Source organism: Varanus komodoensis, unplaced genomic scaffold (genome assembly GCF_004798865.1).
Source record: "Varanus komodoensis strain SLA01 unplaced genomic scaffold, ASM479886v1 scaffold1, whole genome shotgun sequence".
NCBI lineage: Eukaryota > Metazoa > Chordata > Lepidosauria > Squamata > Varanidae > Varanus > Varanus komodoensis.
In genome coordinates this window covers 127,482,625-127,554,713 of record NW_025335268.1, presented here as the reverse complement: position 1 = coordinate 127,554,713, position 72,089 = coordinate 127,482,625, and the positions used below count along the sequence as shown (strand labels likewise).

The 72,089-nt window shown below is 43.1% G+C and overlaps 2 protein-coding genes and 1 long non-coding RNA gene across 3 annotated transcripts in view; 1 reads left to right on the top strand and 2 right to left on the bottom strand.

Annotated features, from left to right (window-relative positions):
• OPTC (opticin) overlaps nucleotides 1–4,773 on the bottom strand; it is a 12,220-nt gene extending 7,447 nt beyond the window's left edge. The window contains exons 1-2 of the mRNA XM_044445295.1: nucleotides 4,197–4,773; nucleotides 2,734–2,890 (exon numbers count right to left, since the gene is read on the bottom strand). Of these exons, the coding sequence (XP_044301230.1) occupies nucleotides 2,734–2,890; nucleotides 4,197–4,427 (388 nt within the window). The 5' untranslated portion in view covers nucleotides 4,428–4,773. The remainder of the gene's footprint in view (nucleotides 1–2,733; nucleotides 2,891–4,196) is intronic.
• An 8,759-nt stretch (nucleotides 4,774–13,532) lies between these two features.
• LOC123030928 (proline and arginine rich end leucine rich repeat protein) lies at nucleotides 13,533–43,845 on the bottom strand. Its single transcript, XM_044445282.1, has 3 exons — nucleotides 43,541–43,845; nucleotides 23,704–24,652; nucleotides 13,533–18,934 (listed from the first exon to the last, which is right to left on the bottom strand). The coding sequence occupies exons 2-3, from the start codon at nucleotides 24,635–24,637 to the stop codon at nucleotides 18,759–18,761; spliced, it is 1,110 nt and encodes a 369-aa protein (XP_044301217.1). The 5' UTR covers nucleotides 24,638–24,652; nucleotides 43,541–43,845; the 3' UTR covers nucleotides 13,533–18,758.
• Nucleotides 35,034–38,511, top strand: LOC123030944. The gene is made up of 3 exons (XR_006416198.1): nucleotides 35,034–36,042; nucleotides 36,676–36,859; nucleotides 38,019–38,511. It is a non-coding gene; the product is annotated as an uncharacterized LOC123030944 (long non-coding RNA).
• Nucleotides 43,846–72,089: the final 28,244 nt, after the last annotated feature.

Here is a 72,089-nt window from a genome sequence, read left to right as displayed (position 1 = left end):
TTGCAGAGTCAAAGTGATGGTGGCAACATGACAAGATCACAAGCACCAATTAAAAATGCTTGGTTAAAAAAACAAGAAGCCTCTGTTCAGAGGACTGAGCAGACTCCAGCTCGATTAGTGGAGGAGTTCAAAGCAGAAAGGCAACAATTTTGCTCAGCCTACTACCTAATTTGTCCCAGTTCAGAGTGACAGAAAATGAATAAAGATATTTATCCCTCGCTACAGGATTTTAATTGTCACTAATCTAATTGCTACTCTGTCCGATTGTCGCTGCGTCTCTACTCATTAAAGTGTTGTTGCTTTGCTGGCATTTATGCTTATTTCCGAGCAGCGCCTTTCTCAAGCTCTTCTAATGTCTCACACAAGCAGCTCAGCCATTTTTGCAAGGGGGAGTGTATTGCGCTTCCTCTCCTCTGCTGCCGGGGGTCAGGGCTGGAGGGGGGGGGGTGGATCCAGCATCTTTAAAACTTCCAACAGCACATGCTTTTTATATATTTAAAAGCAAAGAATCAGTCCCCAAGCTGCCTTTCTAGCAGCTAAAATACTTGAAGTGACATGAAATTTAAAGACAACCACATAAAGACAAAAGTCCAATATAAAATTACATCATGCTATAAAGCCCAGCTGTGGCAGGAAATACAATTAGGACTGACATTCGGAGCACACCATTTATATAGAAACAAAAGAATGCCTAAAGAACAGAAATGTCTTCGTTTTATGGTGAAAGGAGGACACAAAGGAATCCAGCGTCCCTTCTGCAACACGGCAGAGAAGCTCTGGTCCCAGGGACACCAAGCTGGCCTTGGGAGGTTCTTGGGATCCATCAAGGCAGGGATAGCTACCAAGCCTCGTCCCCTGGAAACTCCTCCCAAGCATACTGGCATTTCTGTCTACTTTCTTTGTTGGTATGTTTTGGCTACAGTCCTATAATCTTTCACCATCTAAAGTTGCTACTGGAAGGGTTTACAGCACAAATGCTGGATATATCCTTCTTTCATGTTAGAAAAAGATCATTTTTTCATTTCATTTCTTCATGAGGCATTTATTGTGTTCCATTAATCTCTATTCAGGTTACAGGTTTACGGGTTTTTTAGATGGTGTTGTGACCTTTCTGTTTGTAAACAACACTTTCCTTGAGGTGTGTGTGATTGTTTGTTTGTTTTGGAGCAGGGAATATGGGGTATTATTTATAAAAGAGAAACAAAGCATGAGATCATATTTGAGTTATTCCATTAAACAGCGCCATCTAGAGGTTATGAAGCAGAAAAACAGGGAAGAAAACTCTCCATCTAGTTCTGGGATCTCAGTTCTGTAGCAAAACTGAAACAAAGAGTAAATGTAACATAGAGAAAATCCCTTATAGAAAATATCCATTGTCTGAAAAAGCAGCATTTCTTGCAAAAACAGCACCTTACAGTTCTCTTGAATTGCTTTGTATCATAATGCAGGTGCAGGTATTCTATGTTTGAATTCACACCTTTTGAATCCTCACACTTTAAAAAAGTAATCTGTATGAGCAAAGCAAACATGTCAGGGAGCAGGATAAGCTACAACATGTCTCCTTGGCAAGCTGGCATTTTATGGGTATTTTCTAATGAGTGGGTGGATTTAAAAATGTGACTCCCTACTTGCATTCTGAAGTAGTAAAGTCCCAGGAAAAATATACCATATGTTTTAGCAAGAACCTCCTTGGAAAGATTGAAAGGTTAGCTTGGTGTGTATATATGCAATATATAGCAGCAACAAGTAGTCCGGGGGCAAATTTTTCCCTCCCACCGAAAGAGGTGCACACACACTGTCAAAATTACTGCTGTCCCTTAATTTCAATAGAAAAACAGTAGCAAAAGCATCCACATTAAGACAAAGGTGTACAGCAAGCATGCATCTTGTTTAAAGGCAAATAATGTTCTTGAGGACCCAGAAGAATGCTATTTCCATGAAAACACAGTGCACATTCAATATATACCTTGTTTTAATAGAGAATTGTGTCCTTTTGCTGCCACACTCCTGAATTTTGGAGGTGCACCAGAGGTTCTCTGGGGACACAGAGGTAGGTCAGGGGCTAAATGTGTCCCACAGGGTGCTCATCACCCACCCCTGACGGACAGCTAATGGTTGGATCATAACCATGTAGCTGCTTATCTCTTTACCTGAAAGGGATTTTAGTGGTAATAGCCAAGCTCTAGGATGGCTTCCCTATAGGAATCATCGTATGTTTCCAGGTATTTGATGGGGGGGATTATATCAAGAAGATTAATATTTAGTGACCTGCAGTTTTTAGACACATGTTTTTAACTGAAATGTCATTTAACACTCCAATTTTATTTTTAGTTATTGTTACATCAAATATTTTTGATTGCATTGCTTCATGCAGGCCTCATTGGGTCTTGCTAACAGAAAGGTATGACAGAAATAACAAGAAGAAAAAGAACACCACCATCATCGTCACCACCGCAACACCATTGTCAACATAACCACAGCAACAAGAATCGGGATGAACGATCAGAAAGACAATCTGGTGCCTTCTATATGTTTTGGGTGAAAACTCCCATAATTCCTGACCATTGGACATCCTGGCTGAAGGTTGTCTATCTGTAGTGTAGGCAATACCAAATTAAAGTGGTCAGTGGTCTGACTTGGTATCACACAGCTTCCAGTACAAACTCACACCAGTTCCCACCTAGTACATGCCACTCCTATCTTTAGGAGATGATTTTGCAAGCTTTTGCTCACCATGATCTGTTATGGACCCAAACAGTTCTGGTTCCTTAGACGTAACTGCTGTGGAGGCTGGAGGGCTGCTTTGTGGACTTTCTGTAGGTGCAGAAGCCGTGCTCAGAGGTTTGGCAGAATTCTTGATGGGAGGAGGAGCCAAGGTGCCTACCTCAATCTGAAAACAAAGCATTAGATATACATCTTTATATTTATGCACCGAATCAGCATTGATAGTTTCATTTTCCAGACAGGAGCACTGATTCATCTGTTTCTATAGAATTCTCTAAGTCAGAGGCTTCCAGGCTTTTGCACCAATTTCTTAGAACTGCTAGTTCCTCACCACCCACTGTACAAGCTCTCCAAATATGTCTAAGTGGATAATGTTACATTTACACTATCTAATCACAGATGCAGATGTTAGACATTTCAGCAGCTGGGGGGAAATGCCACTATGGCTGTGAAAACTGCTGCTGGCTATATCAGCCATAAGTTGGTTCTCACCGCACATTTCCCCATGTGAGGACAATGCCTTGGGTGGGAATCTCCCATCAGTGCCATTTTTATTGGGACCTTGATGTGGAGTGGGGGAAAGAGTTGCCACCTTTCTCCACTAACACCATGGCCCAAATGTGGATTCCTCCCACCACCACTACACACAGGAAATGTCTGTTCAAAGAAGATCAATTTTCGCCTATAACAAATTTATGGCTACCTAGGAATTGGCTCAGCAATTGCCCTGTGAAAGATGTGCAGCAGTACAGGGTATGAGCCACCGTAGGTTACAAAGTGAAGGGAAAGGAAAGCATCCCTGAGACAAGGGAAGTGATGAGCATATTGGTAAGTCTAACTGAGGCTGCTGCTCTAATCTTCTCAGCAATCAACTTCCTGGGATAAGGTGATCGGTCTTATAGTCTGATGCTTCTATCCTCGCAGTTCTATATCTGCACATTGGTATGTGTATCAGTGTCTCTATATTCTGAACCAGCACCAAGGTAACCCTATAGCTCAGTGGTGGTATGTGCTTTACATGCAGAAGTCCTCAGGTTCAGTCCCCAGCTTCTCCAGACGGGCCTAGGAAAGAACCCTGTCTCAGACCCAGGATTGTTGCTGCCTGTCAGTACCAGCAATACTGGGCTAGATGGTCAGACTCAGTACAAGTAGCTTACTAGATTCCAGTTCTGTTAAGTGAATACATTATAAGACTTTGCATATATTTTATGTGACTTCAAAGAGTCAAGCTTTTAAATTATTTGTAATCTGGCAAAAATCTGTGAAATGTAAGATGGGAATGTATGGATCCTGGGGATAGACACATTATAGAATCTAGCAATTGGTGTAAATGCAGAGGAGGGACAAGAAAGGTAAAAAACACTCAGATCTGAGATTCTCAACCAAAGAATTTACCTACTCAGTAACATGTCCCACTTCTGTGGAATTTGGGGGCACTACACCAAAGACACAAGGCCTTGATCATACAATACCTTGGATGACAGGTCCCCATAATCATAGATTTCCTCATAGTTACTAAGATCGATGACTTCTCCATAGTTCTCCAGGCTGGGGTCATAGTTGTCCAGATCCAGGCTGTAAGTCTCAATGTCCACTCTGGCTTTCTCCTTATTCTTCTTCCCCCTCTCTTCCTTAGGCAGAGCAGTCAGAGCCGGTGCCAAAGTCAGGGCAGTTAGTATGCCCACCAAGGATGCCGTCTGCATCCTGTCCCTACAGAGAAGGTAGGGACTAATAACAAGGCACTTTAAGCAGCATTTTTAGAAAGCCAGCATGAGAAGCGCCCCTGGCCTCTGGCACAGACTTTCTAGTGCATCCTTCCTAGTGCTTGAGATGCTTTTGCATATAGGGCGGGGTATAAATATTTTAAATAAAAATAAAATAAAATAACACCTTATCTGGGCTTCCATTCTGCATCTGTAAAATGAAACCAATGCAGCACTCTCCAGCTTGAATGAGTAAACAATAAGAGGCTCTAGCAAGATGATCATGGGCAGAGATTTCAACACCGAATATCAGTGCATTGTTTGAGCAGGAGGTGAGTGCAAAACCAGCTGTCCCCAACCTGATGCTCTCCAGATGCTTTGGATGACCACTTACAACATTCCTGGCTCTAGGCCATCATAGAGGAGTTGAAGCCTGACACCTCTGGGGGGAACCTGGCCGTGGAAGGGCTCTCTAGAACCGTTTTTCAATGCATCATCAACCTGTATCCACTTTTCCAAATGATCCCCAAAGCAGCTAACAAGAAGAATCAACAAACCATAGGTATATAGGCACAACATATATAGGCTTTCTATGCATTGTGCAGGAGGACACTGCTAGAAAATGTGTAGCAGGAATGGAAGTAAGTTGTTGTCTTCTGAGTGCAAGCACAGTGCTTTTCTTTCACTCTGGAAAAACGCCACCACCCTGGTTCCTCACAAGGGCTCCTCCGGTTAGCCCCAAGCTCTAGTACCTCATACTTTAGAGCTTAAGCTTTGAACAGAGAGACGAAGAATTCAATCTCAAGGTTAAACACAGTCGGCAGCAAAGCCAGTTCTTAAGGGAGTCCCAATCTCTCTTCCACCCTTACTTTGTTTCTCTTTTCTCCCCATTAAGCCGGCCTTTCTACCGTCAGGTCTGACTCCATCCCTGCCTCCTCTGCCGTCCGGCTTTCCTGCGCCAGCTTGTGAAGCTTCTGTTGCTTTAGCTCCTTATTATGACTGCACCTCCTTTGCTTCTGGAGACTGCCTGACCTTGCCCTGCAGCACTTTTTGAGAGAAAGTCTGCAAGCTTCATAAAGCAAAGAGGGGCAGAGAACAAATGGCTGAAACTTCTAGCCTGGAGGGGGTTATTACTCTCCTTCCCCCTTGAGTCATTTTCATGCTTGAATGCTTGGCTGTGCTGGAGAGACCCAGGGACACTTCATCTCTGTCTCAGAAGCCAGACTTGACTGCAGCTTAAAGGACATTCTGGTTTAAGGTGGCAAAACATGAAGCAGTTTCAGAAATAGGGAGTCACGTAGCACCCCCCAGTGGAAATGTGACTCATTACAGACCATAAACGAAAGTTTATTGCTTTAATGCGCATACATGCACATTATGGATGTGTTGCCATATGCGTGCAGAAATCCACATGGGATATTCAACTTTTGCACAGGCACATAACAAATCTTTAAAGCAGACTGTGCTAATAAAAAGCCTCAAAGTGGAGTCTCTTAATCCCAAGAGATCTTCCATAGATCAAACCAAACATTAGATAACTTGCACTGCTGGAAGAATGTGTACATTGTGCTGTACTCTTTACAGAAACATCACACAGGAACCCCCCCCCACACACACACACATTTCCAGATGCTTGAATCCTGACACTCCCTTTGCAGAGAGACAAAGCAATTCTTTGTTCACCTCACAGCTGAGGAAGGTTTGAGCAGAAGAAACAATCTCACCAATATAATTAAAGTTGCCATCTTTTCTTTTGGACAGGGCACCTGTGTTTTCCTTGGCATAAGATAAAAAACTGAATTTGACAGATTTCTGCAAGCCACATCATTGCTCAGGTTACAAGAGCCCTACAAAATGAAAAGGGGCAATATCAGCACACCGCAGTCCTTACCCCAGTCCATGCTCTTGGCTTACCTTACTCTCTTTCTAAAACGTAGGAGGTGCTTCTGTTTTCATTTTTACCCAAGCACATAATTTCATTTTTAAATTATATTTGTTAGGCCACATTCATTAGCCCTGCCCTTTCTCCAGAACTGAACATTCTTTTCCACTACCTTTTTTAAGGGAGTCAGTCTCTGGTTTTATAGCATGCAACTGGGAGTGCAGCAGTAATGTATAGAAACAGAAGCATATACTAGCTACATGCACATGTACATGTACAAAGAGAAATGCATATACATAGTAACTACTGCTAGCAAAACTTGAGGAGCCAGCCAACTGCCAACAAAACCCACACAAATCCAAAATGCCTTACAAGAGGCAAGAAGAAAGCCCATAATGTTGGCTACCCAAAGAAAAGAGGTTCACACAGAGTAGCAGAGGTATTCAGAATTTGGTGTAAGATTTGTCCTCTTTTTGCAATGTAAAAACAAACTGTGCAATGGATCTTAAAAGTGACTCATTATTCTTGGAAGAAGAATCTGTTTTTTTATTTTTCAGAAGGTGCTGGTCCTTGGAGGGCGGCCATATTATGACTGTAATATGGTTGCCAAGCCATTTATTCAATGTGTTCCTGTGTTTAATAATAGTTAGGATGATGTATAGTGACAACATGCCTAGAAGTGTGCACATTTCTGTATGCACAGACACACAATACAAATGTACATATATTGCTACAGTGATGCAGCATGTAAATCAGATGCAGCAAACAGGTGAACATAAGCTCACCTGTTCACATGAGTATTCCATGATACATCTTAAATATGCTGCATGGTTTGCTTCAGACGCCATTCAAAATATTGATTTTAACAATGAAGCCCTAAATGATGTGAGAACTGGAAATCTGAACCTTCCCAGTCGCTGTGGTCTGCAAGAGAGATCTTTGCTCAGGTGCCCCTGTCCTTAGAAGTAAATAAAATGGAGACTGGGGAGAGGGTTTTCTCAGTGGTAGCACCCCATTTGTGAGAAGCCCCACAAGTAAGAAAAGTCTCATTGAGGTGCAAGGCTCAAACTACACTTTCCACTGCAGCTCTGAATAGTTCGAGGGATTGTGTCGAGGTGCTGTGGCTATACATTTTAAGCAATCGTGGAAGCTTTATTGATTTATTTCTGGTCTCTGTATTTAAATAAATACAAATACTAAATTACAGACACACAAATGTATGTTTGTATGCCTATTCATAGGGTAGGGGACTTGGCCTTCACGACATGCAGCATTTATACTGCACGTGTGATTCTTCATGCATGGAAATCTGCAGGTCCTTTTCAGGACATGTTTTAATATGTTTATGTACTGTAAGCTTCCTAAGAAGGCCTCAGCAGTTATGGGTGGCCTATAAGTACATGTAGAAACAAACAAACAAACACATCATCCTAGTCCAGGGTCTCTTCCATGTTCTCCAGTCATTTTCATGGCTCTTTTTAGAGTGCAGAAAGCCAGCTGTTAAAGCAGAATGAAAATTCACTATACTGCAGTAATACCATGGGCTACTTCATGGTTGGGCAAAGGCATATAGAGAAAGGCAGAATAAGACAAACCCGGGCTTCTCCCACCATCACCACACATACATCCCTGCAAAGGACTCCCTTTCCTCCCACAAAGACAATGGCAGAAGAGGTGGGCTAAAGTGGTAATGTGGTGGGTTAAACACTTTGTGTATAGAAGCCCCTCTTTCATGCACATCTGAACAACATTTAAGTCCTACAAAAGTGCTTGTGTAAGCATATAAAAGCACATGATCACATTCAATCTCATAAAAAGATTCACAAGCACGGACATTTCTGAATGCAGAAATGTACTTTGTAAGCTTCATTTCCCCTTCTCCCATATGTCTACACACACAGGCACGTGCAAACGTATTTTGCACAGAGCTCCAAAACAAACCATGTTAATAAAACGCCTTGAATGGAAGGCTCCCCACAAATCTTCCATAGAGCAAACCAACCAGAAATGATAATTGACAAGCTTTCGAGCCTCATGCTGCCACAGGACAATCTGGTGCTTTGTGTATCAGCCTAAACCCCTGGGAAGCTTTCATCAGAACTTCTCTGAATTGAGGATAAAAGATCCCCCACTTGTTAAGGACAAAGACGCAAATGAAGAAGAGGAACTGAAAGAGGAGCAAATGGCAGATGTACGTACCACTTTTGTTGCTCGCCTGCCTTGAGCAAAGAGGCCAGTCCCTCAGTGCTCCTGCAGCACCAGTATGATGGGACGGAAAAGCTTATAATGAGCATGGTGGTGGCAGGGAGGGCACGACTGTGCGGAAAGGGTGGGGGGACTGCAGGCTAAACAGAAAGGGCAACCAATCAGGGTGGTGCCTGTTCCATCTGTCGTCAAGCTGCCCCCTCCCTTTTAAGCCCCCCATGGTGTCCCTTAGCAAAACCCACTGGAAGTGAGGATGGTCAGTTAAGCCCTTCCTGCCAAAGGCTTGCCACCTCACTGCAATCAGGGATGGCAGGCCTGGAAGCAGCTTTTGTCCTTCCCGAGACTTCTCCCATTTCCCCTTACATAGACTTTGCAGCAATTATGCAAATATTTGGGAAGAAAGTGGGGGGCCTGTGAGGATTAAGCCATTGACAAGGAACTCCCTGATTCTGGGAATCTTTCTAAGCATTTCAAGTAAGACTAGTGCCTGGCTAGAGTTAGAATGTCCATAGGGAATTTGTAGCCATCTTTTAAAATTACTTTTGCTTCTATGTTATGTTTCCACAGTAGCTTGTTCAACAGCATTCACTTTTGTCATCACTTCTACAACAACAAATAACCCTTCACCTTCTACAAATTAAAACACTGTTAGAGCAACAAAGTCTGTAAAAATGAGGGCAAACTTAATCTTGATAGCTGCTGTGGCTCAGTCCCAAATAATTAGAATCTCTTCAAAATTGTCATTTCTACATATATTTTTATCTTGCTCTTTAACTCCAATAATTTTTATCTTGCTCTTTAACTCCAATAATTTTTATCTTGCTCTTTAACTCCAATATTTTTATCTTGCTCCTTAACTCCAGTTAATAATAATTGAAAACAACCAAACAAATTCACATCAAAGTAGTAATAGCAAAAAGCAGATTTGGTATTTAAACCAAAGCAGCATTTTGTTAAAACACTTGTTAAAAAGGTACCCAAAAGACATCTAAATAAGATAGATAAAAAGATGGATTAATACCATCTCTGTGTCTATACCAGCAGCCAAACATCTGGATAAAAGTCATTCCAAAGATGGGCATCATCACTAAGAAATTCCTTCAGATTTTTTTTTAATATTAAAAATATTTTAAAAATAAGTTTCTTCTCCACTGTTCTGCCAGAGGCTTCTGAGACTCTGGCTACACTTTAAAACGTGTGCCTTCATGTTTTAGAAACATTGTTTATGAAAATGTTTAAATGTTTCCACTTTTATCTTTTTGACAATTCAGGGTTTGTGATTCAAACTGAATCTCTGAAGTTGACTGTGCTATAAGGTTAGCTTGAGCTTTACTAAATTTTTAAAAAGCAACTTTTGGCAGCCTTAATATTCTTTTAGGGTAGCTCACATCTGATCCCAAAAATCTTTCTTTTGATAAAGCTGCAGTACAAAGATGGCAGAGGAGAAACTCATTCCTGAAAGATCTATGAACATGCCAGTCTCCTAACCCTAGCCTAGCGGAGCTTTCTGTCTTTCTCCTGTCATATGACACCATATGATGAGTGCTTTCTGTTTTGGTTATGGACTGTAATTAGTTTTAGCAGTTTTAGTAGTTTTATTATGTTTTGGCATTTTAATTTATTTTTAGGCATTTCATCGTTTGAATGCTTTAATAATTTTTGTTGGAAGTCACCCTGGGTATTTTTAAAGAGGAAAGCCATGTGCAGCAAAATTCTATGGCAGGTAGGCAACATCTAAATGCCCATAGGATTTTTTGGAGAGCCAGCTATGAGGTCAAAAGTCACACCGACCCTGCAGCTGGGGCTCTGAACGCCAAGTCCTCCCCACCCCATAGATACAGGCATCAAGTGGTCCTCTGAAGTCACTAAAGCAGCCCTGGAAAAGGGATTTTCTGCACAGTCCTGGGTCAAGGAGGATGGAGATTTGTACCGCCATGGTATGAGACATCCTGGTAGCACCCGGCCTCCTTTCCCACTCCTCTGGAGAACCACACTTAGGTGGGCAAAGCTGGGGATCTAAGTGCTTTGCAGGGCACAAGGAGTACCGAGGCAGCCTTCACCTCTGTACTCGTACCACCCTGTAGAGAATAGCTGTAATCCCCTGAGTTTGGAGGGCTATAGGCATCCCGACTGGGTTGCATCCTAAGAAATTCATGTGCTTAGGATTAGAGTTATTCCGGTGACACTGGGGCCACTAGTAAAATCAACGAAAGCATGGCAAAATTAAATCATCTTTAAGATCTTAAGAGCTGCAAGAGAGTAGACTGAGTGGAGCTCTCATGGGAGGAGATGCTGTAAGTGTGGGGCCACCACTGAAAAGGACTTGTTCCAGGTACCTTCAAAGCCAGTTAATAGAGCCTATGCAGACACATGCATTGAGCATCTGTTGTTGTTGTCGTTTTTTATGGACATTTAAAAAATTAAAAGGGACATTTTTTTCTGCAGATGTCATTCAGCTAAACCCATCTATCAGTAGAATGATAATTTCTATTGGCAATTGAGCTCTATAGGTCAAGCTGCTGGCAAAGGCACAGGGTTAGGATTAGGATTAGCAAGGAGCAAGGGCAATCAAAATGCCTGGGTAGCTGATCCAGATCAGGTGTTTCCTGTTACCAGACATGCTCAGATACAGCAGGCACCAGCCTCTTCCTGAGTCTGTCCTCATACTCTGCCCCATCGTCTGATGATGAGGGCCCTCTCTGCCATGTTTGCTGCTGTAAATGTTGCCAGTGATGCCATTGGACACTGAAAGGTGGAACAAACTTCACTTATTCAATTTAACATTTATTGAAGCATTTGTGTCCATACTAGGATACAAAAAATTCTACTTAACACATACTACCTATTAATTAAAACTGTCCACTGTCCTCTAGTTTAAATACTTGGCTGATGTTTCCCCAAAAGTGTTGTTGTTAACTACCCTGAGAATAGATACCAATCCCTGGGGGGGTGGGTTGTATTACTTAGCATTACTAGTGCTTAAAATGGATTCTGTATTTTCTGGAATTCTTAAAAAAAAACATTGATGGTACTCCGATGAATGCAGGAACACTGTTTTGCTTGGATCCCAGACACCTGCTTTTCCTAGTTCTCCATGACTGTCCATTCACCCCAGGTTCATCAGCTGTTGCTTCTTTTGTGTTAGCAGAGGTAACAGCAGTGATGGATGGAATTCCCATGGTGCCCCTCATTTTTCCTCTTTTTGAAAAACGTGTAGCCTAATTCTGGACACAACTGCACGTTGTCAAATCTCTGATGAATCACCGGGAAGGCAACACAATCCGATTTCCCTCAACATCCTTCTCTCCTAGTCAGCCACCAGACCGTCTTTGTCCAATGCAGCCACCCAGTCACATGGGCTGCCAGCTGTTCAGTGATGGTGGAGCAAGCGAGGAAAGGCAGAAAGGCTGCACCCTCCTCCTGCTTCCTGACATTCTGCTGCAGCTGCAAACCAGGTACCAGAAGAAGTGAAGGTTCGGATCCTTCTGCGCTGCTAAAAATCATTATTCTGAGTTATTCCTTATTATTATTCATTATTATTGGCTGTCACCTTATTATTGGTGACAGCCATTGCAGCCTACTTCAGGCAGTCTGATTCTGAAATGCTGATATGTGTGAGTGTCACCAACTCTCTCTTGCGCAGGGAACAGAACTAAACTCAGTATCCCAAGTAGACTTGCACCATAGTTCTATACAAGAGAACTATGATCTTTTTTGTTGATTCCTTTCTAAGAGTACCTGATGTGAAAGTTGCCTTTTGCACAGCAGCTGCATACTAGATTAATTTTTTCATTAAGCCATCTAGCACAACAGCTATTCATATCCACCTAAACATATCAACTGGACCATAAGGAAGGCTGAGTGCCGACGAACTGAGGCCTTTGAATTGTGGTGCTGGAAGAGACTCCTGTGGGTCCTTTGGACTGCAAGGCGATCAAACTGGTCAGTCCTAGAGGAGATCAACCCTGACTGCTCTTTAGAAGGCCAGATACTGAAGATGAAACTCAAATACTTTGGCCACCTAATGAGAAGGAAGGACTCCCTGGAGAAGAGCCTAATGCTGGGAACAATTGACGGCAAAAGAAGAAGGGGATGGCAGAGGATGAGGTGGCTGGATGGAGTCACTGAAGCAGCTGGTGTGAGCTTAAGTGAACTCTGGGGGACGGTGGAGGACAGAAGAGCCTGGAGGAACGTTGTCCATGGGGTTGCGATGGGTCGGACATGACTTCATGACTAACATAACAGAAACATATCAAATTTAGTTTTCTACAAAGCATTATAGTCATTGCAAGAATAAGTTGCTGATAACCCTTTTTAATGGATAAGATGACAAATCTGTTTTCTGTTTCTTCTAGCGGGTGGAGTGCCTTGCCATAGGATGTGGCTTCCAAATTTCATTGCTCATTGGGAATACCCTAATAATTCCAATATCATCATGAATTAGTCCAGGAAGGCCCAATAAAACATGGTGTGTGTGCACGCGCACGTGTGTGTGTGTGTGTATCACTGGTATGTAAATTCAAAATATTTGAAATAGTTGCCAATAAGAGCAGAGACTAATGTGCATATAACTAACTAATTTTCATACATAGCATGTGCTGTCCATTATGTAAGTGGGTGATCATACAATTATTGTGACAGTTATCAATCAAAGAAGGTGCGTGTGTGTGTGTGTGTGTAACATTAAGGTTTTAACTACTTGTTTCTTTTCCCTTTTTTAACAGCATTCCAATATGGAAGTGAAGATATGGGTGGCCGAATGCAAAGGACCACGCAGGATTCCTACCTATTTAATAGCAGAGGGATTTTCAGCAAGTGTAGATTCGTGCGTGAACCATCCCTGCTGAACTTCCCTCTGCTACACAACCTTTCCAGGGCAGGGGGACTATTCGTTTTTGCCTCTGGCTCCCCTGTGGAAATTTTCCCGAGATGGAGGTAAAGATATGGAGAAACATTTCCTGGCTAAATAGCCCTGTGGCAGCTTTTCGTCAAAGGCATGAGAAGCAGGACTAGTAAAATGTTGCCAACTCTGTTTATTGTCTATACAACGTCCCCATTCACTGCTGCTGAGCCCCTCCAGTTTGCCCTTCCCACTCTCAGACACTGATCGTAGCCTTCGTCATACGGAGTGATCAATTAAAAAAAATAACCTGGTCTGCCTTTCTGACTTTAGCATAGTTTGAAATGCAGCAGAAAAGCTAAAGTTTTTCATGGCATAGAGATTAAAAGTATCACCTGCTAATGGCCTTGTTCAAGGAGACCAAATGTAGAATGGCAAATGTCTCTATTTGAAGCAAACGAAGTTGAAACTTACAGAACAGATTTAATAGGATATAAAAAGAAACCAGAAGACCATATTCCAAGTGTTACAAGCATAAATCCAGAGTAACTCAACAAATATCAGTGGGATTATGCTAGTTTGCACTGGTGTAACAGAAGGCCAAAGGAGGCACCATAGAAAGATAGATTAAATTAAAAGCAAGTTTCATGCCTGCATTACTGTTAAAATATGTGATCCCAAGCACGCCCAGCCCCAACATGGGTACCAGTGGGGTATGCTGAGTTTTATCAGGGAAAGTGTCCAATGGACTGAGGTTGTTTGGTCATTAGGGGCAAAATCCAGAATCCCCTGTTGACTTGCAGGGGTTTTAAAATATGACTCCAACCAAAAAGTGGGTTGGAAAAGGGCAGAGATTGGGGTAGCTAGCTAGAAGGGAGTGGATTGTATATATTGTTGGCTGCAGAGCTCCATTTATGTTTAATAAATGATTGATTTTCATGGTGCTTTAGTGTAACCTATAGCAGGAGATAAAAGGAGAGGAGAGCAAGAACAAGGAACAATATAACAGAAGTTTTTGTGAAAGAGATACTGGTGAATTTTTACATCAGAGAGGAATAAAGAAAGCATAAAGGCTTGTAGCGATAGGGAGAGGGAAAGAAACATTATGAGATTCTTTCAGACAAGTGTGGCCAACAGTGTCAAAGAGATTTAAACTGTATAGCTACCCTTCCTACCATAGTCCAAGTGTTACAAGCATAAATCCAGAGTAACTCAACAAATATCAGTGGGGTTATGTTAGTTTGCACTGACGTAACTGGAAGAGAAAGCATATTGTGCTGTTCTTGACCATCCTAATTATTGTGACTGTTCACCTGAGTGTTAAGGGACTTTTACAAAACCCTTAATGAGTGCGGAATTTTCCTGTAGCTGGAAATTCCTCTTTAGCCTTTGAAATGTATGGTGCACCAAAATTTGGGAAGCTGACATCCATGAGAAGTAAAGGGAATTGAAGCAATTTGGAGGCAGTTTTGCCACTGGAATTATGAAAGAGCACCAGACAAACAGTACAAGATCTTGGACCTATCTGATGGTTGAACAGGTGCAGGGGCTCTCTCTGGGAAACAAGCTCAGGCTTAGTGAATGTGTTGTAACGGGCCTCTATTTCTGCTATGGTCCATCTGTAGATTTGTAGTTCAAATACTAGAAAGTTGTCTTAATTTCCCAGCCCTGTGTCATGCATAGGAAACTAATCCCCACACTGTTGCTTTGGAGCTCTGGGAAGCCAAAGGCATAGAACAACCTCTTCAAATCCTAGGTGAAAGAAGCAGTCCTGACAAAGGCCAATGAATTTAAATCCTCAAATTTTCTGGGGTTCATAAAAGTTATAAAAACTCAGCTTGGAATTGTGAAAATATTTTAAAGGATCTCAATTGCAGAACTTACATGTAGATCCAGAACCTAGTTGTCTTTCAAGAAACCCACAGTGGGCTCTGTTTCACTCAGCGACTATAGTGAAAAAGTAGAGTTCATTTGCTTTAAAGAAGGTTTTAGAACATATTGCAAAGAGCCTTGTTCCTGGGGCAAAGTGAATAATAAGGCCCAAAAGTTACTTGAGTCATGGCAATGAATTGAGCAAATATAACTTAATAGGCATCATGTGATTAAACTGCAGGAGAAGGGAACTGGGCCATGGTGCTTCAAACAGGTCCATAAAATAGGAAAGTCTTACATTCTGTTCACCCACTGGGGTCTTTCTGATGCAAAGGTGTGTGCTTACATGCAGACATTTTAAAACACCTATGCAAACACCTTTACATGGAAATGTTACCTGGGGATTATAACATTTCCTGAACTATTTTCTGAATGGAATCCTAGGTGATGGTGGTGGTAATTAAAATCAGGATCTGTGCAAGGATGCAACTCTGGATAAGTTTCAGAGATGACTAGTCCTCATATAGCATATTCAGATGGGCAGTGCTCTCAAAATCACTTTAAAAGGTATGCCTCTGAATACAGCAGACAACTATCAGACTCTGTCCTGAACTGCCTGGGTAGAAAGAGGCCAGCATTTAAACTTCAAGGTTTCGGTGTGGCCTGGTGAATCAAATCCTGCAGCTAGACAACTTAAGTACAAATCCTTTGTTCTGTCACCTTGAGTGTACCCCCCTCCCCCCACATTTCTAAACTCCAGTTCTTCCATCATAAAATAGGAAAAATAATGACTGACTCTACAAGCTTGATACAAGATGAAGTGAAGACCAAATCTGGCCTGAAGTTAACTGCACCTTTGCATTTAATATGGTGACAATGGGTAAACTTCAAGTCCCTCACAGGGTTACCATGTCTCCTACTTTACAGAGGACATCCTCTGCTTAAGGGCTATCTGAGAACAGTCATTTGAATGGCTGTCTAGACAACCAGAGGGAGAAAAGGGTGGCCTTAAAGCTGGTGATCCACGTTTGCACCTGAGCAACAGGGCGAGTGGGCACACAGGCAAGCTTGGTCAGGTTCCTCACCACTATGGTGAGATGTATTCTATTGCTATCTAAATCATAGTGGTTTTTTAAAAATTTGTGCCTAGGCATACAATTCCAAATTAGCATATGGACATATTGTGCACAACAGTGTCTTTCTTTTTGGTGGTACTTTTCCTCTTCTTTGGCAATGCATATTGGCTGCCTTAAATCTCTGCCTGCTGTGATCTCCATCATTTTCAGTCCCCAACTCCTGCAGCTGCTGTGTGCATCTAAAAATGTGACTGCTAAAGACAAAGGCACATTTGGCACCACAACTAGCTTGGCCCTGGGACAAGGGCTGAAAACACGGCACATTTAAAAGCACTGTGGAAGTGCATCCCCTTTAGGTTGTCTCAGGAAAGGAAGAAGGGCATAGCAGAGAAGCTCAGAAGGCTGACCTTGTTGATTTCAAAAAAGGGAGCAGGGTTGCTTGAACCTCTCGAGCAAATGAGAAGATAATAAAGCACATATTCAGTTAGTAAAGCAGCTGAGGAGCTGGCTTTGTAGGTAGGGAGATGGCTGGAGCAATGGCACAGCAGATTGGCAAGCAGTTGGTCCTGCGAGCACACAGGCACAATAGGCTATTGCCCATTAAAAAGAAGTGGCATCCCACTTCTCCCACAGAGCCACATGTTCAGAATAGTTCACTCAATGATATGGATCCTTCATTTATCATGTTGCAGTTCCCTTGCATATTTACACAGAAGTTAAGCTCTGTTGTGGAGGTTAACTGCCAGGGGTGTGTGCAGAGGATTGCACTGTTTATTGCAGAAAACATGATTCGGAAGGTTCTTTTATGATCTGTTAGTCCCCAGATGTATTTATACAATGCAATTCTTGGAGACTAGGTGAAAGTCCACAATGCTTAAGGAAGAGTCTCTTTTTAAAGGTTTGGAGTTTGCTTGATTTGCTCTCAATGAACCACCTTATACCTCTTCTACTTTCTCTATGTTTGCCACAGAAGGCACCCAAAGTACTGGAAGAAAGGAGCAGAGTGTTTGAATTGAGTTATGGATTGCCAATTCAAATGTATACTGTTGCACCTGTCCCCTCTAGGGAGGGGTTCACTCCCATAAGTCATGGAAAGTCAGCTGATACCTGTGGATTGCTTCTAGTCCAACAACGCAGTCAAGGCTTGTACTTTTGTACAGCTCCTCTCAAGTATATTTGCACATGCTATTGCTTCTCCTCTCAAGTAACTGGGGCTGGGGATAGTGTTCTGTTTCAGAGTTTTAAGGGATGTACTCTGAGGAGTGGGGAGGCAGTTCCTTGGTGACCTTTGCTAGGGACATTAAGTGAATGTAAATACTCCTTTAGTGATGCACTGACTTTCAGGGAAGGAGACCTAGTATTGCCCAGATAAGTCCCAAGGCCACTGATGAAAGGAAAATTGCAATGGGGTGTATCATATGGTCTGGGATACATCATGCAAAGACAACAGCAACAGCAGCAAGCATGGAGATATCCTGGAGATCTTCATGAACAATGCAACTTGCTGACCCATGTAGGTGACCGTGCGCTGTGGCAAATTCTCTCTAGTACTGCAGTTGAGTCACAGCAGCAAAATTAGTGTGGAGCCAGATTATGGGGCTGGGAATTAGGAAGTCTGCTTTGACCCTGAGCTGCCAGGACCCAGATCCTGGTGGTCCCACTGCACTCGGTCATTCAGAACATTCCCACAGTATGTTGCTGCATCACCTGGACCACCCTAAAGGGCACAAACGGGCGTAGTGTGAGTTGTCTGTCGCTCCCGATTGTACCTACAGTACATCTCACAAGACTCTAAAGTACACTGCTGTCTGTTTCATGTATCTTTTAGCGTATGCAACAAGATGAGTTTCCTACTAAGATACATTTATGACTTCCACGTATAAATACAATTTGATATTCCTTTCCTTAGCCCCACACTGTTACTGGGCACACTGAATCACTTTGCATGAAAAGGAATAGCCTTTCCTCCTCTGACAGGTACAACAAGCCTGCCCTTTAAAGTAAAACAAAAAACAAAAACTTGCTGCATTTCTGGGGCCAGTAACTCTATCTGCAACTCTAAGCAGCAAGTCAGTACACACAGATGTTGCATGCTTGATGCATCCATGTATGCTCCTTTCTCCATTAGAGATCTACTCATCTAAAGGAACCGTATGGAAGACACCAATGTTACTGTGACTTCTAGCTGTTTTCTGGAAACTGCATGTACAAGTGAACCTGTGCAACACTCAAGGGCACAGAGCCTCCATTGGATGCTGCATAAAGGAGGGACTGCACTGAGGACAGAGCTTCTTACAGCCAAAGAAGGGGAAGCAGAATGGAGCAGCAAAGAGAAGGCACCGGGGAGGTAAGGGCAGGGTAGAGATGTTAAGATATATTTCCCCATGTCTAACATAGACTGGAATCAAGTCACTGCGCAAAGCCAAAGTTCCAAAGAGTGGCGATTGCTGCAAGGCCTAGAAGACAACAGACTGTAAGAGTCGGAAGCACATCATGAGATCCAAGGGGATGGGCGGCTTCAGCTGGTTGCCATCTAGGCGCAGATAGCGGAGACGGGGCACATTTTCCAGATCTGAGGATGATTCATGTAAACTTGACAACGAAGTGGGGCATATCTGGGTCCCATTAATTTCTAAAGGGAGAAAAGAAAGCATGACAGTAGATTAGGAAAGTTACATTAGCCACAGATAATTGCTTTTGCATTTTTTATTTATACCCCAAGGGCACCTATCATTCATAAGTGGTCAGCGTTATTGAAAATACAATTTTATATTACTGCAATGCAGTCCCTTTTGGCCTTAAGATTTATATTTCTGTCCATTGGCGCATATTAATTCTCCTTGTCTTCTGTGAACAAGCCTTCCCTGTTTATTTCTCAACTCTCATGCCTTTTTTCATTTCATAGCACACAATCATTTAGTATTGCAGCTCTAAAATGAGAGCCAGTGTGGTGTAATTGTTAAGAGTGAGGGACTGGGACTCAGGCGATCTGGGTTCTAGTCCCCGCTCAGCCATGGACTTTACTAGTTGACTTTCGGCCAGTCACAGACTCTCAGCCTAAGCGACCGCAAATGGTTATTGCTGTGAGGATGACTGAGAGAAAGAGAATTATGTAATCTACCTTGAGTTCCTCGAAATGAAAAAAGTGGAATATAAATAAATAAAATGTTGAAATGCTTCCTGGGGCACTGCCATTCCCCAGACTCACATTTTCTTATGTCATTTACAAATAAGTAGACCTAAAATTTAGTCCTCCTAGGATAGTAGAAGGATAGTAAAACAACCTCCTTAAATTTCAACTACTTGCCTTTTACAATTTTCTTTTTATAAACCAGAATATACCCAAGATATAAAATATCCCTGGAATTTATTGATATTTATTTATTTGCCATTGCAATGTTTCTAGAACCCCCACACAGTGTAAATATTCAGGACACAAAATGTCCCATGACCTTCTGAAATTATTACAGGTCATCTTAGTCTCTTTTATGTGCCAAAAAGAGAAGCAAACCTCACCCTCACACAAAAACTGAGAGGTTGCAGCCTGAAATTAATTGGTATGCTGATTGTAACCCTTTATAGGGGAAGCCTTGTCATGCTGCTTGTAAAATCATGGGGGAAAGATGAAGTGACAAATAACCTCTACTAGCTGAAACCTGAAATTGATGCTGTGGCCTTATATAGGGGATACTTTGTATACGGGGTAGAAATATCATCCCAAGGACAAACAATGCTACTGCTCAAAAAATATTAAGAACGTATTTTTTCTCAATAGCTACGTTGGCTCAGACCAATGATCCATCTAGTTCAGCATTCTGTTCACACAGTGGCAAGCCAGCGATCCACAGGATCCCTCAAGAAGAACAGGAGTCCAACAGCCCCCACCAGCCCAAGGATCCCAGTAACTGGTGCACACAGTCTCTGACACTGGGAGTTGCATATAGCATCAAGACCATAGCCACTGATAGCCTTCTCCTTGAATTTGTTCAATGCCCTTTTAAAGCCATCTAAATTGGTGGCCCCAACTACTTCTCATGGCAGCAAATTCCATAGTTTAACTATGTGCTGCATGAAGCACTTCCCTGAGTCTCCCACCAGTGAGTTTCATGAAGTATGCTTATGTTTGTTCCCGTTTCATGTCATTTTGTGTTGGTGTTATGCCTCTGTAATATCCATGCCACCTCTGTGCTATTAGACAGCAGGGAATATTTCAAACTGTCGCATTATGGTCTGCTTTAGGGTGTAATGAACATGCAAAGAGGGAAAGCAAACTAGTGCCATCCCTTCTCCCTCTGTAGTCCTTGCTGCCATCTACATGATGAGGGCAAATTTTGTCAGCAGGAAGTATTCATGTAGGTTCCCTGCACAATTTAGAATCCAGGGTGCCAGGAATCCTGCACGCATGCAAAGGGTTCTTTGCTGCAGACATTTTCATTCCACACACAGGCAGTAGCAAAGCCCACAAAGTCCATTATACCCTTAAGCAGAATGCCTAAAAGTCATTAATTGTTCCCAGAAACATGTCATGGACATCTGATACTGTTTGAAGGGTTAGAATGTGGATATGTGGTTCCCTTTCAGTGTGAGAATTTATTGGGTGGGTATTAACGAGACACACACCTACAGGTTCTAATTCTAGAGAACAATTCTTCATTATGAATGATACTGCTAAACCTGAGGAACTTAAACATGTATAAGTGTGTGGACTACAACAGTCATCAACCCCAGCCAGCACTGGCCATCATTAGGGATGCTGTGAGTTGGAGGTAAGAAGATCTGGAGGGTACTGGGTTGGAAGAGGCTGCTTTAGAGAAATTTCTAATGCTCCTCCAGCTACCCATGGGAAGAGTTTCAAGTAACCACTATTTTCTTTCCTAAAAGCCCCACATTTGAGATGTTAATTTATCTGTCTCTAAGCAGACATTTTTCCAAGCTCAGGGGCATAACAGCACTTCATGGGTTTACCTCTCTGACTCATAGAACACTTAGATGTGTCCCACTGTAATAGGAGAACAAGCAGGCTTAAAGCACAAAATCAAATCATGTGCAAACAGCTCCATCAGCGTCGAAATAGCAGACCGAAGGAAATAATAAATGGACAAGCCTGCCATTCCAGTTCTAACTGCCAATAAGAGAGGCTGAAAATAGGCAAAGTTGAGAGTATTCTTGCACCATAATGATGTTGTAATGAGGCTGATTTTAAATTGTCACTGATGCATTCCTTGCTATCCTGGGATATTTTGGAATAGATAATTCGATTACTTTGGATTGCAATATCTGAGGTACAAAGAGCATAGTGCTGTGGTTTTGTCTGTCAACAAGGATTCTTAGTGCTATTCGCATGAAATTTGCTGTTTTTGTTGTTGCTGCCTTCTTGGGGCTATAAGAGGGCAGAACTAGGATGCTGCTTGATCCTGGTGCCTCTCTCTACATGTATTTTCTCTTGTTGTCAACAATGCAACTTGGGCAGCAAAGCAAAAGATATAATGAAGAAGTGCATCTCTTATTAAAGAGTAATAATGAAGTCGTTAGGGACGCTTTGACTGAAGTACTAATTAAACAAACCCCATTATCAGTGAAGTATCTGCATCCACAGGTTACATGCTCCTGTTGTGAGGAAATGCCTTGGTCCTCACTGTACAGATAGAATAACTGATCCTCTGAAACTCAAGTATATCTTTCAAAGGAAAATATTCAATCCTTTAAGCCTGTTAGCATGTCAAAACTTCTGAAGGGCTTAGGAACCTTTGGAGGACTAACTGAAATATTACAATCAAGAGCAAGCGTAAGTAAGCAGGAGGTCTCCAAGTGTTTTGGACTGCACTTTGCAGCATTCTTTACCAGTGATCTACGGGCAGGAACTTCCGAAAGCTGAATGCCAAAGTATCCAGAAAGAAAACTATGCCCACCACTGATCAAGTTTAATTTAGGTTTTGCTACAGCATCCCTAATTGTCACCCAGCCTCCCCTTAAATACCTAATCATGGCGAACGCTGCAGTGTCAGGAAGAAAAGGATGAATTGCAGCTTCACATTTATCCACTCTCTAGAAATAGGTCTTTAACTTGCAGACCAAGATTTAAAATGTGACCTTAACCTAACCTTCGACTACAAACTCTAGTGAAAGTCTGAATCCTATGAATTTAAAACAAAAACTCACAGTTTTAGAGCCAAAAGTCATTAGCCTGAGTTCCTGCCTGCGCGCTGTTGATCATAGGAGTTATTAATGTTGCATCAACGAGCTAGCTTAGTTGAAAAGGAATGTTTTTGCCATGAAGTTTCCAGATGTGAATAAAGTTACTTAGAATTTAACTGCAGTTTTTGTGTTTGGGGCCCATCATACAAGTAGGCTTTATTGGCCTAAATTGTTGCCCCAGAGTGCCAGACCTTTAAACCATTGTGAAAAATACAAGACATGTGGGCTTGTGTTAAAGTGCCATGGCTTATTATTTCCTGTGCTTGTTAAGGATTTCTGGAAAGAATTCCACATTCCTGCTCCCCTGCAGATGTTTTCAATCAAGGCAGCAGGTGGTGGGAGCTCCAGCAATAGCAGCATCTCAGGGTAAGAATGGAAGAAACTTTGTTATTTCCCCAACCTTGCTTGTGTGTTTTGTAGGATGAGATTCCTTCTTAGGCTCTGCTGGAAAGTGTGTGAAGCAAACATTGCTAGAATCACAGAGGAGTCCTCCATCTCATTCCCATTTCACTTTCCCAGACTTTCTGCACCTACAGATAAGGATAAACTTTCATTTCCCTCTGTACATGCATACTGTCCAATTAACTTGTCTTAATTTTAAATCTGAAGTTATAAAACATAGAATCCCTTGATATTTCATCCCTTGATATTTCATCTCAGTATTACTCTTGCTATTTTCTGTTTATAATTGCTCATTATTTTACAGAGAGGGCTGTAGCTCAGTGACGGAGCACGTGCTTTGCATGCCGAAGGTTCCAGGCTCACTTCCTAGCATCGCTAGAGATAGCTGGGGCATCACCAGCCTGAAACCTGGGAGAGCTGCTGCCAGTCAGCATTGATAGTACAGGGCTAGATGGACTAAATGTTCTCAGTATAAGTCAGCTTCCTAGCGTGTGCCTGTGATTGCACTTGGCGGTGCTCCCTCAGCAGAGTAAATACCTTTACAATAAAATGCAGAATAATAAAACATGGAACCTCCAGAACTAGAATACAAAGGGGGAGCAAAAGATCACCATTAAGGGAAGGAGAACAAGATGCCTTATGCATTATATTTGACCATTTGAAGCTGCAGTTACTTGAGCTTTTATTGTGGATGCTGAGCCATTCATGAAAGAGCCATGTTAGCACGGCCTGGTCCTGGCTCCCTTCCCCACAAAATATGTTCTCTGGGGGGGCCTAAGCAATTGCTGACTTGTGCTGACTCACTTTCAATCGAATTGTCATTCAAGTAGAGGTGCTCCAGCTTGGTACTAATCAAGGGGATGTTGGTGAGATTGTTGTGCGCCAGGTGCAAGACCAGCAAGTTAGTAAGGTTGAAAGAGTTCTTGGGCAGCCCTTTGTCAGAGAGTTTATTAGAGTTAAGCCTGATGAAAGCCAAGTTGGAGAAATCTTTAAAGTAGTTGCTGGGGATGTTGTCAATTTGGTTCTCATCTAGGAAGAGCTGGTGGATGGCTTTGGGAACCCCAGGTGGCATCTTATGTAGCCTGTTGTGAGCTAAGTTGAGCTGCATGAGGTTCTTCAGCCCCCTGAAAGTATTCTTTTTGATGTTTCCATCATTCAGCTCATTGTGATGGAGGTCTAAGAGGAGGAGATGGTCCAGCTTGTTGAATGCATTTTCAGGGATCTTCCGGATCCGGTTCCTGCTCAGTCGAAGCTGTTCCAGATTGGGAGGCAGATAGCTGGGTACTTCTTTAAGATTATTCTTCTCCATGTACAGGAAGACAAGTCTGTCCAACTTCTCCAGCACTCGATTGTTCACTGTCTCAATGCGGTTATTATCCAGGTTGATCCACCGCAGGTCTGTGGCATTCTTGAAGGACTCTTCAGAAAGCTTATCAATGAAGTTGTTCTGTAGGTAGACATAATGGATCCTGGAGGGGATGAATGGCACTTTTCTCAAGTTGCGGCTGTCACAGTAAAGGGCTGAAGGGAAATCTGGAGGGCACATACATTCTCTGGGGCAGTCTGGGAAAACTGAGGGAGGTCCTGGTGGCAGAGGTGGAGGCAACTCTGTAGGTTCCACTGGTTCAGAGGGTGGGGGAGTTGGACGCTTCTTTGGAGGTCTGACTCGCCTTTGTCCATTCACAACACAGATCAGCACAAGAAGGAGTGGGAAAATCAGCCTGGCAACCCCCTTCATGGTCTAGATAGTTATCTATTAAAAGACAAAAAAATAAGAATAGATCTATAATCCATATATTTTAGCACAGTTTTCAATATTAGCTCAATTTTCTCCTACAGAGAGTTTTCCTAAGTTTCTCCCTGTCACTAGGGGAGCCTAGCTAGAATATCTGTATTGGCTACAGTGGGGATTTAAAAATAGTCTACAGTATTAAACAGGTCATTTGGTACATAACTTTTAACTAATGGGCAGAATAATCTAATACACTAATTATATCAAGAATGGGGTGAGATATACTGGCACTGCTATACCAGTTATAGCAGCTGGAGAGAGAGATAGAAAAGCTGCTCTAATTTTACATGAGAAAATACAAAAAGAGCAAAAAAAAAAAAAAAAAGGCAGGGGAGGCAGGTACACTGCAAATGACCCTGGAGGCACCACCAAAGCTCACCAATCGGGGATTGTTCCAGTGATGATGCAACACACAGGAAGAGCCAAAAGGCATATGATGCTGGGGACACACCACCAATGTACAGCTGCAAAATGACTTCGGAACACACTCTCTCTGCCTCAGCGGCTCTGCAACAATTATCCTGCTCCTGCCAGTTCTTCAGGCAGGGGTTCCAATTCTTTTATATTGCTCACAAAGACCATTTGGGAGCACAACACAGAAAGAAGAGTGAGGAAAGACTACACAATAATGCATGCCCATGGCTCCCTGGGTGGGAAGCTTATAAAGAGTCCACACAGCTCTCCTGGGACAAGGGTTCCACCAAGGGGAACATGCCCAACATCCCGAGGGAAGGTCCAGGACAGTCAGCTAGGAGAGCCAGAGGCACACAAAGCCTGCAGCAGCCTCCAGGGGTGCTCCCTCCACAGGGTGTGGGGGTGGGAAGCAGGAGCGATCTCCATGTAAATTATGGTGGGGGCACAGGAGAGTTTATCCATGAAGGCGCTCCACAGGTAGACATAATTAACTCTGGCTAAGACAAAGGGCACCTTTTCCAATTCTCAGAAGATCCAACAGAAGATGCAAGAAGAGCCCTGAATGAGCGGAACAGCTCGCGTTTTATATGACATGGGTACAAATCTAGGGTATGGTCCTAAACTAGGAAAGGTGGAGAGGGTGCACCTAGGCACAGCTGAGTCAGTCAAGTGGAGTTCTGCATTGACCACTGTCCCATCCTCTACACAGACCAACTAGCCCATTTATTTCCCTTGCACTGGTCACCTAGGTGACCTGTCCTCACACACACCTTGTTGTCTGATATGCCTGATCTCCCAGGGAGCAGCCTAGCAGGATTCATTGGTTCCTCTCCTCCTCCCCATCCAACCTCCAGCTGACTGTCTCATATTCCCTGGCAGAAGGACCTGTCCCAGAGGCGTGCCCCGAGAGCATTGCCAACAATCTACCACTCCCGAGCAGCGAAGATACAACTGATATGCCAAAGTCAACACCTTTATTTAAAACACACCTGGGACAGAATGAATCCAGAAAGACACATGGGGAAATACCAGCTGCATTTGTTGGAATGAATTTCAACTGCATTTGCAGAAATTAAATTTAGCAAACATTCAGAATCTGCTGAACTTGACCAAAACTTTTCATTTAGATTCTACCTGAACATGTTAAAATATCCCATTTTGTTTGTTTGGATGAAATACATTAATGTGAGATTTACTAACATTTATGAACATATGCTACTGCAAAGCTCAATTTCTTCCAAAATCTAATTGCTAGTGCATGTGAGCTGTCAGATTTTGAGTCATTTCACACATCACGGCTAAAAAAAAACAACAAGTTACACCAGAACAAACAAGCACTTTGCCTCCCATGCGCCCACTGCTTCCACTTTGCACCAGCTTTCTCAAATTACTCAGGTGAGCCCCTTTCTGGGTGGTTTGATAAGACATCCAATTCCAGAATTCATGAGTTGTTGAGGAACAAGCAACCATGGATGTTAACCTATGGATTCTTGTTGAGTTAAAACTCTGGGTTTTTGTCAAAGCAGTGGATTCAAAGCAGAGGTGGCAAGTGCACGGGAGTTGGGATGTATGAGACATTTCCTTTAGCTCATTTTTGTGCAGCATTGACCCATTTCACATTTTCTAGACTGAGTGCATCTCAGAGCTAGCAAATACATCTCTGAGCTAGCAAATGTGATCCACAGCCCCACCTCCCCCTGCAGCATTCATTCATTCAAGAAATGCACCTGAGAAAACTTCTAGGAATAAATCAAGCAGATGCACTGCAAGCAATGGAAAAAGAATGTACACATTTCTAAGACATGCACACTTGAGGCACATATTTGGAAAATATGCAAGATTTTCATGCAAAAAAGAAAAACAAAGACCAAGCTCACACCCTGATACAGACTCTGGTCAGAAAGAGCCTTGAGATAGAATTTGGAGAATGCTGGCAAGCTCAGGATTTGCCAATTCACACATCCCTAGACTGGAGGCAGCATGCTCACTCGTTCCGGCATGGTCTCAGCAAATGATGGCTTATTTTATGCATAGTCACTGTGTGTGAACCTGGTTAGACGCTGCATGTTACAGCGTGAGAAGTCCATGTAAGTTGCTGTCAAGTAGCTGCCAGAGAACTGTCAACCGTCAAATTCTTCATACATCAAAGTGGGTACCTTAGACACATGGTGAATATTCAGAAAAATAGGCATACAGGCAGTGAACAAGTGGGGAAATAGTTACATCTGAAATTAGTAAAGGAGAGTTTTAAAAATGTTTGTGCTATTGCTATTATTAATATTCATGTCTACAGTCTGCAGCGGCTGAAGCGCTCTGGGCAGTTTGCAATGGTTTGATTTGTCATTGTTCCTTTTGCGAATGTGCTTGGCTCTCTTTTCTGCTGTTCTTTGCCTCTTGTGTGGGGAAACAGATATGGTATATCTGCAGAGTCGACCTTTATCATCCATACAAGCCCAGGGTGTTTAGTTCACTCTAATCCCCAACTGCAGCATTGCAAGATTGCAGTTTTTATCACAAAAGTTTCTTCAACTGTGAGGAAGCATATGGTCATCACCTCCCTGGTGTTCTCACAGTCTTCTTACCCACACTTCCCTCTTGTCTGCTGCAGGAAAGGGACAGGAGAAGCTGCATCCTCCTTCACAGTTGTGAACTTGTAAAAGGCGGGTAGGCCCTCCCAGTTGCAACCAGCAAGCCTCTCTGCCCTTCACTGGATGCCAGCAGGATCAGCAGTAGCACTGCTGGCTTCCAACCTCAAGTACAGAATTATTGCCTTGAAAGGGGAGAGTAACTGCATTTATCAGGGATTCTGCCAAAGCTCATGACTGGTGCTGCAATGTATGCATTGTTTTGCTTTTTCACTAAGCTCTTCCAGCTTCCTACATCTTCTTTGCTTACAATACAGATTGAAAGGATTCTGTATAGCAAACACTGCAGCTGAGAATACTTTGTGCCTGATTAGCTTCTTTTTTTTAAATACATGGCTGGATGAGTAGAATGCATTGGCATCTTTTGCTCTTCTCTGCTAAATTATCTGTTGTGTGAAACATTGTTCTTTTAGGCAGCAGATAGAGATACTGCTTTCAATACCAGACCTTGCTGCTAGAAGAAATGTGATTATGGTAGTTCTTTTGCTGAATTATAGATTGCTTTAGTAGAAAGGCATTCATTTTTATGAGTAGCTGATCTGAGAATTGAAATATTGAAATTGGATAGTTTCATCTGAAGAAACACGATTTAAGAGCAGACCCATATAGAAAAAGCATCTCTAATCCCCTACAATTTTGGCATCCAACTAATGATAGCCCTTTAATAGATTGTAGTAGTGGTTAAGTGACAATCTTTCGTATGTTAGGTTTCATGCTAATGGGTAGTGATGATAAGCAGCTGTTTCCATCTGCTTCCCCTGGCCTCACAAAGGTCCTGTGAAACAGACGAGGCTGAGAAACTGTGACAAGGTTTGCATGAATATCACAGCCCACCGTGTGCCACAATTTGCACAGCATGTGCTGGATGCCCTTTTAGATATTCAAACCACAGCTGGTGGCCTGTGTGACTTATGAGAAATGTACAGTATAAGCAAGTGTGGCTTATGTGAGGGTTAAAAAAGCCCTCTTACAACCCATGGCCTGTTTTACAGCTATTCAGTCTTCACATAAGCCACTCTTGCCAGGGTTCACACCAGAAGCAAGTGCCTGCCATGGCGAGGATAATCCAAGTGGCCATGAGCACACACTGTAAGCTGCCGTGGCTTAAATAAGCCATGGTGGGCTGTGGTGATCATGCAGAGTGGCTCACTGACCACCCTAATATCATGTAGTGTGGTGTTCAGTGGCGCAGGGACTTGAACTGGAGCCCTCAGTCAAGGCCTGCCACTCTGCCCACTACAGTACGTGGGCACAAGCTTGCGAGGAAGGAAGCAACGACGAATAAGCATGTCCAAGCTTTGCAGCTGGCTGCAAAAGGAGGGACTCCAAGCGCGTGCTGCATGCTTCCCTTGGGGGAAATAGATGATTCTTACCATCCTGATGCTGCATTGTGTGCCTCTCTGCCCCTCCATGCTCAGCATCTGTGTTCTGGTCCCGATATGGCACCACTGTGTACATTGTAAAATCATTCTTTATTTGTGAAGATGGTGATTATGATGATTGTAACCACGCAGCCTTTTAATGATTTCTCTAATTTTTAAAAAACTGAAGAAGTTACACCGATGCCCTATTCATCACTAGTTTCTGTCCATTCCTCTTCTGTGCTATTATTTCAGTTGCATGCATCCCCCACAGCTAGAGAACCGTAGTGTGTATTCTGTAATTGCACATGACTGCGGCTAAGCCCTGCAGTATGGATTCCCCCCTCTGCTGTGCAAAGGCAGGTGTGCCGTGGCTCTTTAGGTCTTAAAATCCTGAAGCAACAAGGTGGTTCATTCTTAAAGGGCACAGTGGTTATTATCATCAGAACCATGTGGAGCAGCCTTCCCCAACTTGCACCCTTCAACTCCCTGAGATGTGGGCTGCAACTCCCAGCATCTCAGCCAGTCACAGAAGTTGTAAAAACCACATCTGGATGGTACTGAGTTGAAGATGGTGCATATAGTGCCAACAGGTCTCTCATTCCAAGGGTGTTTGCAGCAATTGGTTTACAATATCCTTAGCAATGACAGGAGCAATGCTGAAGTCCTGAGCTTGAGGATTCTCTGACACAATCTATCTGGCAAATGATAATAAAAAATCATAGGAGCATAAGGGGAGGGAAAGGCATATTTTCTAGCTAGGGTGGGATGAGGTGGGTGAGGTTATACTTTCTTGGCTTCCAAGGATCCACCCACAGAGTGTGGAAAAATCCTGATGTTTTGAAACCTCAGAGTTTTCACTTCATCACAAACAGATATTTTAACAGTACTGCCACCAAGTGTTTGGACTGAAATCTGCATGACACTTTTTTGCATAGCTGTAAAGACTCACAAGTAGAACTTAATTAAGTTAGGAGCCTCAAATGAAGACGGGGGCTCTGGTGCTATTAGACGTTTTGCCAAAACAATTTACCGCAGTGCTGGAACACATCCAGTGGAAGTATTCCCTCGGTGATCCATGTTTCATATGGAAGCTGACTCATGAGGCTAGGAGCTGGTAGGAAGCAAAGACTCTAAAGGATGCTGCCAGGCTCTCAACTGCAGCAGCTAGCAAAATAGGAGTAGGGATTCCTATGCAACAGAGAATGAAACTCTTCAGATCCATACCATGTCACAATCTCCCTTTGCAACCTTTGGCAGTAACTTTGGCTTTCTGTGAAAGACCTTCCAGATGTTCTCTTTGTACACCCACACTGAAACAAGACTTAGGATACGTGGGCAGTCTTAAGAACTATAAAGCAACTTTAACCCAACCTGGTGTCATCAAGATGTGTTGGAGTGCTTCTATCAGAATGCGATGGAAGGTGATGAGAGTTGTAATATATTCTCAAGATGTACCAGGAGTATATTTCCCAGGATAAAGGGATACATGAAGTTTATTTTGAATGCCTTCATCAACGCCTTGGAGTGAGAGAAAACTCGGAGTTCTGTCTGGGGCTTCCTGTTGTTGGTATGAGATAGTTGTACTTGAAGGAACAAGGACAGGTAGTGATAACAAATAGAATGATCAAAACATTGCCTCAAATAGAAAGTAATTAAAGTACCAATGAATTGGGCTGGACAAATCTCATCACTGGCAAGTCAGTACTGACTCATGTTAGAAGTGGGAATACTTGAAAATTTTGTTCCAGCTCTAGTTTTAAGCAAACTGACAAGAAGTGCCCCCTTGACAAACATGCAGAAAGCAATTGCACTTCAATTATTTCACTTTTTAGAATTGTATAGGTCTTGGTTCAGACCCAAGTGTGTTTAAAATGCATGTTTTATGTTAACATGTATACAAAACATGTATTTTGTAGAAAAATGTGAATTTTAATGCATTTTAAATTGCAAATGAATGCAGAAAGAAGACGGAACAGACTTTTGAAAGACACATGTAAAACTGACACAGAATGGAAATGGGCTAAGAGCTATTCCCAAAAAAATGGAGGAGGAGGAGTAGGGAAGAGTATGACACTGTATATTTTCAAAATATACTCCCAAGACTAAAATGATAAGAATTATTAATGGTTTGTTTGATGTTGAGCTGATCCATTTAAAACTTGGAAATTTGGGTGGTTATTATTTGACTTTAAACTTTGACCTGCCAAAGCCCTTTTTTAGAATTTGTCCTTCTTAAGCTGGACATTGGTCATGTTCCATCGGCCACTGTTCTTGCCCCTCTCACCTCTGCCCTTCAGCCTGACTTAGGCTTGAGCTCTTGGCTCCTGATTACGTGCCTTCCAGGTTTTGATTCTCAATTAACCCCATTTTGCCTCTGTGGTAGCATTCTGGTTAATGATGTGGCCATGCAACCCTTGTTCTGAATCCAGCATGAGTCATTTACTTTGAAGTGCTTCAGAAAGTGATTGGATCATGTGCATGTATAGGCTATGTTTAAATAGGCAGACCTCTGAAAATTAGTCCCATCACAGGGTTTAAGATCATGGTATCATGTTGCAGCTCATATTTCCTTTAGATTGTTTCCATGAATAAATCAGCTTCCAGTTCAGCCTACCAGTTGCCATACTGTCCTCCCTGTAACAAATTATTGTCTCTCTGCCAGCGAGTCACACATACGCGCACGCACACACACAGAGAGTGGGTGGAAGCGGGGGACAGAGAAAGAACATCCTCATAAAAGTACATAGACTGACCTTTCTGATCACTTGCCAAGCCCCAAACTCAGCACAGATGAGAGAGGCATATTTCTGGCTGTTATGGACACGTGGACCTATGTGCTTGTTAAAGGGTATAGTGGCCTATTCCGATCAAACGAAGTGCACAAATTGTCCGGATACTGGCCCACATTGCTCCCCCTGCTTGTTCTAAGAGCTGCACACTGAGACACCCATGAAGATGCACTTCCCTTGCCCCATGAATTCCAGCGTGGCATAGCAATGTGTTGGCAATGCTGCGCAGTTCAGTGGTGGATTAAATTTCTCCACAACTGGGAACACAGCCACTGCTCCCCTCTTCAGTGAAGGGAGAGAAGATGCTTCTACTGAGCTGTGGAGGATTTCAGGCCAATCTGGGACATGGTGCTAGAGCAGCTTATTTCTGTTTTATAATAGTGCCCTGAAGGATCAGTGATCATTGAGGCCTGGTAGTAATAACATCATTTTATTAGCTGTGCTGCTGAAATGCTTATAGGGATGGCTTTTTGTTGTCTTCTTTATCAGTTTTCTGGCCTGGTGCTTATAACCAATTCCTTATTACTTAAGAGTTTACAAATGAATGTGGAGAATAAATTGCATTCTATGTACTTGCAATGTCAATATAGCCCACTGGATTCACTACATGACTATTGCTATCAAAAACCCATTTCTTGCAGAAGCTGAAGTTTGCAGAAGCTTTGCAATTTCAGCTTTAACTCTAAAGTGACCAAACTAGCGGGCAGGGGGCAGGAAATAGAACAAAGATTAATATATTGAGATTTCTGCCCATTCTTTCATGAAATCTCTATGGATTAAAAATGTTCTGAACCTGACATGTTTTGTAATCTGGTGGGAGGAATTAGATAACCACATGAACGCAATTATTTGGAAGTGAGAAGTGGGAAGATGTGTGGGGAAGGTGTTTGTTTTCATCAAATTAAGCTTATACAAAGCAAAATATAAATGAAGTAAAGAGATGTTAAAAGTTCTGGTATGGTTGACATCTCATCAAAGAAAATAAAAAGGTTGGGGTTCTAGCAAACTATCCCAACATACATAGGCCATAGGTTACGCTATAATTTATTTAGCCAATAAGCTGCATCTAAGTAGATCAGTTTTATCAAGAACTGAAAATAAAGGATAAAGAAAATTCACTCTCGGTGGGGGAAATGATTGTGGACACACACACACACACAAAAGCCTTGCTTTGGGAATTAACAATATAGGCTTATATCTACTTAGCTAGAGTGGGCAACAGGTCTGCAACTACAAGCTACATTCATGCTAATACCTGAGTATGGTATTATGGCAATGGCATTTGTGGCATTTAACAGGAAATTACTTTCTTTGAGCAGAATTGTTAAGTCAACAGGCTGGCTTCGGTAAGTAGGGAGATTAGGTTATAGCCTGCTTTAAATATGATACTCAGTTCAGCATAGCTGTGAAAGACACTTCCAGAAGACTACAGGATGGTGTGAAAATGTGTACAAAGCATTTTGCTCTCTTTTAGACAAGTACAGTGAACATTTATGCCTCACCCCAAAATAAGACAAAAGAAGATAGATTTACCTGTACTGGTCTATAAATATAGATGCAATTTTAGAACTTGTAGTTGTTCATGTGTACCTCCAAGTCATCTCTGACTTATAGCAACCCTATAAATGAAAACCCTCCAAAATGATCATAAACAACCACCATAGCTTAAATGCAAATACAGCAGCTAGGTCCATATGACCGCTGGGGAAAGTGAGCCACGGTGGCTTGCAGGTCATACACTGTGTGAAGTGTCTGATTCTTGTCATGGCGTGTGGTCTGCTCTGTTGTCCAGGCCTGGTGAAGTTCATGGCAGGGGTGGTTTCAAAACCATCCCAGGACCCGTGTTGTGTCGCACGTTTCTGGGTTAGTTTAGAAGCCACCCCCTTGCTAGCACCTTGTTGAACTTGGATGCCATGCCCAGTCCTCTGCCAAGATACAAATTGTTGATGGCCAAGCTGGTTCCAACAGCCTTCGAACAGGCATGCCCCTTATGAAACAGGATACATGGTTACCCTAAGACAATCCATTAGATTGCCGTTCCGTTTTGTGGTCTTGGCTTTTGAAAAAGTCCTACTCTTTTTAACACGCTGTAGTGTCCTGGCACAAAATGATGTACTGAGCAAACTGGCCATGTGGGCTTGGAAGATCCCTGTAACACTGCAGCTTCCTCGTGCGCTGCTGTATTTCCTGCAGCTGTCATTGCAAACATAGTGCAATGGTGTGGAAATGCTTGACGTGATAGGTTTAAATGTTAGGAATGGTGTTGGAAAATGTCCCATGCAAAGGCTTCCTGGGGTTTAGCCGTGTGTGTCATAAGCTTCATTCATGTGGAACAAACTGCAGATAAAGCACTCTGTAAAGAATGTCCTGACAACCCCCTTCTTCTTTTCAACCCACCCCCAGGAAAGGTAAGGAAATAAAAGTGTTTAATCCTCCTTCCACAAGTTTCTGTACCCCTGAAACTGCTCTCCTTCTCACCCAGCTGTTTGTTTTGTCATTGGTTGGTTTACCAGAACACAGGTGGAGATGAAAGCAGTTTGGGATTATCCAGTTTCTTTCCTCCTGCTCTTCCCCACCCTGAGGTTGTTTTGCAAGACAGAAAGGGCAATTTGGGAACAATTTACTTGAAGGATCCGACCTTCTCTCCTCAGTCCATCCAGTCCTGGCCATTTTCTTACATTTTAGAAACATGCTTTGCTTGCTGTCCCATCAGCACAGGATCCCTCCTCTCTATTTTTTCAAGGCTAAAAGTAACATGTACACAGAGCCTACATGTGTTGAGGTGTATGAGGGTAACCCCTGTGCAGGTGGGAGTCCTAACATGAGAAGGTCAGGTGTCATGAGGGATCAGGGCCAGTGGACACAATTCACCAAATACACACTTGCACCACACACAACTGTACATGTTTTGCTATTGTCCACCCAAGCAAAAAAGACAGGCCTGCTCTAGCTTTAAAATTTTCCCAGAAGAAAGAGAAGTTTGGGAAAAGTTGCACCCACTGGAGCTACCATTTCTACCACACCTTTAAAGGTGAAGCATCCCTGCCTTCCTTTGCAATTGGCTACCTTGATCCTCAAAGTATGAGAAAACTGGAAACCATCCGATATAGATCCAAGAGAGAGAGAGAGTGGAGGGGAGTAGTCAAGATGTCAAAAAATTGTCTTAGTTTTAGGAAATTTCTTAAAGAATAAAACCAGGGATGGGGGTCACCCTCTTTTGATCTTTCTTTTTGGAACTGCTCTGATCCTCAACCTATTTAAGTGGTCTGCATGCCAGTTTAGTGGCACTGTCATCAATCATATGTGAATTATAGCAGTAGGTATAATGTCAGCCATTTGAAAGCTTCCAGGAATCAGACTCCGGCTCACTTTTATATGGTGCGTTTGTTGTGTAGGATGATTCCCAACAGGGTTGACAAAACTGTGTGTGTGATTTCTTTAAGAATCCAACAGACACTCAGAAATCAAGCTGCCAGTGAAGAACACACCCGCCTTTCCATTAGACAATTCTTCCCCATTAACAAACAGTGCTATATGCCTGACAAGTTCCTATTTGGTCTGTGCGGAGGAAATGTCAACAACATGAAGCAAACAAGCAAACACTGAGGACCAACAGTCGACTGAGACAGAAGTCAGAAAGGGCTGTCTGAAAATCTGGGAAATGACAAGAGGTGTTAGAGAGCAACCTTGGATACACTTTCTCCAGTGTCTGCTGATGGTTTTGTAGGAACCTCTTATTTTCAGATGGTGGCCTGGCAGCATCCTGATTCGTTGTTAAACCATCAAGTAATCCCATTCCCTTCCTCCAAATTTGCACACGCAAACTCATCTGAGGCTGGAGAAGAGACTAGGGCAGAGGGAAAGAACATGCGGCATTGAACTGTTGGCGTTTTGCAGTAGTGGAGACTTTGGCTCTCTTTGACATATTTTGGCTGAGCCAACTCAACACATTCCTGGGCATCAGAGTAACAGATGCCTTCTATAAGAAGAGTTTGTACCTCCTCCTTACTAGAGCAGCCATCTGCTTCATTTTAACCCTGGAACTTTTTGGTTCCTGTGACACCCGATCAAAGTGATGGCATTCTGGGAGCAGGGGAAGGAAGCTGGAGTGGCTGAGGATTAGATACAGCAGAGACATGGTAAAGTTTTGTTACTCCCCCTTATCATGTGAACTGTGGGAAGATGAGGAAACATAATGAACAACTCATGGCCAAAACAGAGCTCTAGTAATTGTGCCTTCTCCTGCCACCTCAGTTTTGCTCTAGTGTAAATATAAGGGTCTGATCCAGTTTGGGACCCAGGAATGAGGGGTGGGGAGCTAATAAGATCTGTAAAAGAGTTCCCTGCAGCTATCCTAGCAAACAAGTGAAATAAGGCAATGCTGCTACATAAGGGTTTAAAATTGTGCTTGCTTTAGCTCTCAGAAAAGTTTTTCATGCAAATGGTATTTTCTACAAGGCTACTAGAATCCCCTCCTTTTCTGCCATCTCTCTTTGTTCTGTTGGATCCATTCTTGTAACAACAAGTTAATTTAGGTCTGGAACTCTAGTTCACCCTGGAAGTGAACAAATGTTTGCATCCAAAATATTAAGATTTCTTTGGCAGTGGTGGGGGAGTTCCCCTGGAGGCTATAGTCATAAAAGAGTTGCCAAGCTGTTTTTAATTAGCTCAGAACGTATAGTGTGTGATGACATCATCTGTGACAATGTCATTTATTTGCATATTTATTTAATTGGGCTTTTTCAAGAATAGAATGCACATTTGTTTACCAGGTAAACCCAGAGATAACATATTGTGCAGGATGAACGGCAAAATTAAAAGTGAGAAAACTGCAGAAAAACAAACTTTATATATACTGAACCCATTCAAGTGAAACCCAGAGAAAGTCAATCCAAATCCCACTGCTTCAATCAAGGATGCCCAACAGACAGCCCTTGGACAGGAGCAATTCTCAAGGTAATTTTACCTGGTCCTGGGGAAAATTTAAGCATTGGATCACTAATTTCTGCTACATCCTTCTAATATCAAAAATAGTTTATAGCTTTAAGAGTCTCAGAGGCTTCTGTGTCTGACTTCAAGAAGTCAGGTTTGCTTATATTCTAAAGAAGGCTTATAGATTCAAATAGCTTCCAAAACCATTTAATGGATGCTTCTTTCTAAGGAGAGAACATTAATATCGTTATTGTGCATACAGAGCCTGCCTGGATCTGTTCTGGGTGCTTGCTCAGGAGAATGGGCAGGGGGTGCAAGGAAAACTTCCAGGAAAATTGTCTCCTGTCCTGTCCTCAGCATCTGCTGTAGGTCTTGCCTACTTCCCATGAATAATAGAGGCACAGAAGCTGATTGAAATTGAATCTGCTGAATGACTGTAGGCAGGGTAGCATCTTGAAAAATTCCTGCTGGCACTTCTGAAAAGCAAACTGTGTGGCAATGAGATAAGTGCATGGAGAGCTGTTGTACACAAATAGCACACTGCCAAACAAGGCTCCTGCGCCAATTCATTTTCAAGCAGCCTCCACACCATTTGCTGTTTATATTAAATTTGAAATGGGATTTAGCTACAAATAAGAGGTGTTCTGTATTTCATTTTCCTTGATGGAGGGAACATAAAGATGATGAAGTCAATAATGCTCTAGGACAGCCATTTTCAAATTTCTGTTCAATTTTAAACTCTTTTTTGGGTGGCTGGACAAATTGTTCTTTTTTCTGCATCAGTTTTCATCATTCATAGGATTGTAGTGTAAGTACAATTTCATCATCATCATCATCATCATCTCACTGTGCCATAGTTTGAAAATCTGTTTGCATTTCTGTTATAAATTTACAAAGTTTTTTAAAAATCTGGAATAAAAATAAAACTATTCACCTGTAAGTCCCCATACCTAGGCTAGTTGTACATCAAACAGTAGTGTGAATGGTAAGTCATTGCCAGGGAAGATTAAATATTTGCAAAGTTCCCTAAAATAATTGGAAGGAAGCAGAATATTTTTTGGTGAGCAAGGGGTTCCAGACCAGGCTTTTGTCATGTGATGCCCTGCCTCATTTTACAGTACTTCGTTTCAACCCTCCTGTATTTTCCTGCTGCTGCTTTTATCTCTTTTTTCCCTTACCACAGAAAATCTGTGAAAAAGAGACTGGGAAAATAGCTGTAAAATGCCTTCAGATTGGTAGCTGTAGCAGCCTTTCATCTGGAAGCACCTTGAGATTCACTCTGCTGCATACAACTGTGCTCACTTTGTGAAGAGTTCTCCAGCCAGACCAGAAGCAATTCAAACACATTGGGATGACTCAGAATGTGTGTGCCGCATCCAGACTTCCCTTCTTTTCCTAGCTTGCTGTGCCAACTGGTAAGGGAGGGAATTACCAAGGCACATGAATGAGAAGATTCTTCTAGTTCAAATGCCCTTCTTTCAGTCTCAGGATAGTGGTGGCCTGAACGTGGTCTCTGAGCTTCTCGTTCTCAAGTCCTCTGCTGACAAGCTCTAAGAGCAGTTGAGACCCGTTCCCTTGCTTGTTCTATAGCTCAGACAGCTACTGAGTCTGGACAGGGGTAGTATGCCATAGCATGCTGTAACCTGAAAGAAAACCTAATGTATCAAAAAAAAAAAAAAAAAAAGACGGAGTGGCAATGTGGCAAGAAGAAAAAGTCTGTGCACAAGATGTATAGGTCACTCTTTAAAGTGCAGTTTTTCACAGGCTGATCGTATGTAAAGTGGGTGCAGAGGAACTTGTGTCACATTAAGACCAGAGAGATCTGGGCTTCAAATCCAACTCAGCTATGGAATTCACTAGACAGTCTCACAGCATGGCCTACCTCACCAGATTGTTGTGAGGATGAAATGGGACAATTGCCCTGACCCTTACCCTAGGCACCTTAAAGGAAAAATACAAATGTAACTGATAATAATGGCTCAGGGGTAAACAATGTCTTTAAGCACAGACCTGCTCAGTTATATTTAGCAGTGTGGCATGATGTAAGTGCAACGGGTCAGAGCCTTCCACTTTCCAATTTCTGCCCCATAGTATGTACCCCCAAAGTCATCTCCCCACCAAGTGGGTCTCGAATACAGCAATGGGGGAAACACCCAGCTGCATTCTCTGGAAAGGGAAAATCCATGGTCAAGGAAGAGGATGCTAATCTAAATAAAATTTGCACATGCCATATAAATAGAAGCCATTTAGAAAGAATTGTTTGAAAGTGAAATCCAAGCCATCCTGCTATAAGGAGGAAGACCGGGGTGGCTGTGCTTGCTGAGTCTGTTGACCCGGCAGTACTGTGACAAAGGACAAGCAGGTTCTCAGGCTGCACCTTTTCCTTGCAGGCCTTTATCAGATTCGGAGTGGACAGACTTTCAAATGGAGGGTACTTCCTTCAAACAGAGCATGTCATCTGCCAGCTGTTCTAGTAGGGGGCCATCATCTGTGGAGTGGCCACCCTAAAGGGAGGATCTGCCTAGGAAAAGGGCTCCTTATCTGGAAGCCCCATCCAGAGGAAGTGAGGTGGGTGTTTACCAGGAGAAGGGCCTTTTCGGTTGTGGCACCCTGGCTGTAGAATGAGCTTCCCGAAGAGGTGCCCCTGACGCCTACTCTGTATTCTTTTCAGCACCAGCTGAAAACCTTTTTATTTTCCCAGTATTTCAACACTTAACTTTAAAACTCTAGTTTTAATATTGCTTTTTATCCTGCACCACTGCTATACCTCTGTGCTGATTCAGTTGCAATTGCTGTGATTTCAGCATCTTATGTTGATATTTTGTTGTCTGCATGTTTTTAACTTTTGTTAACCACCCACTGATGCAAAGCATGGGGTCTACCCTAAGATGTATCCACCCCATGAATTGCAACTGCAGATCCCATTTTCCATGTTAGACCTTTTAAAAGACAATAAGAATGCACTCTCCCATAAAGCACTGAGAAATTGAAGCTATATCTTGGTTAGGACTCCAGCATTGGGGCTCCTCATGCTGTCAGCACAGATTCTGGACTCCTGTCATAACATCCGGGTGCTGACTATCTGCTTTCATGCCTTTGTTGCCTTCTCGTGTTTATATGAGTCATAATCCTTGTTTCCCATGACAAAAACCTTCACATGAGAGACAGAGAGAAACATAAGATCACAAGCCAAACGCATTGTGAAACCATGTGAAGGCTGCAAAATCCTTGTGTTTGTCTAATATGTCGAATCAATACTAATTCAAAGAGCCTTTTAGTTTATCTCCCTAGAGATCTCTCCTGTTCTGTCTTATGATGGTGGCAGCACAGCCCATGTAGGGCATAGCTGGCCTTGAGAGCAGCAAGCTCCCCTCCAAGGCAAAATAATCTGTCAAAGGCTCTTTCTCTGCCATCTTCAGAAGGAGCTGAGGAGCAGAGAGGTAATGCTGAAAACTGTATCTCCCCGCACCCTCCCTACAGACTAAAATGTCAAGCAGGAATGTTTGCATTGGGCTGGGGCCATCATACCATTAACTAATCCAAATTATTTGTGGGGTGGGTAAAGAAAGGAGCCAGAGCCTTGCCTGTCGTAGCACTTTTCTGCTGAATAGGTCTTCTGCTCATGCATATAGACAGGGTGTTTCCTCCATAGAAAGCATCTGGAATCAACTGGCTGTTTAATTCCTATTATATTGCAACACACACGGAGAGAGACCTTTGATTAATAATGTTTTTGCACTTTCTTCAACCCTTAGGGCTCACTTTATGTCTGTATCTGCCAAAGTCTAGATTTCAGAAACAGTGAGCATCATGCATTGATGGGTTGTAGATGCACTTCCCAGCCAGAGCGCACAAGTAGGGTAGAAAAGCTCTCCCTCATCTTTCCCCCATTCAGCCTCATGATCTCACTGGTGAAAATTCAAGATGATGTATCAACAGACCCTGCTGCTTCCCCTGAGACTGTATTTCTAGCTGGGAATTTCCATAGTTTGGGAGTGAAAGAAACATCCTGCCAAAAACACAAGTCTCTTTTCCCCTCTGGGGCATGCCCCACAGTACATTGCTGCAGGCCAGCTATGTGGCCTCCGTCAGCTGCATGGACCTATAAAGGCTGTGGCACTGGTGTCCAATGCTCGGATAGGTCACCTGAACCCCTAAATAAAGGCTGCTTAATGAGAGCCAGAAGTGGTGTGGTGCAACTTGGGAGATCCAGGGTCTTGCCATTAAGTTTGCTGTGTGATTTTGGGCCTGTCACTGCCTGTCAGCCTAGCCTACCTCGTAGGTTTGTTGTGAAGCAGAAGTAAAATGTACTGAGAGGAAAAAAGGACTATGTGAACTAGCCAGGGTTCCTTGCAAGAGGAAGAAAGACAGGATATACATGCAACAAATTAACAGCAATGATTTAAAAATAATATGCCCTGAGAAGTGATGGTGGAACTCCCAGCAGCAACAAATAACAGTCATGAATATTGCATGTAGTGCATGTCAAGAGTTCAAACACAGCAGCTCACAATGTGAATCCTCATAGCATGCCAGCTACTTCTGATATTTAGCCATTCCCATGTGTGTCTTATTCTTGCCACAGCTGCTGTGGAATTTATTCGGTTCCATTTTTTGGGCCAGTCTTTGTCAGTTGTAAAAAACAGAATTCCCAAAGCACTAACTGTCCAGTTGCTGCATTTTGCACATGCTTGTAATTCAGCTCTCCTGCCTGAACTCTCCCCTCTTTCCCCGGGGATGAATGCCTGGGCAATATTTTCTCATGACTGCTTCTGTCCTCCACACGCACCAGTCTCCTCTATTCTGCTTCTTTTCATAGCAGAAGGAAAGGATCCAGGCCTGCCCCTTCTGTACTTCTAATCGCCAACAAAATCACATGAGTTGGATTCTATTCCAGTGGGAAGGGCAATGTAAAAAGCACACATGCTGAACGAAAACACATTTTCCCCACCACGCCTGTCCGGCCCTGCCTGTCCCTCGCAGGCACATGATTTCTAAACCCATCCAGTCCTCATAAACCTACATCAGTGGGCTTTTCTGACAGTGCAGTGGGCAAACACTGAATAAAGGTGAGCTGAGTGTTCAAGTTCCTAAGGAAATTTCTGGGAAGACATATATGTTAAAAACACAGAAGCTCTGTTCCCTAGGGATTCAAACCGAGTTGTCCAGGCAGGGCTCTCCAGTCTGCCCGCACCCCCTCCACACACACACTCCTTCATCACCATAAGAAAAAGCTGTAAGGGATGACCGATGACCCTGCAGCATCTGAAATGAGCTGCCAGATAGATCCCTTTCACCAAAGGAAAGCCCATCAGTCCCATCAACTACACATCTCTGTGTTGATCCAGGGATGTGTTCCCTAAGGAACTGTGCTTTCAGTCCTTATCTCAGAAACTGAATCATATAATGATTAAAAATGCACACCCATGTCTACACACCCCATTGAACTGAATGGGACTTACTTATGAGTCAATATGTATAGGGCTGCATTGCAAATAACTTGACTCAAGTTTACATTAGGAAGTTGGCAGTGATGCAAGGCAAAGTTGTCTGTAAAGATCGTTACTTGAAAGTAAAATGTACCGAAATGGCACTCGTTTCCATGGATATTGGTGTGCGATAGTGCCTAGTTAGCTTCTCTGAAGTCAGTGGAATTTACTCCCACATAATGTGTTTAGAAGCCTAAAGGTACAATCCTGTGTACGTTTAGACAGAAAAAGTCCGACCACCACCAGCGTGCCCCAGTCCACATGGCTTGCTAGGGAATGCTGGGGATTGTAGGCATTTGTTCTGTCTATGCATGCACAGGATTGCATCCTAAATCTGCTAAGTCCCCTCAGTCACCATGTGTGTTCTTCCCTTGAAGTGCATAAAAATGTTTGGGTACCAGGACTTGGAAGTCAGCCTCGGTGTGCGTGTGAACATTCAGTCCCTCCCTTCCAACATTCAGCTGGTTATGTCAACAGAGAAATCACTGCAGTCCTTCATCACAGACTTAAATTTTCCATTTCTCAGAAATGAAATTAATGTGTATTCCTTCCCTCTAACGGGAAAATAGCACCACAAGATTTTCTCAGCTATAAGAGTCTGCTGGAGAATGGAATCACCATTATTAATTATATCCAGGGTGTCTGAAACTCTGTGCCATCCCAAAACACTTTACAACTGTTAAACAGAACATCATATTAATGCTTTATATGCAGCATGAGTAGAATGAACAGATGATGTTTAGAAGAAGAAAGGTATATACTCTTTTCTCAACAGTAAAATTCACATCCTGGAATCTGTTTTCCATGCCCCACACACCCCTCCAAAGTTTTGATTATGTCTCCTCAATGAATCGGTATTGCCGTTGGTGAGACATCTGAAATGCTCGTCTTATTCCTGCTATAAGCTTAAGGGATTATGTGGGTGTGTGTGACACATGGGAGAAACGGGGGTTCTGTAAATTCTACTGCCATGGAAACAGCTTCAGCATTTTAACCACTACTGTCACATGCAAGCTTTCCCCCGACTCTCGTTTGTTTGACAGAACTTTTGTGACTGCCCAAAATAAAGCAGACGTTGAAGAACAACACATAAAGTACCTGCTGAAGGACAGGAAAGGGAAGGTAAATAGTAAAAGGTTGCATCTCACCATTGCTTTAGAAAAGGTGCTTTCAGGAGTGAGGCCATCTCTAAGTGAGACACCTGCCCAGGGCTTACCTGTTGCCACCTGCCCTTCCTCCTGCCTATGTATGTTTTAACTTCCAGGACTCTTCCTTCCCCCTTTCCTCCTCCTCTTCTTCCTCTTCCTCTTCCTCCTCCTCCTCACGCCAGTCCGGTTCTGATACAAATGAGCCTCCTCCAAGCTGTATGCGTTTTCTCTGGTTCTGTTCCTCAGAGATTCTCTCAGAGAGGGTGGGAGCAAAGGAAGGAGGAGAAAGTCACAACAATAACGTCTTTCTCTGGCAGCCAAACTCCTCAGCGTTTAATCCACACACGGGCTTGCTCACACACACACACACACTCACTCACTCACTCCTGCATGCCTGCCTGCTGAAAGACTCATGATGTGTAATAACATTTCCTTCTGCTGGGGCAAGAGAGCACCTCGCCTGTGTTATTAAACAAATCACATTTAAACAAAAACCTCTGGAGCTTTCACTCTCTATAAGCATGATGTTGATTCCTAACATTACTAGATTTGGTTTCAAAGCGGCTGCAGGGAGACGTCAGCAAGGCCCAAAGGGCAATAAATGGAATTCTTGAGTTTCCAAATGAATGGCAGTTGTGCATATGCCATGTGCCTTTCTAAGCGCAGCCACTTGCCTTTCCTTTCTGATCTTCCTTGTGCTACCATTATTAATATTGACAATGTCAGGATTTGCTTGCAGCTGTCAGAAGTGCCTTTGGCCGAGACCTTGTCAGTTTAAGGGTCAAAGGCTGCCGTGGGAGCCAGTTATAGGGGCAGTTAATGCCTAGATAAAAGGTGTGGGGGGCGAGAGTTAACCACAAAGATTACAATGCAATCCATCACTAAAAATAGCCCTGTGAATGCAGGCTGAGTAATGGGAATGGAGACACGGGGTCCCATTGTGGCTTTTCGGAGGAGAGAGAAGTTGGACTCCCTGGTTCTCACATCGTGGCAAAACACCCAGGGTTGGAGCCTGCAATGAGAGCACCTGGCCCCCATGCAGCAGATCCAGTCCCACTTACAAGGGCCCACATTTGTTAAAAATAATCTGCTTTACTGTGATAACTGACCTGAATTCAGTCCCATGCACCCTTGCATGGAAATGCGCCCTGCTGAAATTGAAAGGCCTTTACTTCTGAGTAAACAGAAGTAGGTTTATGAGCAAAAGTAAGGTCTGAGTTAACACTGCCCTGCAAATCACCCTGAGAAACAAGAGTAGGATTTTTCTAAGAGATCAGTGTTAGAAGTGACTGTATTCCACACTGAAGACCTTTGCAGATTATGGATTTTTCATATAATAAATGTTTAGTTGCCACTCATTTGCAGAACAGAACTCAGTCCACTTTTCTTCTAGCTATTCTTTTCATTGATTTTTATTGTGCAATATAATAAAACCCCAAGCCACATAAAAAGGGTGGGGAGCAACAAAACTGAAACATTACAATATTGAAGAACATGTTAAAAGTTCCATAGCATTATTTACATATATATTTATATCTCCATATGTTAGTATACAACAAGAGATATTACTGTCATTAAAATAATTATGCTTTGAGTCCAACAAATATTCAAGTATACATATATTTATCTGCATATTATGACAAAAGGCTACACATTCAAAAATCGAAATTCTCCACAAATTGCATTATTCCAGGTGACCATTCATTCTTCCAATGTTGTGATATTTTTTTTCTAGCTATGCTGGCGTTGTTCTAATTATAATACCTCCGTCCCACTCACCTACTGTGAGAGTTGCACTAAACTCAGAGGGAACAGGGAGATCCAAGAAAAGTGGCAGATGATGGCAGCATCCCTGCTGGTCTTGCATCCCTGTGAATCCTGACTCCACTACATCATCACCCGTCTTTTGGCTTGCACTAGGCTTACAAAGTGTTCACAGCAAAGAACAACACAGACACCAAAATATTACAACAATATTAAAATATTTACGGCAGTAACATAAATGTTATTTATTTGTTAACTTGTTTCTAGTGATTTTAACTGGTTCAACTGGTTTTATTGTTGTTTTTCAGTATTTTATTGTAAGCCGCCTGGAGAATCTCTCTGGATTAGTGGGCAGCATACAAATTTATAAATAAATAAAAACAAAGATACAGTCTATTTCAAAATTAGCAGCGCAACTGATAACTGAGTAATGAATAATTTAAGAGCAGCATAGCATATCATTTTACTCCCAGGCCATTTCAAATCAGTCCTTGATTAACCTTCCAAAAACAGGAGGAAGAGGCATGGCAAGCTGCTCTTGGGAGAGAATCCCAACACATCAGCCGCCATGTTGGATTTAAATAAAGAAGTCTGGGTAGCAATAAGAATTTCTTATCACAGTGAGTTCTTTGTCCACTTCTGGAAGTGAGAAGGAAGGGAAATGATGGGGTGGAAGACCTGAAAGGACCTTGTTGAACTGCATCTGTGAAGCTTAGAAACATGGTTAAGGATGGATTTGGGCAGTTGGAAAATGGAAAAAGACAGTCTCAGTAGGGAATGGAGATCCCATTTTTCAAGGTGAATCTCTGAATTGTTCCATTTATGTAAATATCAGAGGATGATAGAGTATATCACCCACTGTGCATGATTCTGTCCACATAAAGTAAAATGAAATGAGCAGGAGGTAAAACTCTTGTTATCACTTGTAACTTGTACTACCATGTAATTTGAAGCAAACATCAGTTTCCAGTAATACTAAATGTCCATGCTAGGAGAACCCTGCCACTTTAGAAATTATTTCAATAGAATTAATCTGGAATTATTTATAGCTATCCGTCCACTCTTTGTCAAATGCGTATTAGCGCACAGTGACACTCCATAAAATAAATGGATATCATATGCTCCAAAGTTGGATTGAGAATTTGATATGTCATTTTGCTTATGTGCTTGCTTTGTGTAGTTGAGTAGTCGGAAAATGTAGCCCAATTCGTTTGTGATACTGACTCAAATTCCACTTCTCACGAAGTTTTAGAAACATTGCTTGAAAAACACCCCAACTGGTTGCTTTGCCAATCTCTTTTTCCCCTGCCTGCAAGAAGAGCCAAGTCCTGAATTATACATCTTGGTGTATGATGCAACCTCAGTTAAATATTTTGAGGGTCGCTTGATTTGCTGCGGGGAAACACCCATGGTTCTGTCTAGTTGTCAGAAAACTATAGCAAGAATTGCAGCTGTGATTTACACAGGCAGCAAATGTGTCGCTACTCTTCAGACACCCATTTCGTACGCACGGAGCATTGCGCCACCAAAGCTGAATCATTTTCTGGACTCAGCCTGCTTTAGAGAAAACAGTCACTGTGACCCTGAACCCATGTGGAGCAATGCATAGGCCCTTCTGCCATTTTCACACTGTCCAGCATTTCAGTGGCCCTCATAAACATGAAGGGAAGGGAGACTAGACTGAAGACTGAGAAGCTGGAGTGCCAGTATCCAACTTTCTGCTCTGTCCACAGGCTGAGGCTCTTTGCTCCAGCATTTCCATAGCAAATATTCCTTCTTTGTAGTGTAAATAGCCCTTAATAATTGGAATGGGAGAACACGGACTGGCTGGTAGTGCAGAGCAGCTGGCTTCCTGAGAAAAGGGATTGCTTTGTCAATGATCTTTCTTCCCTTTCCTTTCCTTTTTTTATACATCATTTTCAAATCTAGCTCCCTGCCCCTAATGAGCTCTTTGGCACTTTCTCTACAAGGAAACTGAAATACATTCCTGTGGGATTGTTCATGCAGCTTTATATAACTGATGCCCCATTGGCTTAGATGATTTTCCCAAAGTACTGGCATGATCTCCTTCTATCAGCTCCTTTCCCTTCCTTCCCTTTAGGGCTAATTTTCAGCATGCTGCTGTAGGAGCTGGACCATGACTACCATTGGAAAGGTTTCTTTCACTGAGCTTGTGCAAACAAGTTCATGCTATCCAGTTTATGCTAAGCTCAGCTCATGGAAGATATGAAATAGCTGCTCATGGAAATCCTTCAGGCCAGCAGATTTAGGCCTACTAGATGTACACCCTGGTGAGATGAATTTACAATCAAGCAGGGCTTAGGGGAGTTTCTCTCTAATTTGTGGTGCAAGTGCTCCTGGAATTTCTCTTGGGAAGAGCCCCAATCCATCCATCAACAGTGTCAGCCAGGAAGGAAAGGCTGACATGAAGATAAGGGGACTGGTAGGAGAGGCTAAGCCAGGGGAGAAGAAGGCTGGCAAGATGGTGAAGCCAGAGTCTTGCCCTTCCTTGAGAGGAGCAAAATCTGTAGAGAGGGCGCCCCATGGATGTCCCCACTGAGATCACAAAGGAGGGTTTGGCAGCCCAGTTTCAGTCCTTAAAAAAGTCCAGCCATGGTGAGCCTCATGGAGAGGAGGGAAGCCTTTGCCAGTCACCACCCAAGGGCTACTATGGTGGTTCTGTAATGGCTGACAATGGCGATTACCTGCTAGCCACTTGGCCAGAGTGGGTCTGTAGATTATTTGTTTGACTGGGTTCAGGTGACACAAGCCATGTAAGGTAAAATGAACCCCACAACAGGTCATGGCTTGTTGGGGTTACTTAAAAGCCATCTAGGCCTCTTGCTTGGTTCAGATAAGATGCTAAGCGTCTGTGTCTTCATAGGCACAGTGGCTAAGCTTTTTGTGCAAACCCAGTCACACCACACACAACACCATAAGGCATGGTGGCCTATAAGCCAGGGATGATGTGTTGAGATAGCTGAGCCCAGAAGCATGGCTGCTTATCCATAACAAACCATCCCCAGTGTATAAGCCACCATGGCTAATGGAGTTGTGTGAGGAGCGAGCTCTGCCATGGCCTCCTTTTTTTCAGCATGGGAGGGCAGCAGTCCTGTGGCCAGGCAGGCAGGAACCCACAGCTGGAATCACACCTCTCTCTGCCTAATGAAAGGCCACCCTTGTATGCATTTCAGCAGCGAAGAACACATACCACATACTGAAGATCAGCTCACACAACCAATGGATGGAAAATATTGTGAGTAATAAAGTTATCAGGCCAGGCATATGCAAGGACTGCACATCATAGACTGGACAAAAGGGGGTTGCACATGTATATTAAAGATTCTGTATCTCTGATCCCCATGGCCTTTCTACCTGACCTTTGTGGTGGAAGGTCTTCAGGCATCTCTTTCACACACATGGCTTTTCCATCTGTCGGCTGTGTGAACAGGCACTTGAGCTGGAATGGGCTGTAACTGCTGCTGTTAATGCCCATAGTTTATCTGTGCTTTCCCAGCCATCAGGAGGTTTCTTGTCAGCAACTCTATTGCCTTGAACCAGACATTCTGCATTCAAATAACTCTGAAAAGTTCCCATGTGGCAGTCAATTGGCATCCTAGAAAAAGATATTACGTCTAGTTACCAGGCTCACAGTGTTGCTCCAAAATAGATAATGTAAGAATACAGATGCCTAACCAAAACCCAAATGCTGGATCTTGGAATTATATGCATTTTAGCTTGTACCTAATTTTCAGTTTTCCCCTGCTAAGCTGATTGCTGGAGAAAGTATGAAGTGCAAATTCTCTGAAAATATGATCTCAAGTGATATTGTGTGCCTTGATGAGTTGTGTATGCACACACATACTGTAGGTATTTGACTAACACAGAAATACAAGGATCTTGGACAGAAGTGAACAGATGTATGGCAGTGCTAAATACAGTGGAAAATTTATTCAAAATCACAGGCACAGCTTGAACATTAAAAATATATGTTTTATTTTACCAAAAATAATTGAAGAACTGATTAGCTAGATCATCATCTTTATTTGCAGATAAGCATGTTATTCTATGATTCTTAATAACAGAGAGAGCACAAGAGAAGGTGGAAGTGGGGAAGTATGGTTTGCAAAACAAGGAACAGGGATGATGCCAGGTTAATGGAAAGGCAGTATTTGGAGAGGTGTTGGATGGCACTCACCCTTCTAGTGATCTTTGGGTCTGCATTATGTTAAGGTGTCTTAGCTGGAGGTGCCGTGTGGTTGCTAATGACCACTGATGAGCATTAATGGTTTTTCCAGGGATAGCAGTGCTTCAGGAGTAGAACATTTTCCCCACCAAGGGTTTAGATTGGCTAGTTTAGGTGGCCTGACTAGGGTGATCATCTGCCTACTGGGAAGGTGTTTGCATGTACCTAGAGTTGTCACAGTTTGCATGCTTGCATGGGGGCAGCCTTTGTTGGTTTAATTACACCACAGGACACATTGGTTATGAACTTTGCTTACATGAGATGCATTAGATCACAGTGCACACTACAAAACAGAACTCCATCACTGGTTGCCTCCAAACCTCTTGCTTACACACAGCCTCCAGAACAAATGGATATTTCAGACAAGGTTTTAGGAGGAAGATGTCCACAAATAGCACATGAAAGCCAGCATGACTGAGTAACAAAAGTTTCACGTGCTTGTATAAATGGCTTCCTTATTGTTTGGCCCATAATGAATGTTATGGACGAATGTCCCCTGAATCTGGGTACACACAAGTTCCTCCATTAGCTGCAGCCTAAGCTCAATAAATGCAGGTGGGGCAGTGGGATGCAGGTGGCGCAGTGGTTTAAACTGCTGTGCTGCTGGGCTGGTTGATCGAAAGGTCACCGGTTCGAATCTGCACAACAGGGTGAGTTCCTGTTGCTCCGTCCCAGCTCCTGCCAACCTTGCAGCTCGAAAGCATGCAAATGCAAGTAGATAGAAAGGTACCACTTCAGTGGGCAGGTAACAGCGTTCTGTGCGCTTCGGTGTTTAGTCATGCCGGCCACATGACCACGGAGACTGTCTGCGGACAAACGCTGGCTCCCTCGGCTAGGAAACAGAGATGAGCACCACCCCCTAGAGTCAGGCATGACTGGACTTAATGTCAAGGGGAAACCTTTACCTTTTTAAGCTCAGTAAAAGCTGTTTTTCTTGCATATAGTCTAGAATGGAAAGATAAAGTGTTAGTTCAGAGAAACAAAACAAAACATTAAAACAAAAGGAACCCTAATGCTTCCTCCAAAATAGTGAATGACTATAATATAGACAAATTTAATTCAGAATGAAAAGAACATACAGGTAGCAATTAAATTATGTATTTTTAGTCAGTGATTGCTAAAACATCATTGGATATATAGCAGGCTAAAGTTTGGCTTTGCTTGCCAATTACCTCCCTTTCATTGAAGTTCTGACCCTTCCCTACCAAAGGCACTGGTTGAGGTGTTATGATTCATGAAATGCTGCTTGGGGTCCCATAGAAAAGCTTGGTATAAATATAATGCAAAAACGAAAAGATCTGCAAACATTCTGATGGCTCAAGCTGAAAGTGTCAGCAATAGATAAATCAATGCATCTCTGTGGAGGAAGCACGACCACAGATGGAAAGTCTCATATGGCTCAAAGAAGGACAAACGGAAGAAAAGACTGGGGAGAAAATAGAGATCCAGTGGAGTAAAACCAAATGTTGTAGTTAAGAGTTTTGAATTTTCACCTTGAATGAACAAAAATAATCTTTGGCGGCAGGTTTCTGGTGTACTAAAATTCATTAACAGTGCAATGCAATTCAATTTATCTTCATTATTATGTAAATATATATCAAATAATCCCAACAGAAGGCTACGGAAACTGCAGAGCTTTTCACAATTTGAATCAAACGCTGTGAGAACACAGAACATCTTGTGATTGTACAAACTGCATGAAGCATCTAAATAGAGATTTGTATTGAGAAAATAAACTGTTTGAAAGAGAAAATAGAAGAATGCAATACAGACTTTAATATAAACTCATTGTGTGCTGCCAGGATCAGTTTGTCTGCTAATTGGAAAAATAATAAACCTCCCACTGTTGATGGGGGTGTTTTTTTGGAAAGAAAATAAGGAAAACAGTTGAGATGATAAAATAGTCTAATTATATCAGAACTGAAGCAAACAGATTGCTATTTTGCTGTAGGAGAAATTGTAGGACCCCTAATCTGGAACAGGACCATGGCACAGAGGGGAAGGGGCAACCCTCCACTCTCTCTTGCTAGGTGTCCAATTTGGATCAGGCCCCTTGTGACTACTCTAGAGTTTTAAAAAAATGAAAATGGCAGCTTTAGGCCCTTCAGGAAAGTCAACAGCAGAGAGCTTTGTGGAAAACTGGATTTATTTAAATATTGGAATGAGAAACATAGTGATATTTGATACTATTTTGTTATTGTTAATTATATTTCTATACTGCACAATAGCTAAAGCTCTTATGTTGGCAATATTCTTTCATCCGCTGTATGATTCTGACCCTTATTTAATAATCACACTTATAACCATAATCATAGATAGACAGGTATCAATATAAAAACTATATGCCAGTATTTCCTGGCATTAAAAAGAAATCACATAATCTCACTGAGATGGTGAAGACTCTGGAAACTCTGAAATAATAAAATAAAATATTGCTTCTCCAGGATCCTCTAAATCTCTTGGCATCGTGGAAGCTAAATTGCTTCTCCTGTGGATTTCAAGAGGCTCAGGGCGTGTCACAGACCATGGGGCTTCAGTGTCCCCGTCCCACTGCAGGGTCATGCCTTCTTCAGAAGAAAAGCATGTTAGGAAGAAAAGTTATTGGGCCAGATCCCAGCCTCCTCCCGGCAAACGTGTAGTTCAACTGTGTGAGGGTCCAGATTAAAATGAAGGTCACTATGCTGTGTGAAGGTGAAATCCAGAAAGGCAGTCCAGGCAGAGCAGGTAGCAGGTGAAGGGAGAGACGGAGGTAAGCAAAGTGATGGGAACAGGGAACTGGAGGAGGGTGATAGAGCAGGGAGTGAAGCAGAAATGCACAGGGACAATGCAAGGAGTGGGGTGATGAAGCCTAAAACAGCCTCCTCAAACCTGCAGCCCTCCAAACATGCTGAATCGCAACTCCCATAGTTTGTAGCCAACTTTGTGGATGACTTCAACTCCCATCACCGTGGATAAGTTCCACAGTTCCCAGCCAGTCTGCCCAGTGGCCAAGCTGGCTAGCAGTTACAGGAGTTGCAGTCCCACACATCTGAGGGCACCTAGTTGGGGAAGGGTGCTTTCAGGTCTGCAAACAAGGAAAGGAGGCTCATTGTAAATGGTCAGGAAAGGGCTATGACCATTAAGAGGGGAGAAATGTTGCTGAGGCCCCAGAAGGTCTTTGATGTCCTGCAGTAACGCAAGTGGTAGGGCTCCAGCCCAAGCCCTGAAAGAGCTGTGCAAGGCCACAAGTGGCTGATGAGCCTGGCTCGTTTTCATTTCCCTCCATGAGATCTTGGCACACACAGAGAGACCTCCTTCTATCGACACGCTTCCTACCAGTTTGGCTTGGTTGAGAGAGTTACGATGTCGATGAAGCACGCCTGGGGCAGGCCAAAGCTGTCTACTCGCAACCAGCTGGATTTTTATGGAAGAGAAAAGAGCCCATTACATGCTGAGAGGAATATTGAATAGCTTGTTGAAACACACATTCACAGTTCTGCATAATCGTTGCCAAAGAATAGAGCAGGCACAGCCTATTGCTTTAAGGGTGCCAAACAGCCATGCCTCCCACCAGGAATCAACCACTCCGCGTATAGAATCAGCTCTGCCTTTCTCAGCTTTCTTTTAGGGGCCACCATCCCAGAAGTTAACAATGGAATAATTTCTGCCATAGATTTATTGAAAAGATTTGCTTTTCCATTTGATTCCTTAAAAGCTACTTCATTTGTGATGTCCTGAATTCTATATACTCATTAGTATACAGGATAGACCAGGGGCTGATGGATCTTCTAGGTGGTTCTTCCCCAATCTGGTGCCCTCTGTATGTTCTGGACTGCAACTTCCATCTTTCCCAGTGATGCAGATGATGGCACTTGTAGTGTAGCACATCTGGAGGATGCCAGGCTTGCTGCTATGGAGTGCCTGATGATTATGCCTCAGCTCCAGATTTTGGCAAACCCACGGGGCTTGCTTCATCTTCTCAAGTAGACCTGATAAATGGGAGGCCTCTGGCTATTTTATCACCAAAGACAAGTTTCAAATCAGTCCCATCACTGCTGCTTCTCCTGAGGTCCTGAAAGGGATGAAGGAAGGTCCAGAGTTAGGGATGCAGAAGATTTTAGTTTCTGCTTACAAGTCATGCAAACATCTGCCATTCACAATTCTGAAGGCAAATGCAAGCAAGAGCTCTGGAAGCAGCTTTGGTTGCCTTGGATTGCCTCTCTTGCCCATGTCGGGAGAGAGACAGGGGAAGTACAGCCCTGCTGATACTCCTGGAGAGTAGCTTTTGTTACCATCAAGAGTAGCATCCTACTAGAGTGACTGTCTGAGCTGGAAGTGGGAGGTACTGCATTGTAGTGGTTCCACTATTATTTGGCTATCTGGTACTTGGGGAATATTGCTTGTGCCCTTGGCTTCTCCAGCAGGGGGTCCCTTGAGGGTCAATCTTATCTCCCATGCTGCTTAACATCTACATGACTTTAGATCTTTAACATCTTTTTCTATATTGGAATTTTAAACTGGTTTAAATTTGTATCCTGGAATTTTATATTGTGATTTTATTGCACCTGTATTTTTACTGATGTTTTTGTTATTGTTATTGGTTTTTGTTGTTTGTTTTGTGTTTATTTTTCTTTTGCATCTTTGTTGGGTACCATGCAAAGAGCTTTGGCTATTGCATGGTATAAAAAATAAGAGAGAGAGAGAGAGAGAGAGAGAGAGAGAGAGAGAGAGAGAGAGAGCGCGCGCGCGAGCGCATTCCCAGGCTAGCAGCATGTGCCATCTATCTTCCTGCCATGTCCTTCTCTCTCAAGTACCTGTCACTCGGAAACTTTTGCAAGGTCAGCATGTTGTCGGTGCCTACTTGACTTCTCTCTGGTACCTGGAAACTAACTGCATAGGGCACTCTGGTCTGAGCCTCTGTTCCCCTGCTTTGAAAGAGCTTCAGGCTAAATACATACTAGACCTCAGGCCTGCCTGTGGTTCTCCAAATGCCCCCCCCACCCCCATTTCCCCAACCATTGATCATTTGGCTCTTTCCAGACTTGCAATTCCCCATCCCACCTCCTTTCTAAAAGATTGAAACTAGCCTAAGGCTAGTCACTGGCAGTAAGGGCATCCAGCCTCAGAGTGCTTTGTCCCTTTGCTTCTGGCCCTGCCCCATCTGGTTTTCAGCTCCACTCCCTCAGGAGTGTGACCCCCAAGAGTTTTTCTTAATTGAAGTTGGACCTTAGGCTGAAAAAAGTTAAACATTCCTGATTAGGAATGGACCAAACAGGACATTAGTGTAGTGGCAGCAGTGAAGCAGCGAACGTGCAGTGCGGGGGAGGGGGGCTCCCTTCACGATCGTTAGAGCCACAACCTTGTCCTTAACCCGTTAAATTCAGGACTCCAATACATTGGTGGCTTCCAGCAACGAACCAGCAAAATGAAGTCTCCTGAGAGGTAGTGGAGGAGAGACAGTGACCCTGGCTTCTGGGATCCAGTGACACCCCCTCCCCCGAGGGTCCCCTCCAGAATAACTAGACGCATTCAACACGCCCCTCCGGCCCCTCTACTCTACCCTTGGTAGTGAAACACGGAAATGTAGGCAAATGAGTTCCCAGTATGACACCTGATATCATTTGGTTCAGTAGCAATCTTTTGCTGAGTATGGCCAGTTGGTTTCTGTTGCTGACTATAGACTTCCTTCATCATGTACCACTTTGGTGTAATTTCAGATTGGGGCTAAGGATGAGTGAAAAGGCAATGTCTGAGATCACTAGGATTCTCTGAACATTCTCTGCAACTCATCTCATGCCTGATTGTACTTTGCATTTATTAATAGTGCTCCCTCTGGGCAAATGGGACACTTGTGTAAATTGAGCTGCAATTGAATGGGAGATGTGCATACATTTCTGCAAAAATGTGCAAATTTGCTCTACAGGCTAGAGTGGAGCTGATTCCTTTGCAGAGGGAATTTTCAAAATTAGGAAATTTGGACAAATCAATTTGGGAATCAGGAATGAGACCAAAGGCTAGCATGTGTTCAACAGTTTACTAATATTTTCAGTGGACCCTTGATGTTTATTCCCACATCATGTTCAGAGTTTTGCATGCAGCATGCTCTCATGTTTTGCAAGTGTAGATGACATTTGCATACATCCTTACATGGAACAAACTTACAAATTCTGGAACAGGCTTTCTCAGCATTCAGACCAACTGTTCAAACAGCTTGGCTGTTCCATCATGTCCTTGGTCTGTAGAGTTTTATTTGAGACTCCATGCCTCAGCTGAAGAGTAAGACACAGCTATTTTACAACAGAGAGATGAATGCAGGAGTCAATGCATATAGCTACAGTTAGAAGAATTCATGGGAGCTGATTCTTCAGCTATTAATTAGTAGCCATTAAGCTATAAGCTATTAATTCACCAAGACTGTCCATTTAATAAAACTGCATGAAACAGCACGGAAAGCATTGGCCCTTGCTGGGCCTTATGAAGACCAGGGAGTCTTCTAGACACATGTATTATTTCTTTTCCTTTGATTAATCCTTTCAGCAACCTCTCCAATACACTCCTGATGAGCTTGGTCAACTTTCTTCCCTGCTCTGTCTCTTTCCTGAGGGTTGCTAAAATTGCTCTATTCCTGACAGTTGAGTAATTTTACTGACTCACACAATTTTTGTTTAATGCACTGATTGGTCAGTTTCCTGGCTCTATTGTCTCCAAGAGACAGAAACTGTTCCCTTGTGCATAAGTACACACACACACACACACACACACACAGAGAGAGAGAGAGAGAGAGAGAGAGAGAGAGAGAGAGAGAGCTACCATCTATTTCCACTGAGTCATGAAGATTCATATAAACAAACACAAGGCTTAATGAAGGCTGCCCTGACCCATTTGTTGGCATAGTACCCATCTCAGATTATCAAGGAGTCCTTTAAAATGCTGCATCACATTTTGCAAGAGGAGGTGTCTAAACACAGAGAGATTCTTACCAACCTTATTTTGCTTCCCCACAGAACTTTCTAGACATTGATCCCCCTAGGAAGATAGCTTGGTCATGAATGCAGTGCATAAGCAATATTGCCCCAATAAACACTCCTGTTGCAGGAGCAGTGGAACCTCTATTTAACAAGTAATAGGAATCCCTTCCTGTTCCCAAGACACATATCACATGCAACACACCCTCTGGTATGATGAAAGGACAGTAGATGGGGTGATGGTCACCATAGGTTCTAGTGCCTGTGATATCAACGAAAGGTTTTGCAAGTCTTTCCCCTGCCTACTCATGTTCGATGATGGAAGTATTATGTGCATCTGGGATTTTTCCAGAACCTGGAAGCTCACTCTCCCTAATGTCCCGCTTATGAATTGAGCTGCCTGCTTAGAATGGGCTTGTCACTTGCCAGCTTTCCCCACTGCAACCATATTCTTCCAAACTAGGGAGAACTGGTACTGCAGAGGGCTCTTTGGTGACCCAGGCCCAAGAACCATTGGAGTTTGGGCAGTACAAGCACATAACACAGGCGACCTCTGATACACATAGGATAATCTCACCTCATAGTGTTTCAAGAGTTATAGACAAAACACATCTACTTGAATTCCAAAATTACCATTTCCTTAGCTTCTGTACCATTCCCCCAAACATATATTTCTGTTCAACATGACATTCAGCCTGAAGAACACTGCAAACTATCTTGCATCTTTGGGTTGTTCCTAATAAATGGCAAGGGGAATGTTTGGGGTTTTTAATGTTCTGATGGATCAGTGCTGCTACAAATATTTTATAAATAGAGAAATTTACTCAGACTTTAATTTACTGGCTTTTTACTGCAAGCCTATGAATTATCTTCCCGAAGTCAGCCTGTCTTACACATTTACATTTAGTACACGAAATAGCTAGATGGTTTTACCTTCCTTGCCTCCTAATAGAATATCTGCAGGTTTTGATGAGTGCTGGCAATTAGACAAAACCTGTGGAATTGGTGAAAGTAGCAGTGGTGGAGGGATCCATGAATCAGACAGCAGAGTACTACTGTCTCCCACTTTTGGTCAACACTCTTCCAAATGTGGTTGTGCTAATCATGGTATTACCTGACTAACATGTGTTGAAAGCCTTCGATCTGAGCCAAAGTTTGCATTTGGCAACTTTGATTCAGCAGCAGTTGCTGCAAGGCATTCTTTGCCTTCGGTTCATCCCTTTCCCACTGAGTGCGCAGCCTGAGCCAGACTGCAGAATGCTTCAACTGTTTTGAAGGAGCCAAGTCTCATTTGGTATCCTTAATTTCTTTTAATGCCTGTGTTTAACTTACTTATATTTCTGACTGCCTGGTTTTTGTTTATAGCCTGATATGTCAGCATCACCTGTGCACTAGGCATTTGACTTAGGTAGGCCTATAAACTGTATCAGCAGCACAGGCTTCCAGTTTGTCTGGGATCAATAACTTCATTTATTATGGTTCTTTGTTCCTCCCACCAGCTGCCTCTGCTTCCTGCCTCTGCACAAGAAACCCTGGAACTGATAGTTTTGGAGAGATTATGCTATATTTCTCAGCGTTAAAGATCTTAAATCACAAACCTCAATGGGATGGAGTCAGATTTATGATAGGGAAAGTAGAAGGCAGAAGACGAACAGAAAGACCAGATATGAGATGGATGGACTCCATAAAGGAAGCCACAGCCTTGAATTTGCAAGAGCTGAGCAGGGCTGTGAACAGACGGGACATTTTGGAGGGCATGAATTCATAGGGTTGCTGTAAGTTGGAGATGACTTGTCAGCACATGACTACAAAGTAAAATTATTGCAATCAATAGATTTGAGTTAGTTATGACTAAGTCTCATTAATTCCTATGGGTTTGCTGCAAGTATGACTAAATCTGGATCCAGTCCTCTGTCTCAGACTGCAAATCTTAGTTTTACAGCAAAGGCAGGACTTTCTCTGCTCTGAAGAAGGATCTGGGCCAACAACACACTCTTAAGAATGATGTTTGTCCTGTTCTAATGAACTGCTTCCGATAAGCTCCAGCAAATTGCACAATGAGAACTGGACAACAGATACATAGAAACAAGGAAATAAGTTTCCATAAATATTTCCACACACAATCTACAATTTGACCTTTTCCCCTCATGGTAATAGGATTGTGGCCTGGGCTGCCCCCCACCCAAATTTCTGGGCCCCAGTGAAGTGTTCCACTCCTGTCCACCAATGCGTGGTCTGTGGCTATAGCAAAGGAATTGTGTGGGATGCATGAGAATTATAGCCTCCAATGTTTTTTGGTTAATACAATGGGCCCGGAGGCTTTGGAAATTAGCTTCTGTGCAATTATGGACACACCTGGGCAAGCCCAGGAACATCCAAGCCTTAAGGATGGAGCCATAGCTAGCTAGTTCTCGTGAGGGGAAGATGTCTGATGTTTATTGGGACAGCTCTAAGCAGGTAGGGGAGGTTCAGTGTTTTCTTGCCTGCCCCAGTTTTACCAGTTCTGCTCTTCCCCTTCAAATATACAATATATGCTTCCTGTAAAGGTACAACATGATTCCCCTTCCCAGCATTCATTTTAAGCATTGCCCCAATGGAGGAACTTTTGGGAAAACTCCACTGGGGGGCTCAAACATGTGAAACAGTCATGAATTGTTATCACTGTGGGGCCCTCCTGCTGGTGGAGTGGTGACCCAAACAACTCCACCAGCATAAAGGTTTTATTCACATAACGAACTGACCGTGAGGGCCGAGAGATGCTTTGGTGCTGTTGTTAATTTCTGTGCACTGGCAACAGACCCCATCTTCTGAATATCCAAGCAGAGCGGTGAGGGCAGGCCCGTGTGTTAGGCAAACAAGCGAGCTTGCCCATCGTTCTGCTCACCCCATCTGATAGTCCTTTCTTGTTTTCACACAATTGGCGCTGCATATCCTATCCATCATCAAGCGCTTGGCCAGGACAGCCTGGGCTTATAAAAACTCCTTTTCTCCTCTCACATGGACTGGGATGTTCTGTTTTCCTTGTCCTTTAAAGTGTGGGGAGGGGAACTTTTTGATGAACTGGAAAGAGTGAAGTCACAGCACGAGAATTCTGCCTGTGTTCCTTTGCTCTGCCAGGTGCCTAAAGCAACATAGTGAAACACGTGTTTTGAGCGTTCCTTGGATATTTTGGTCATTAAATCCATGGGCAAATTTCCCTGAAGAGAGCAAGAAAACTAGATGCACCTTCTCTATTGATGAGGAAATGAAGCAATGGAAAAAACTGGGCAAGTCCATTGCTGGTTATAAAGCTTGCATTCAGTATAAAGTTCTTTCTCCTCTTCTTGTGTTGTTATTACCTTCTTTTGGCACCTACTTGAAGCTGTACAGATCTGGCAGTCTGAAAATAGAAAAGGAAAAATAGGCAGGGCAAAATAATTTAATAGCAAAATGGTGCTGTTACATTTTGGTTTTGTTATTGTGGGCAGAAGCCAAAATTCTTTGTCCATCCAGGACCCAGAAAAGATGGGGGACATACCCAGAAGCTTAAAATACACCTTCCCCAGCTTGGTAACCTCCAGATGTATTGGAGCCCAGTTTGGCTATGCTCACTAGGAATTATAGGATTGTGATCCATAATTATGGGAATTGCAAGCTGTTGCACAGGCTGGTCAGGCATTATATTTCTTTGAAGTGCAATTAGCATCATGCTGCCTGGGCGACCAGTACAATAAAATAAAATTTTCATCTGGACCTTCAGACAATCTGACTCCACTATTTTCTTGGAAAGAATGAGCTGACCTAACAAAGATCTGCTTCTGTAAATATCTCGATTTCCTGCTGACTGGGAATGATGAGAGCTGCAGTTCAATGCATCTGGTGGGCACCAGGTTGGGGAAGGCTGCCCTAGACCTTTGCAAGTTTGCCACTAGCAGCTAGAATAATTGCACTTACCACCTGGCCTGTATTCATTTACACTAGCTGAACCCTTGGTTTCAGTCACTTCATAATACCTGCATTCACATCTTTTGCAGGGTATGGCCCAAAAAATCTGCCTGGAGAGATAATTTTGTTGTTTGCTGTAAGATCATTGCTGTCAGATCATTTCAGAGAGATGATTACTTGCTGTTAATTTGTTTGAAACTCTTTTGGCTAGTCAGTCAGCACTGCAGAAAAAAACACACCAGAAAAGGAAGAGCTTGGTGGGAATTTTAACGGACTTGAGTACAAGAATTCTCCTGCATCTTCCTTTGCCTGCACCATTCAGTTTCAGCAGTTTGGAGTTTCCATCGCACACTGAGTGCCATCATACTTTATCAGGCACATGAGTGAGAGTCTTTGTGGAAGAGGGTTTTTTCCTTTTTCCTTTTGCCTTTGTGGTGCTGCAGAGACTGCTTGGGAGGTCTGGACTACAGGGAGATAATCTCATTTGCTATGGAGGCTGGAACATTCCCCTCCTCCCAAACACAGTTTTGTGGTGGGTTTAAAGTACAGGGGAAGAATAAGAATTTCCTTAGGCTTCACATTTCTCTGGATGAAAATTATCCAAATATTCCTTTGAAGTTAAAACTTTCTAGAATCCCAGTGCATCTTCAGTTAAAGAAGCAACAGTATCTGGCTTCCCCATCCACAGTATCTGTTAGCTCTTTGCCTGCTGTACCAGGCCTTTTCTGCTTTTCGGTGTGCAATAAATACACAACCATGCTGAGGAGGAGCAGAAAATCAAGGGCAGTCATTTCCATGTTGATGTTTTATATATTGAATTTGTAGACCCCCCCCCCCAAAGACCCAGGGGATGCTTAACAATCATAGACTCTTCAAACAAAGCCATGCTAAAATAACAACCAAAACAATGAAATTCAGTACAACAATGAAATAGCAGTATAATAAAAGCTTACCACATTTAAGGCACAATCCTGTGGCTGGCAGATGCTGGCTGGCTGGCCACAAAAAATTTTGGAGTCCTGGCCTTGGAAATTTATTCCAAGGTCAGATCTGGGGCTGCACATTCAGAGCACCCTCCTTGCAACCTTGCAGCCAGTGTGGTTCTTCCCATGCCAGTTGGCTCTGAGTTTTGAGACTGACCCCGGAGCTGCCACAGGGGTGGGGGTATTTTGGGGGACAGGGAGCAAACCAAATGGAGATATTAATCTCTCCTGAATTTATCCATTTGGGGTAATTTATCCAAACCAGTTGAGCAATACCACAAGGCTCATTCAAAGCAAAGAGCAGCAATACCATTGAAGGAAACGGGCCATTATAAAGGATGAGACATGGTCTAAGAGAGTCCTCTTGCAATAGTGGGACACAGATTTCCATATAAGGAGGAAGAGCTTTACCTCTGCTGACATTCATGTGATTGAGATAAAGTGGTGATTCCCAATTTTTCCTATACCCTGCACCCCTACAAAACATTTGATTTATGTTCGCACCCCCTACAAATATATCATCTTTGAAGATAAAGAAGTCAAATTTCTAATTTTTGTACCAAAGACTAAACTGCATACAGTACTGTGGGTGAACAAACTGAACTTTAAAAAAGCTGTTTACTCAGTGCATAAAATCAAAATATCAATTAAACAATTAGGAAAAAATGTAAACTGTAAATTCCTAGTGTGAACATAGAATTCAATGACTTTTTTTGTTCCTGATTCTCATTCATGATTTTGTCAAAAGATGGAACTCTCTTGCTGATTGCAATCCGAAGTCTTCCTGTGGATTCAGGAGGTTCCTATAGCAATTTCTGACAGACAAGGCTCCACCTGTGGCAAAGGCCTAGCCCAGGTTCTTTCTCTTTTGTCTAAGGGATCTTGGGAGAGGTGTGTGTTTGTTGAACTCTCCCTTCAGTTGGCAATAGAATCAACCATGGCTACCATTTAGCATCCCTCACAATACTCCATGCCAAACATCCCAGGGCATCATAGGAGGGGAGGGTAGAAATGCAGCCACCACCCCCGAGAGAGAGAGAGAGAGAGAGAGAGAGAGAGAGAGAGAGAGAGAGAGAGGAAAAATGGAGAAAAATCTGCAAAGTGGCCTTTCACTTCTAGGGGATTAAGGGAAAAGATTCTTCTGAGAAATAAAAAACTTTTCTGAGAAAACTGTCTCCTGAGAAATCTTGGCTGAGCATTTTGCAGTGTTCGGCACCTTCTCCAAGATCTTCCAAATGTTAAATTTCTGAGGGGTGATTGTGGATACCTCTTGTTTCTAATGCAGGGGCTCATAATACCATCCCTTCTCTGCAAGCCCTGTAACAGGGCTGAGGAGGGCAGGGTTGCATCCCACTCCAGCGAAGAAGACTCACGGGTGCTCTGCTAAAATCTGACCTCCAGTCTCCTGAATGTTTTCTGCCTGCCTGAAAAGGGCTTCCATTTTTCTGCCTCATTCATAGTGTTTAATAGTTCATGATAAGTGCATTCTACCGGCGATTCTGAGGTTCCCTAGTCACTGTGGTGTGGCCAACTGTACTTTGTGTGCACGTGTGTCTTTGCTGTTGCTGCATTTTGCCACTGTTCTGCAGCTTCCAGGCTACCTGCACTGCCAGATCTGAAACCCCAGTGGGACGAATTACTTCATGATGGCAAGTGTGGGAAGCCAAGGAGGCTACAGACCACCTGAGAAATGCCTGTACCATGCAAGACATTGCACACACTTGCACACACTCCTCAGTCATCGGAAAAATAAGGAAAGCACCAAAACCCCATCCAAACTTATGAGAATTTCTCCCAGAGTTCTTCTAAGAATTTCTTCTCAAAAGCAGTTTCTGTTCTATTAAATCTAATGGGAATAGCCAAAACCTTAGGCACAGATTTATTTCAAAACAGCAGGGGAAAATGTAAATGGCTGGAAGTGTGCTGGCTTTAAGTTCCAAATAGGTCTGATCTTGTCCTTTCTCCTGGAACAAAATGTCTTGGGCTTGCCCTGCTCGGAGGAACTGCTTGCTCATTTTTGCTTCCCATCCATTGGAAGGCCCTGCTCAGCCTGCTCAGCCATCTTACTTGCCAGGATCCACTTTGCCAGAATCCATTTTTATGAGGCCCCTATTAGAATAGTCACGACGACACCTCTGATGCATAGAAATGCTTCCCCTGCTTGGGAGCTTCCATGCAGCCTCCGTGCCTTGCCTTAGCCACCCACCCACCTGTCCTCCATGAACTCATCTAGTCCCCTCTTCAAGCCATCGATGTGTCTTGTGGCAAAAGAGCAAAAGAAGCAAACAAAGGGAAGAAGTTTGATGGGTGTGTTTGCTGGGCAAAATGGCAACTTTTCAGCATCTGCAAGAATGTATTCATTCAGTATTTCTGTATTCCAACTTTTTTCAGTTTTGGAACACAAAGCATCTAAACCCTCAGATAACAGAACTATAAAAAGAAGGATCACAGAACAGTTATATTAAAAAATGCCACAAAAACAGTAGCAAGACTTTTTTTTCTAGGGCCAAACCTAACACACTTCACTCCCAAACCAACTCTGATTTGGCACATTCCTGGCTTTTGTGCATCATTTCCAGTCTAAAAAGTTGAAATGCCTGTCCTAAGGCTCAGTTACAGGTAATAAGAGTTTTAAGCAAAAATATGCTGGCATGTTTGTCCCTTTTGCCTGTTATTCAAATCTCTTTTGCCTTGGATTGTGCCTGTCATGACTGCACGTACAATGCAGCCCCCAGCACCTCTGAAATGGAACTCAGCCCTTCATCCCAAGAGATACATCACCTCGGCTATATATCAGTACCCAAATGCCTGAAGAAATGAAAACGTCTTCCACCTTTGCTTAAACAGTTGGACTGTGAACAAAGGCTGCATATCACCTGAATGCGAGTTCTGGAGATGGGGTGCCACCACAGAAGAAGTCCTGTCTTGTGTGACCACTTTCCTAGCCTGTACTATTTATGGGACAACCAGCAAGGCATGCCCTGCAACTGGTAAAGAAACCATAATTTGCACACAACAGAAGCAGAGTTTGCTGATGTGACAGGATTAGTGACAATTGCTCTGTTCCTTCAAGCAAGCCCTGCTTAAAGGTAGCAAGCTTTGTGCATCACGAAGCAGAAATGGGTAAGAACGTAAGAAATGCTGTGCCGGATCAGACCAAAGGCTCATTTAGTCTAGCACTCCACACACATGGGGGCCAACCGGCTGCCTGTGGCATCCCTCCAGCAGCATGGGTGCAAGGCCGCCTCCTGCCCAACTGGTGTGTGCAGGCACGCCACCTCTGTTCAAAGAGGAGGCACACAGCCCGCAAGGCTAGCAGGCACCGATGGCTCCTTCTCTCATGATAGTTCTTGGCAACTTAGTCATATCCAGCCATTTTCCAAACTTCCCCAGAAGAACATGTTTCATAATTGCCTTGTTAATAAGCAGGCACTCTGGTGGTCTGAATGAATGAGTTTAAAAGACACCAACAGGCTTTGTTTATATCCCTTTAGCTTGTTATAAGTTGTCACATCTCCCAAGCTGTGTGGCCTACAAATAGTAATGATGGTGTGCTTCTTCTCAGCCCTTTCGCAAAAGCACTGCTTTTGCAGCTCTTCCAACTGTGCCATCTCCAAGGATAGCTTGCCATTGTCAAGCTGCAAGGAAGAAAACATTTACATTAATTAATAACTATTACGATGACATGTCAAATGTAGCAACACAACAAAACAAGACCAAATTATAGTTCCCACAGGCACTGGAAATCTGGTACTTATTTACATATAACTGAATAGAAGAACTTTTTGAGTATTATAATAATTAAATAGTCCTCAATCCTCCATAGTCCTCAATGCATATTCCTTCTTAGGGCATTATCCATAGCTAGCTGGAGAATGCTGAGAGCTGTAGGAATTTATTCTGTCCAAATGTGCATAGGATTGTGCCTTTGAGCCTGAGAATAGCTGCAATGCTATACCTATCTTCCCAGGAGTAAGTCCCATGGAAGTCAATGGGACCGCCTTCTGGGTAGAAATGCACAGGATTGCACTGTAAATAAAGCAGGCCAACTTAGTCTTGGGATTAGAATTTGGTTTCTCTTCTGTGTAAAAATAATGTTTCACTTTCAAATGTACTGATCATCAGAGCCTGAATTATTTGGACAAGAATAGGGATGCACTGTAGTTGGCTGTGTTATTTATTTTGACACATAAATGACACTTGTCGCAGTGTTCTTCCTTGCTAGCAGATATGTTTTCCTTATTCCTAAAATCTGCTTGGATTTAAGCTGCTATTGCATCAGTCAGTATCTTCCAAGCTTTTAGCACCAACCTCCACAAAGCAAGCCTTTGAAGCCTTTTGATAGGGGTTGATAACGATGTTGCAGTGATCTCTTCCTGAAACAACGAATGTGGAAACTTTCCAAGACAGCCCCATTATATCACAGCCACCACAATCAAACAGATGGTGAGAGAAAGGGGCACTGCAGCCTCCTGTAGGCAAGGCTGCCATTTAGCAAGATTGCTTTGTACAGTGAGTGAGCTGGCGAGCTGGCTCTTTCTCACTACCCCCTTATTACGGATGGGGGACAGTAAGTTTACCAAACGTTGTGGTGGCAGCAGTTCCACCACAGAATTCCAAGCCCGGGGAAAAGAAGAACCTAATCTGCAGGCTACATTTATAGGACAGAAGCTTTTTTCACACTGACAACCACTTTCAAAGGTGATGAGTACTGCTATTGGCTGACCAACCATTTCTTGCAGCACATAGGGTTCTTTGACGAGAGCCCTCACTGTGGAGCATTCAGGCAAGCTTTGGAAATCATAGCTTGGTAGGGATGCATCTGGCCTTTATCATGCTCAGAGAGTTGAAGGGGTTTCAGGAGACTTTGGGCCAGTCAGCACCCAAAACAACTTCCCAGGGATTTTCAGGCTTTCCAGAGGTGACCGGGCTGATAAACATCCCATGCATGATAGGCACACATGATGGAGAGATGTTCTTACCCCAGATTGTACTGGTACATTGTCTTGACTCAAACCTCCCTCTGACATCTTCTGATGCAGCTGTGAGCTCAGGAGCTCACAGCTGTAGGATTCTTTTAGCCCACAATATTGGCCATTTCCTGCAAGAAGGAGTAACATCTATTCCCTCTCCAGGAGGAGCTGGAGATTTGCTGCTGCTGGGGTGGAAGCAGAGTCCCCAAGAGCTTCAAACACATGATCTCATCATGTTGTAAAATGTCCTCTGTTGAGAAAGAGGGTAGAACAGATTAATTAGCTCTGTGTCTCGCAGAACTAGAGTCAATGTTGGAAAGAATCCAACTGCTCTGATCCTACTGTGGAATAATAAAGTAGTGCCTTGTTAAATGCCCTTGTGTGTTCCCCGCCTCAACACACACACACACGTGCGCACCATATGTTCCTTCAGCTGCTTAGGAATGGTGCTGCCTTATTGACAAGTCCACTACCCAGAGCTCTTCCTATGACTCAGAGTCAAGGGTAAACTACCCTTCCTCAGGGATGCCTTACTTGAAACTGCATTTGCATTTATCATTCATACCCACAGTTTGCCCATCTGTGGGTGGGAATGTAAATAGACATTTATGCACAGCTGTCATGTACAGACGATCATTTAAGGGCTTGAGGCATAGAGACATTCCTCCTGTAGACTGTGTTTTCTACAGGAAATGTTTCTTGTGGTCCCTGCCCCTAGTAGTTGCCATCCCAGGAAAGGCACCCTATCGTTATTCAGAGGCCAAGTTGGGTTATAACTTAGTCACAGCTTAGAGTCTGGCATGGAATGGGGTTCGATCCCTTAACTGGCCAGTCCAACTGGTGGTCATTTCACATGCTGGGCAGTCAGAAGTCCTGCTGAAAAATGGGTTGACCATGCCCTGGCTTTTGGCATTCACTTGTCCCCCTGCTACCCTGCAGGTAGTTCCGGCATCCCAGTCCCCAGGCTGGGTTGTAGCCTGCACCCGAGGGAGCCCCACTCCTACTGAGGAGGAGGTATGCATGTCCTTTCCCTCTACATTGGACCCGGCTTGCTTCCCTCCACCTTGACGTTGTGGTTTTGCTTGCCTGAAAATAATCCTGAACACATTTGTGAGAAAGGCAAAAACCCTGCCAGGCAAGCTAAGTGATGCCTCAAGGTGAAATCTTCCTGGCCCCATCAGCTGGCACCTGAGAATTATCCACAGCAATAAAGCACCTTGCCTGAGGGGAGGATGCACTGGGCCAAGCTCGTGATGGCTCCATGCCGCTCGTTGCACCAGCCCTGTCCTTTTCGGCACAGCACAGCACCCATGCTGAGGCACAAAGGACCCCTGGGTTAATGGGGAACCTGAGTTCTTGTGTCCTCCCTGACCTCAGGTCAAACTGATCTTATAGTGCTTGCAGCTATAGTCTGAAAAAGTCCACCTATAATTGGCGGGGGGTGGGGGGGGCGGCTTCCAGAGAGAGGGTTTCTAGCACCATGCACTTATTCCATCTTTCTCTCCTTAATGGATTTTCTGCAGTGAGAGAAGCGACAGAAATATGGAACTAATGAGCTGAAGGGGCCAACATCTGGTCCCTCAGTAAAATTCCATGAAGGAGGCAGGAGAATCACACCATAAAAGCTTTATCTGGAAGCACCCAAATGCTGTCTTGTGAAAGTGCAAGTCCAAAAACATGTGCAAGGTATGTGAATATTATGTCGGGTTCCAGATGCCTATTGAAGAATGGTTCTGAGCAGTAACATATTCCTCACTCTGTGTCCCTCCAAGCACTTTGGAGAGCATGCTCTCTCTTATATTTAATGCAATAATTTGAAGTCTATGAAAAGATGACTAAATGAGAATAGGCACATAGGTAGTCTTCTAGAAATCAAACAAAGGATGGAAAGCTTTTCACTTGGCATTAAAATTAACAACTCCAGAAGCTGCTTGTTCTGATCTAGCCAATTCCTTGTCTCCTTGAATACAAGGATACAAGGGAGAGTAACTATAGTGAAGAATTAGGAAAATAAATTAACAGGATACCAGTAGACGGGAAGACTTCCCTTTCCCCATTATATTGATGCAATTATCAGTCTTCCAGTGTTGGCTTATGGCTAAGAAGTAAATTGTTCTCTTTGCCCCCCCTCCCACATGGAAAAAAATTATCTGCACATGGCCAAACCCACAGCTGTGCCTGTTTCCCATGCATTCCTCACATGCTATTTGTTCAGAAGTAACATTTAGGCATCTGGAAAAGGAAAGTAATTCCATTCTCTCTGCTGGTTTCATTCATATATAGTTAATATATCCTGGCACCATTCCTAATAAAAATAATCCTCCATTGCAGACCAAATGCTACGCCAGAAATGACAGCTGATACCCCTTGCTTGAATTCAGTCCAGAGTCATGCCAGCAGCTTCTTCAGTGAATGGGGAAGGGATCACGATTTCTCTGCAATGTGTGAGCAGCTGGCTCTAGCTCCCACACCAGACAGGAATGGTTCACACACCTCACTAAAAGGGATGGGGCAACCCTCAACTTCTAGTTGGTTCATAGAGCTCATTATCACATGACATCACTGAATCTAGGAGTTTAGCAAGACTGGAAAATAGTAGTGCACAGATGTGAAATGAATGTTCAGGGCACTCACAGCAAAACGAATAGTTGCAATCAGCCCTGCAGCATCTGAAGAGCTACAGGTTCTCTGAATTCAAGATTTCTCCTGTGCAATAGGACCTATAGATCATCTCTTCTTCAGCTTCATCACAGGTTTTGCACCTTTTTTTTTAAAGTACTCCATGCGTTTACTAAGACATGTTCATATGAATTGATAGGAATTAATTGGTGCTTCTTTGAAAGTATAATTCATAAATGCATCATCACTAACCGGAGCACAAGCAAAGCCAGCATGAAATGACTGGGTGAAGTCCTTGTGTACATACCACATGCTACTTTGGTTACTGCCCAAGGAGCAATGAAGCAGTTTTGTGTGCAGGGATCCATGTTCCTGTGTTAAAGGAAATGATAGATGTGGTCCTGGAATACTGCTTCTGGGTTTCTCCTTGCTGATCTTGGCCAACCATTAGCCCTTAGGAGGAAGACCTCTGTACTGTGTGGGTTATGGTTTTCGTGCTGACTAACATTAAATGTAATTTCTTCTTCCTTGGAGTCATTCTTCTACAGAATGTTCTCCTCTCTGGATGAGAAGAACCAGGGCAAAAGAAGAACCAGTGTGATTTAGTGGTTAGAGTGCTGGACTGTGTTGGGAATGGAAGAGGCAATTATTCCTGATATGCTTTCCAGGATCAGGTCTGCATCAAAACTTTGGATGAGGATTGTGATGGCTGGGGAAGAGGGAATGTGGGCAGTGATATGGCAGAGGAGGTGAGGTAATCTCCAGGCCACCAGCACCAGGTGCTCAGGTTGACCATGGGAACAGACAGGGTCTGGAAGTGAAGAAGGGGATAAGGGTGAAGAGGAAGATGAGCCCAGGGCACAGCATGGGATTAGAATCACCACCCAGTTAGAGAGTCTCTGTAGAACTAGAAGGCTACCCCTTCTCCAGAGAGACACATCCAGAGGAGAGGGGTCCAGGGTTACTGAAAAGGAGGACAGTTCTGGTTAAGACATTGTTTCTAGTTAACATAAGACTGTAAGCAAAGCATGCTGGATCAGATGAAAAGCCTGTCCAGTCCAACATTTGATACACATAGTGGCAAACTTGCTCCCCATTGGGTCACACAAGCTGGATGGGCGCAAGATCTCCTTCTTCCCAAGCTCCTCAGCGACTGGTGTATGAAGCCATGGCACCTCTGGTAAAGGAGGTAGCACATAGCCAGTAGTGCTAGTAGCCACAGATATTTTCTACTTCCATGAATCCATCAAATCCCCTTTTAAAGCCATCTAGATTTAGGCCACCACTACTTCCATAGCAGTGAATTCCATAATTTAACTATACATTGTATGAAGAAATACTTTCTCTTGACTTTCCTAAACCTTCCCCCAATCAGCTTCATGGGGTCACCTGGGTTTGGTGCTTTGGATAGAGAAAAATATCCCCCTCTCCATTTTCTGTACTTGGTGTGTACAAGGAAGAAAGATCTAAAAATTCCAGACCATATAGCATGAATTCAATATAAATTCATATCACTCAATCAGCTGTTACACTCACAATCCTGGTGGTTAGACAGTGGTGAAAGAGTGGATATTCCCCACTCTTTCAATGCATTTTCATGGGTGAATTGCCCATAGCACCGTATTTTGAATACTCAGCTTCATGTACAGGATACAGCTTTGACAAAAACTGACAATACATCATCAGTGCTAGCATGCTGAAAACTGGATTCTATGCGTAATCTCAGATGAATCTGACCAGACAGCCACTGGCAAAGGGCCAACATGCCTAGGGACTTCAGTTTCCCCCCACAACTATACCTTACCTGGCAGCCATGTGCAGATCAGTCTGGTTTTTAAACATAAGCTGCTGCCCTGTGGGTTGCAAGAACACGGGGACATAAATAGTGTTTGCTGAGTGTCATAGGTTAGAGAACTGAGAGCAATGACAGTAATATGTGTCCGTAAAAATGCTGGCTTTTAAGATTATGAACAGTTTAATACTATGAGCCTGAGACAGCAGGTGAGAATAACATAGATGCTAGACGAGGTTTGATGCAGATTTAGTACTTCGAGTAAGTATGACTTTGAAACCAATGGGACAAGGTGCTCATGACCAGTTCAAATCTTCTTGAGTTCAGTGGGTTTGTTCTAAACTTGGCCAAGTCTGGATCCACCCCACAATGGTCTCTGTGTGACTTCTGAGTTTATATAGTTTTAAAGTAACATTGTTTTTTCAAAAAACATTTGGTGAGATTTATGACCATAACAGCAGCTTGCTTGTTGGACTGGCCCATGGCCATGCAATAACCGCCATATTATATTCTGTTTTAAATGTGTATGAAAAGGTTCCTAATTCATGCTGTCAGATGCTGAAATGTAATAAGACATTCTGCTGTGGCACTTATGCAAGCTGTCCATTTTCCCAGACATAACAACCTTCTTTTTATTAACTTATGACTGCCTGTGTCAAAGTGCTTATCAGGTTCCCCACCTGTTTAATGGCAGAGATGCCAAATATATTGTGATGGGGGTGGAGTCAATAATTCTAATTTATTTGGATGAGCCTCTACTTCCATACTTCCATACTAAATTAGCGCCCTGCCGCAGCATGTACACAACACACACACACCATCCATCCATCCATCCATCTGCTTGTTCCACACCAATGGCCTAGCCCAGAAACAGTCCCACCCCGCCGTATAACTTTGCACAATCCAGTTAAAAGAGAAAAACCACTGGCCCTCCCAACTGAAATCCCTTTAGTGCTTGCTTGCTTGCTTGCTTATTTATTTATTTAAAACATTTCTATGCCACCCCCATCGCAACAAAGCCTCGGGGCGGCTCACAACAAAAACAAAAACAAACAAAATCATATAAAAATTTGTACACTAAAAATATTAAAACCCAGTGCATCTCGGCTTAAATTTTTTTTAAAATCCTCCATAATAAATTAACACTTAAAATAAGTTTTAAATAAAAAGGTCTTCGCCTGGCACCAAAAAACAAATAACGACTGTGCCAGGCGGACCTCTCTGGGGAGTGCATTCCATAGATGGGGTGCCACTGCAGAGAAAGCCCTCGTCCAGGTACTCATCCTCCTAATATCCTTCACAGAGGGTTCCTGGAGATGGGCATCTGTTGCTGATCTCAAGGGGCGGGAGGGCATATATGGACGCAAGCGTT

What these genes read in the sequence shown, in the direction of transcription:
- LOC123030928 (XM_044445282.1), bottom strand. Translation starts at nt 24,637, where the DNA reads ATGAAGGGGGTTGCCAGGCTGATTTTCCCACTCCTTCTTGTGCTGATC. An exon ending in GAATGACAATTCGATTGAAA is followed by an intron (nt 18,935 to 23,703) that starts GTGAGTCAGCAC and finishes TTCTCCCTTTAG; the next exon opens with AAATTAATGGGACCCAGATA.